Raw genomic sequence first — 72,089 nt, 5'->3', positions numbered from 1 at the left:
CCATTTTGCAAGTATCATTTCATCTGAAATCCAAACGCGTTAAAGTGTGTAATTCCATTTGCTGGCTCTTAAGGGTTAACTGTTGTAATAAGTTGCTATCCTTAATAATCTCTTTATTTTCCTTATTGCTTCTACTCTGTTTATTTTATGTTTATTTTATGTTACATGTTAAGTGTCTGTTTGTCAAGTGTAGTGATATATCCTAGTTCCTTGTATTAAACCCAATTATATGCTTGATTGTCTGTGTTTGTTGATCATAAAACAAAGCCTCTTTAATGTGCGATTTTAAGCTACGAGCTGATATTATCAAAGTAAGTTAACGTACTTTGATGAGTGAGCTTATAACTAAGAATACACCTTCAAGGGAATTGATCAGAAATATTTAGCAAAGCTGTTCGCTGGACGAACTGACTGGTTGCGGTAGCCTACGGGTCAATTCCATTGAGGGTTTAATTAAATTAATATAGCCTGTCTGCATATAATGTATATTCCTAATTAATTATAATTCATTGTGTTTAATTATCTATATATATTTGAAGCAGACTCCTGGACTATATAAGCCCTTTTTGGGGCGTTTTTACAATGTGTATGGGTATCCGGGTCAAATCGTCTGATTAATCATTGATTACGATCATTGAAATTAATTATACATTTCCCCAAACCTGACCTGCATACCCTACAGTGGCTTTACCTTTTATCAGGTCTTTGTTCACAGTCTGACATTAAGAGAAGTGATTATCCTTGCTATCTAGAATGAATAGCTCAGATGATTGCATTTAAGCTGTTATGAAAGGCTTTATAGAATATGCACTGATAGCATGATGTTGTTTGTTCTTTTTTTGTAAGCTGCTTTGGTAAGAAAGCATCTACTGAGAACAAAAATGCAATGTATGTAATGTAAATATATATAATACAATTTAGTATGATATGTCTGTTTATATTGATGGAGACATGTATTGTGCTCCCATTAAAGGTATAATTCACCCCAAAATTTAAAATCTCTCATAATTTACTTACCCTCAACTGGAGTTGTTTGGATTACTTTTACTATGACTGCCTGTGCTTTTTTGAGCTTTAAAGTGCTGATAACCATTCACTTGCATTGTATGGACCTACAGAGCTAAGATATTCTAAAAATATTAGTTTGTATTCTGCAGAGGAATGAAAGCCATACACATCTGGGATAGCATGAGGGCAAGTTAATTTACATTTGCCGATGATCTATCTCTTTAACTAGTGTATTTTTGTCATACTTTGAGAGAATACATTTCCAAGTAATGTATATGAATTGGTGGTTGTCTTAAGCTAGGGAAAAGTATGTTTTATATATATAAACTCAGCAAAAAAAAAAAACATGCCTTTTTCAGGACACTGTATTTTAAAGATAATTTTGTAAAAATACAAATAACTTTACAGATCTTTTTGTAAAGGGTTTAAAGGGGTCATGATGGTCGGACTCATGTTTATCATCGAAGGAATGAGCAGTACACCGAGGCCTGTATTCTGGATGGGGATCGATTTGGAGGTGGAGGGTCCGTCATGGTCTGGGGCAGTGTGTCACAGCATCATCGGATTGAGCTTGTTGTCATTGTAGGCAATCTCAATGCTGTGCTTTACAGGGAAGACATCCTCCTCCCTCATTTAGTACCCTTCCTACAAGCATATCCTGACATGACCATCCAGCATCATTATGACACCAGCCATACTGCACATTCTGTGTGTAATTTCCTAAAAGACAGGAATGTCAGTGTTCTGCCATGGCCAGCGAAGAGCCCGGATCTCAATCCCATTGAGCACGTCTGAGGCCTTTGGATCAGAGGGTTAGGACCATTCCACCCAGATATGTCCGGGAACTCGCAAGTGCCTTGGTGGAAGAGTGGGGTATCATCGAACAGCAAGAACTGGCAAATCTGGTGCAGTCTACGAGGAGGAAATGCACAGCAGTACTTAATGCAGCTGGTGGTCACACCAGATACTGACTGTTACTTGTCTATGAAACTTGTTCAGTTTATGTCTTAGTTGTTGAATCTTTATGTTCATACAAATTAGATAAAGAGGTGAAGGTTGTCAGTTTGTGGTTTTCTGAGAATAAATGTAGAGCAAGGGGAGTGGAAGACTCTGGCCTTGGCACAAATAAATGAAGGTGACCATTATAGCTACAGTATTTTACCATATCAGCCTGTTTAATGGAAATATGGGTCATCTCACTCAATTTTCCAGTTTCTATATTCTCATCCTCCACTCTGAAATGTGTTTTCACACCCAAGTCTTAAAGGACATTGGGAGAAATACATGAATGGCATTTCAAACTGAACGGGCAATAATTTGAATTAAATTTGGTAGTGACTTTGTAGTATATTTCAGGATGGATAAGTAGTGGAGACCAATGGAAATTGTACAGTAATGAGGATCAATTAACATATCGAGAGTGTAACACAAAATGCATTTGTTAATAAATAAGTGTGATGACACTCCACAAATGCTTAGTAGTGTTCTCTCTCTGACTGCAAAAAAGTAGTGTGATTGTGAAATATACATTTATATTTTTGACTTTGCAAGCTGATCACTGTATTTTACAGTAGTAACAAGGATTTTACCTATTTCAGATCATAATAATGTTCAGTAGGTACCACTTAGACTTTAAATACTTACGTTTTTTGCTTTAAACACATTATTTCTGACAGCGAAGAGAATCAGTACCATATAAAGGTGGAATCTATGCAGTACATTAATAAGCATTAAATAAATAATACTATTACTTTGTAGCATGTTCTTATTGAAGATACAGTAGGTTTATACTGTCCTCGCAACTGCGTCGCACTGAAGAGCTAAAAAGCGGTTTATCCTTTCCAGAATGTTTACTTCTGTGCTCCTTTTTTTTTTTCATTTTTGTAAAACTGAAATACAATAAACAAGAAATGAAATTAAAATTGTACATTAATTATTTGGATATAGATATGAACTGCATTGTGCATGTGTATATCCATGTGATGGAAAACTTTCTTATATAATCATATTATATCTATCACAAATTTACTTTCAAGAAGTAATATTATGTTACCACATAACACTCTTAAAGATCACTTACAAATAGTAAATAAACATACAGGCATATCTTTCTCCAAGGCAAAGACTGTTTGCACGCTGAATTGAAACCAAAACATTGACTGTTGCTGATCAAAATCAACACTGTGTATGTACGAAAGAATTACAAACTGCAATACTGTATATTGTTAAATAACATGACCAGATAATGGGCAGAACAATTCCCGCTTGGTATAAATTGTTATACCATCATTAGTTTTGTAACAACATTCAACATTTTGCTCATTTTTACAAATTATCAAGTTATTTCTCACATGACAGAAGAACAATTACGCTTGAGATTTGTCTAAGATATACTTTAGCAGTCCCTTGTTTTATTATTTTTACTAATTTTCACATCAGCACTGTGAATGACCTTTGTAACAAGTCCCATTGGCCACTCGTTGCGTTTTACTTGAGAGTCCTTTAACAACACAACATCTCCTTCTTGAACATTTGTTTTTTCATCTGTCCATTTTCTCAGAGTCTGGAGTGTAGACAAGTGTTCTTGTTTCCAACTCATGTACAGATCCTTAATGCTGAACTCTCCAGGTGGGGCTGATATTGCACAAGCCATTTGAGTTAACAACATAGCTGAAGTAAGAATATCTGTTTTTTCACAGTCTGTTGAAATAGAAACCAAGGGTTGTGCATTCATTGTAGCTGCTATTTCAGCCATCAGCATAGTAAGAACCTTGTTTGTAAGTCGAGTGTTTGCTAACAGCATTGCATCTTTCTCTCCCACACTCCTCCCATATGAGATGAATTGGGTGCATTGAATGGCCAGGTACATCCATTATCCAGATGGTAATTCTGAATCTTAGGATCATCAGAGTTAATTTTGAGTTCCTTGCAAGCTCCCATGAGGTTCATGCCTCTGTCCGAATTGAATTGCTTGACAGGCCCACGCAGGCAGAGAAACCTTCTCAAGGCATTTAGGAAACTAGAAGAGGACATAGATTCAAGTATCTCTAGGTGGATTGCTCTTGTACATAAACAAGTGAACATGACTGCCCACCTCGTACTTTCGGCACTGCCTCCTCGAGTGCAGCATGACACAACACTCCAGGGGCGAAAACATCAAGTCCCACGTATGTGAATGAAGGGGCCACAACTAGTCTGTCTGTGGGGATATCTGACATTTTCTGCTCTTGCAGCTGTCCTCTGAGTTTTTTGATATTAGAGAAAAGTGTTTTTTTAGCTCTGATGATCCATAAGCCAGCTGTATGCAGTGCGCCTTCTGTAAAGTGACAACCTTGGTGAACTACCATCTCATGGAAGTGTTTGCTTAAGAGAGTGCTTATATGATGATTAGCTGGAATGATTAGAGGATTTTTCTCACTTCTTGTAATGTCTGCATTTGACAAGCGTCCTCCCACTCTAATCAGACCTTCTTCATCAAGAATGGGATTCAGATTCTTAATAGGACTTTGACTAGAGATAGTTTTGCCATTGTATAAAGACTTTAACTCTTCCTAGAAGAACTCTTGTTGGAAACATTTAATTATGGTTGTTTCTGCTTGTGCAAAATTCACTGTACGACACATTTTGTAGCAATGCCAGCCTGCACATGAGTCTTTTCGGGTGCTACTGGAATATGTTTTAGCAATGTGAGTAAGAGTAACCACCTCTCTCACAATAGATTTCCAACTGGAAAATCTACTGAATCTGTGGGATCCCAGCTGACCTTTATTGAACTTTGTGGCCAAGGCTGTTATATCTGGCCTGATTTCACTGTCAGATTCTTGATTAACTTCATGCTCAACTTGTTCACATACTTGGGTTTGACACAAAAACACTGGACCTGAGAACCATTTTGTGTTCTGTAGTTCAGCAGCTGAAACTTGTCTTGTGGCTTGTCTGCTTGATTCTGACTGGTAGCAATGTAATGCCACTGCTCCGGGTTAGTTGATTTCTGGATCCATACAACTCTGTTAGATACATAAACATAGAATCCTCGAGAGGCATTCTTAATGTATCCCAGTACAATCTTGTGCAGTATTTCACTGAATGTAGATCAATGTCGATTTCACTGGTTATCAATTCTGCAAGCTCAACTGCTAAAACGGCTGCACAGAACTCCAAACATGGCACTGTATTGGCTGGTATTGGAGCCAGCTTTGATAAAGCCTATATGACACTGGCCATTATCTTGTACAGTCTTGAGGTATGCTACAGCCACTATTCCCATAGTAGAAGCACCAGAAAACACACATACCTCTTTCTGAACAGTAGAAGTCAGTGATACTGGTAAGTTCTGGGAACACTTAGCATTTCAAGATGAAGTAAATCATCAGTCCATACTCTCCACTGAATTTGTCTGTTTACTGAGAGTGGTGTGTCCCAACAAAGTTCACACTAATGCCTTTTCTTGTATGGTTATGGGGGCTGTGAATCCTAGCGGATCATACAGACTGTTCACAGTAGCTAAGATTCCTTTTCGAGTGAATGGCTTCACGTCTTTTGACACTTGAAATGTGAAACTGTCGGACTGAAGATTCCAGCTTACTCCTAGACTGCGTTGAAGAGGTATAGGGTCAACACCTAGTACTAGATCCTTTAGGTCGTTAGCTCTGTCATTTGCAGGAAATTCCTCCATATCTGAACTTCTGTTTGATGCCAGTTTATGCAGTCTAAGGTTTGAATCTGCATTTCTCTAGTTCTCTGCAAGAGACTGACTGCTTCAGCTTCAGAAGACACTGAGGTGAGTCTGTCATCCACAAAGAAGTTTCTCATGACAAACTGTTTTGCATCTTCTCCATAGTCTTTCTCTCATTGATCAGTGGTTCGTTTTAGGCTGTAGATAGCTATTGCTGGAGACAGACTGTTTCCGAAAATGTGTACTTTCATTCTGAACTCTACAATGTCCTTGCTACTGTCATTATCTTCGTACCATAGAAATCTTAAGTAGTTTCGGTGGTCCTCTCTAACTACTAAATAATAAAACATCTGTTGTATGTCAGCAGTAATTGCAACTTGTTCTTTGTGAAAACGAAGTAACACACCCAAAAGTGTGTTATTCAGATCAGGGCCGCTAAGCAATACATATTTCAATGAAATGCCTTGATACTAGGCACTTGAATCAAAGACAGCTCTAATTTTCCATGGCTTTTGGGGATGGTAAATACCACAATTTTGTAGATCAACACTCCTCATCTTGGTTTAATGGAGGTGCTAGTTCTGCTTAATCATCGTTGAAGATCTTTTGCATGAAATTAACAAAGTGATCCTTCATCTCAGGATTTTCCTGAAAGGAGCGTTGGAAAGGAAGGAGAGGTTTTTGTGCCAGCTCTCTGTTATTTGGTAGTCGATGGAGTTAGCTAAATGGTAGTGGTTTGTTTCATCAACATACATTTCTTTTTCCATTATTTGAAGGTATGCACCATCTTCAATAGACAGAGCAGATTTGTCATCATTTTGAAATCTTTCAATCTGGGAAACCAGAACTGCACGTTGACTGTTGCTGATCTATTGCGTATGTACGAAAGAATAACAAACTGCAATACTGAAAATTGCCACAAGGTGGCATTTATATACCATGACCAGATAATGGGCAGAACAAGGTTAATATAATTGATTTTTTAATTGTTACAATTGCCCCGGTCCATGGTCCCGGCAATTATTACATTCTAAATTTTTATTTTTATTCTATATTATGATTACGTTTTTCACATTATAATTCAGTAATTTACAGTAAATAACAGAACAATTATTCCAAATACAAATTTGCAGTAGTACTGTGAGTTATAAAAGGAAATGTAAAAATTGTATACACTGATGAGCCAAAACATTATGACCAATCAGAGGTGAAGCAAATAATGTTGATCATCTCCTAACAAGGTCACATGTCAAGGTCTGGGTAGATTAGATGGTAAGTTAACATTCAGTTCTCGTAGGCAACGTGATAAATGCAGGAGTAAAGATCTAAGCAATTTTGACAAGGGCCAAAATTGTTATGTCCAGACGACTGGGTCAGAGCACCTCTGAAATGCCAAGGCTTGTGTGGTGCTCTCGGTCAGCAGTGGTGAGTACGCTACAGACAGTGATCCGAGGAGGGAAAAACCACAAACCGGCGACAGTGTGGTCCGAACTGACAGAAGGTCTACTTTGGCACAATTTACAAAAAATCTTAATGATGGTTACGTGAGAAATGTCACAACACACAGTGCATCGCATCTTGCTCAGAGACCGGTTTAGAGTGCCCATGATGACCCCTTCCCACTTTCAAAAGCATTTACAATGGGCACACAGGCATTGGAACTGGACCTTGGAGCATTGGAATAAGTTTGCCTGGTCCGATGAGTCCTGTATTCTTTTACATCACGTGGACGGCTGTGTATGTGTGTGTGTCGTTTACCTGGGGAAGTGATGGCACCAAGATGCACCGTGAGAAGACAACATGCCAGTTGAGGGAGTGTGATGCTTTGGTCAATGTTCTGCTGGTAAACCGTTTTGGTCTGGCCATTCATGTGGACATCAATTTGACACATGCCACCTACCTAAACATTGTTACAGACCAGGTACACCCATTCATGGTGGTTTTCCCTGATGGCAGTGGCCACTTTCAGTAGGATAATGCACCCTGCCATACAGCACACATTGTTCGAGAACGGTTTGAGGAACATGATGAAAAGTTCAAGGTGTTGCCCTGGCTTCCAAATTCCCCAGATCTCAATCCGATTGAGCATCTGTGAGATGCGCTGGACCAACAAGTCCGATCCATGGCGGCTCCACCTTGAAACTTACAGGACTTGAAATATCTGTTGTCTTGGTGCTAGGTACCACAGGACACCTTAAGGGGTCTTGTAGAGTTCATGCCTCGGTGGGTTGGTGATGTTTTGGCATGCGGAGGGCCAATAGCATATTAAGAATGTGGTCATAATGTTTTGTCTCATCAGTGTAATTGTCCCTGGTATCCTCTTTTGGGAGAACATTTTTATTTTAAAAACTGGAGAAAAAAAATATACAATAAAAGAAAATGTAGTCATGTAGTTTTTGAACACAACCAGCCCAACCGAATTGTTCAGCTCCAGTGTGGATGTTTTATTTTTAGTAACTCATTGAACTCAACCATTTACTGTCATGTGATGATTTGTGAACTGTCAACTGTTATTGTCTTCGTGTGCCTTGCACATTTCAGTAAATGCTGGAGGGTTGTACTATCTGGTTTTAAGAATAGGCATCATGCAATAATTAAATATGACAGATTTTCAGTACCAATTTCTCATTCAAGCTGTGATGATTCATAATTTGTAGATGCTCCCTAGTCCTTTGCTGCATGGCAGCTGCAGTTTGTCAATGCTCCCTTGTCTTTCAGTGCTATTGTGAATGATGACTTTGGATGTGTGCATTCAACTGACAGACCAAAAAGTCTAATTCATTTACCGTGAATTACAAAACATCAATTATTTGTGACAGCTTCCCAGATTTAAGCATGCTTTTATGACAATGCACCATAACAGTTGCCAGTGACGCAGTTTAAACCCATTGAAAATGTGCTTTTCGGCTCATGTCTAGTTGTCATTCTCAGCCAAATCCTTTTGTCACAAGGGGAAAGAAATCAAATGAAGCCACCAGCACTCAAACATAATAAAGACGTTGGCATAATGAAGAAGTCATGTGATTTCCCACAGGACAATTAGACTGTCCTTAATGGGTAAGAGCATAATTTCTATCCAGTTTGTTCCCTCTTTGTAATGCATTCTACAAGAGTCATATCCTTTTGAAGAGGAAATAAAAATGGTAGGTCCCAGAGGAATCACAGGTGACCTCCGACACTATGTGCAGGTGGCTGTCAGGCATCTTTAGTTAAGTCTTGAACGGTTTTGAAAAGACAGCCCCACACAAACTTACGTTTGCGCAGGGAAACCATGATGATTGACAGTGTCTGCGTGTGGAAATATGTGTCCCCTTATATTTTCAGCAGAATCCCTTAAAATGCAGGGAAAGGACAGAGCTTATCTTCCCCTAACACCTGTGCATGTCCTACTTTAGTATTCAGGGGTTCATAGCAAAATATGTGACAATGCTATTTGTTGTGCTTTAAGAGCTTGCTAAAGAGGTCAGATACAAACAGCTTTTGGCATTGTGTCTGGTTTTTATTTGTTATTCTGTTTTATATGTAACCATTTTCCTCTCCTGAAAGACTGCTTATCTAACCCACTGGCTTTTTATGTGCATTATGCATCACTTCCTGCTTTTTGGCATGCAGGTGTTTAAATGCTGTGCAGGTTGGGTTGAGGGTCACAGCGTTTGGTGTAATACATCTAAGTATGTCCTTAATGTAAGGGCAGCACATTTAAACCTACTTCAAGCCTTCTGATGCATAATTATTCACCAAAAACATTTACAATTTTGAACTCTCTGGTACTGAGAACATGCAGGATGAAAGTGGTACCATCGTTCCAACTCTAGTCTGCTTTTTGGATAAGCTTTTTTACTATTACTGAAAAAAGAAATATACATTACATCTACCCTTTGATCAGTTTGCTGAGTTATTGTTAGTTTGCTGTAATTTGTGCCGGTTATTAATAACATGAGCAGGGCTGGACTGGTAATCTGGCATACCGGGCATTTTCACGGTGGGCCGACGCACTTTAGGGCCAAACAGGGGTGGACTGGCCATCAGGAGAACCGAGCGGGCCGGTGTGTCGGCCGCAGAACATACCGAATAGGCCGCGATAAGCTACAATGAGCCGGCGCATTATGCAAAACAAAAGGCACTGCGATATGCAGAAAAGGACAGCGAACACCCTTGAGAGGTCCTGCAAAGAAGATTGGGAGAAACTGCCCAAAAATAGGTTTGCCAAGCTTGTAGCATCATACACAAAAAGGCTTGAGGCTGTAATTGGTGCCAAAGGTGCTTCTTCAAAGTATTGAGCAAAGGCTGTGAATATTTATGTACATGTGATTTTGTTAATTTTTTATTTTTAATAAATTTGCAAAGATTTCAAACAAACTTCTTTCACTTTCTCATTATGAGGTATTGTTTGTAGAATTTTGAGGAAAATTATTAATTTAATCCATTTTGGAATAAGGCTGTAACATCACAAAATGTGGAAAAAGTGAAACGCTGTGAATACTTTCTGGATGCACTTGTAAGTTTTAGGCCAGTTACCATGTAAAATCCCAGGCTGATTTCTCTTTCCAGTCCAGCCCTGAACATTAATAAATTGTTTGTTTGTCTCACTCCTGTTACATTTTATAATATGAATAGTTTACTCAAAAAAGAATGTTCTCTCACCAATTATTTCATGTTGCTCGAAACCCCTGAAAATGTATTTACTTTATTGAACACATAAGAAGTTTAGCAAAATGCTAAAGACCATGCTGTGAATGGGACATCACTTTAAACCTGTAGCAACTTGTCTTAACGTGGCATAATTGACTACACAAACACAAATGTGATTTGAGAGTTACAGCGGAGGGGAAGATTTTCAGTGAATAATGAATTTAGTGACTTAAATTTCGTTCTGTTCCTCCCACAAAGCCATCAATACAGGCCTCTCATGCTTGGCCACTCTCAAACTCACTTTTCTTTCTGGCTAGGCCTTGCATCAAATCCTGGCTCTGCCAAAAATGGCTTGTTCAGCCACTAGTGCTGTGTTTGCAGTAACTGTTCAAGCTTGTTCCATGACCTTTTGCTCTTCTGGTGACTTGCTCTTTGGTAAATGAAAGGAGTTAAACCTCTCCACACAGGCTTTGCAGCTCCTTGTGGAAGGCTGTTACATGGGCCTTTAACTTTTAAAACATGTTATGTTAGAACATGATTTTATGAGTTTGACTTGGATATCTGACATTAAATGCTGTCTGGGGATAATTCAAGCATTGATGTGTAAAAAATTACAGTTTTAAAGTAATGTGTTTTTTCCGCTCTTGTTAATGGGTCATAAAGGACATTCTCTACTTCAGACACTTCACCCCAGAGAGAAAGTTTATTGACTCATATACTGTGTGTGTGTGTATATATGTGTGTGTGTTTGTGTATAAACTCAGCAAAAATTGAAACATGCCTTATTCAGGACACTGTATTTTAAAGATAGTTTTGTAAAAATCCAAATAACTTTACATATTTTTATTGTAAAGGGTTTAAACAATGTTTTCCATGCTTGTTCAATGAACCATAAACCATTAATGAACATGCACCTATGGAACAGTCATTAAGACACTAACAGCTTACGGATGGTAGGTGATTATGGTCACAGTTATAAAAACTTAAAACACTAAAGAGACTTTTCTTCTGACTCTGAAAAACACCAAAAGAAAGATGAACAGGGTTCCTGCTCATCTGCGTGAGTGTGCCTTAAGCATGCTGCAAGGAGGCATGAGGACTGCAGATGTGGTAAGGGCAATACATTGCAATGTCCATACTGTGAGATGCCTAAGACAACACTACAAGGAGACAGGACGGACAGCTGATCATCCTTACAGTGGCAGATCACATGTACCAACACCTGCACTGGACCGGTACATCCGAATATCACACCTGCAGGACAGGTACAGGTTGCCAACAACAACTGCTTGAGTTACACCAGAAATGCACAATCCCTCCATCAGTGCTGAGAGAGACTGGACTAAGGGCTTTTAGGCCTGATGTAAGGCAGGTCCTTACCAGACATCACCAGCAATATCGTTATCTATGGGCACAAACCCACCTTCGCTGGACCAGACAGGACTGGCAAAAAGTGCTCTTCAATGACGAGTCATGGTTTTGTCTCACCAGGGGTGATGGTCGGACTCACGTTTATCACTGAAAGAATGAGCATTACACTGAGGCCTGTACTCTGTAGCGGGATTGATTTGGAGGGTCTGTCATGGTCTGGGACGATGTGTCACAGTATCATCGGACTGAGCTTGTTGTCATTGCAGGCAATCTCAACACTGTGCGTTACAGGGAAGGCATCATCCTCCCTCATGTGGTACCAATCTTGCAGGCTCACCTGACAAGGCCCTCCAGCATGACAATGCCACCTGCCATACTGCTCATTCTTTGAGAGATTTCATGCAAGACAGGAATGTCAGTGTTCTGCTATGGCCAGCGAAGTGCCAGGATCTCAGTCCCATTGAGCCTGTCTGGGACCTGTTGGATCTGTGGGTGAGGCCTAGGGCCATTCCCCCAGAAATGTCTGGGAACTTGCAAGTAACTTGGTGGAAAAGTGGGGTAACTTCTCACAGCAAGCACTGGCAAATCTTGTGCAGTCCACGAGGAAGAGATGCACTGCAGTACTTAATACAGCTGGTGGATACACAAGTTCCCCATCTGTTTCTCACTCGACATTGTGTTGAATAAAGCGACACTAGGGGACGTTCTTGAAGGCCTCAGTCACCTCTCTGAACCAATGAGAATTTGACAGACAGAATTTGCATGTTTCTCCCTCAGACATACTGGGGGATTCTGTTCATTTAGATTTGTTCTTCGGAGCCAAGCGGTTGTGCAGGCAGCGAGCTGAGATCACTTCTGTTCCACGCACCACTGTAGAGCATCTGCTGTTGGATCTATTGCGCATATCAGTGGCTTACTCCTTCTCTGGAGTGCAGCTTTGCCCCTGGGAGCTTCGACAGCGCTCCTAAAAGAGTATTTTCCCTGAAAGTGTTTATTTCTCTAAAAGAGCAAACACACAGCTGGCATTGAACGTCCTTTTCAGGAAGCGTTTTTGTAAAGATGCCCTTCCACCTCTGTGTAGTTCCACTTCTGACGGTCATAGATGCTGCCTTGTATGTCTGGGCCACGATCGCACTGAGGCAGCGTTTGTGGATGGTTCATGTTCTCACTGCGAGAACTTAACGATGGCAACGTTGCGGTCACGGCTTTCCTTCTTAAAGAGGAACGCCACTCCAGCTGCCCCCACGTTGCTCCTTCTACCCGCGGGATTGAGGATGACCTGGCTGGCGATGGAGGCGATTTGAGGATGGCAGCGAGCACTGTTTCGGTAGATCCCCACGAATCACCCACCCACGCTTGTTGACTTCTTTCCTGGCTTGAGGTGAGAGCGGCTCACCTCACGGCCAGTCTGTTTACTCCCTCGAGCCCCCCAAGCTGGATGACGAATTCACCACCTTCGGGTCGGCACGCCCAGTATAAGGCTGACGCCCAGATGGCCGTCATGCATGCCCGCTCACAGCCACCCCCCCCCCCCCGGTGCCTTTCTTCCCGGAGGTGCATGATGAGCTGACGAAGTCGTGGAGGGCACTTTTCACTGCCCGCAACTGACCCCCTTGCTCGTCCGCTCTCACTACCCTCGACGGCGACGGCCCACGGGTGCTCGGAGGTGCTCCAGGTTTACAGAGTGGTTGCGATCCACCTATGTCCAAAAAACAGTCCCCCTGTGGCTTCCAAACGCAAGGTAGCTCTGCCTCGCCAGGTACGTCAAAAGCGATCGTCCCCCTAGTGCACCTCGCATGGATTTCACTTCCCAACCGTCGTGCTGGCTTGCCAGGACCATCCGACTTGGCTACATGATTCAGTCTGCAAGGCCCCCACCCCTTTTGGCGTCGTCCGCTTAACCTTGGTGAATGGCAAACACCCTACGTGCGGAGATTGTGACCCTTTTACTCAAAGACACAATAGAGCCTGTCCCTCCAGCCAAGATGAAGAAGGGTTTTTATAGCCCTTACTTCATCCTACCCAAGAAAGGTGGCGGCTTACGACCGATCTTGGACTTGCAAGTTTTCAACGGGGCTTTGCTCAAACTCCCGTTCAAAATGCTCACTCAAAGACACATTCTAAATTGTGTCCGGCAACAAGATAGGTTTGAAGCGGTAGACCTGAAGGACACATATGTCCACGTCTCTATCTTGCCTTGAAACGGCACTTCTTACGGTTCGCATTCGGTACAAGGTCCTCCTCTTCAGCCTGTCCCTGTCCCCTCGCGTCTTCACGAAGGTCGCAGAGTCAGCCCTTTCCCGCTAAGGGAATTGGCCATCCGCATACTCAATTACCTCGACGACTGGCTCATCCTAGCCCACTCTCGAGAGTCACTGTGTGCCCACATGGACCAGGTGCACAGGCACCTCAGTCGTCTAGGGCTTCAGGTCAACTGGGAAAAGAGCAAGCTCACCCCGGTTCAGAGCATCTCTTTTCTCTGCATGGAGTTAGACTCAGTCTCAATGACAGCGTGCCTCACCAACGAGCGCATGCATTCAGTGCTGAAATGCCTCACCTTATTCATGCCAGACACAGCGATTCCTCTAAACAAATTCCAGAGGCTCCTGGACCAAATGGCATCCTCCACGGTGGTCGCGCCACTGATGTTGATGCATGTGAGACCATTTCAGCACAGGCTTCAGACTCGAGTCCCGAGATGGGCATGGCGCTGTGACACATACCGTGTGTTCATCATCCCCACCAACAGACCTCTGTTTGACAGGACAGGAGTCCCCCTACAGCAGGTGACCCGATGAGTTCTGGTCACCACAGACACCTCCAGACAGGGTTGGGGCACCGAGTGCAATGGGCATGCAGCCACCGGCTCCTGGACGGGACCCCGGCTGGGTTGGCACATCAACTGCCTAGAGTTGCTGGCTGTAATCCTTGGCCTGCGGAGGTCTCTCCCACTACTTTGGGGCAAGCACATTTTGATTCGCTCAGACAACACCACCACGATAGCGTACATAAATCGCCAATGCGGTGTGCGCTCTCATCATATGTCACAACTAGCCCACCAGCTCCTCCTTTGGAGCCAGCAGCAACTCAGGTCATTGCGTGCCACTCATATCCTGGGAAACCTCAACACGTCAGCGGAAACGCTGTCGTGACAGGGCACGCTCAGCAGAGAGTGGATGCTCCATCCCCTGGCAGTCCAGCTGATTTGGGAGCGGTTCTGCAAAGCACAGGTAGACCTGTTCGCTTCCCAAGAGACCTCCTGCTGCCTGCTCTGGTACTCCATAGTGGAGGCTCCCCTCGGGATAGACTCATTGGCAAACAGCTGGCCCCGGGAGCTGCGCAAGTACACATTTCCCCCAGTGAGCCTACTTGCATGGGCGCTATTCAAGGTCAGGGAGGACGAGGAACAAGTCACTCTTGTGGCCCCCTATTGGCCCACATGGACTTGGTTCTCGGATCTCACTCTCCTCGTGACAGCCACTCCCTGGCAAATTCCCCTGAGGATGAACCTTCTTTCTAAGAGATGGGGTACCCTCTGGCATCCGTGCCCAGACATCAGGAACCTCCACGTCTGGTCCCTGGACGGGATGCGGAAGATCTAAGTGGCCTACCACCTGATGTCTTAGACACGATCAACCAAGCCAGAGCTCCCTCTACTAGGCAAATTTACGCCCTGAAGTGGTGCCTGTTCGCAAATTCTTCCCGATATGAAGACCACCAGAGATGTGCAGTCGGGTAGGTGCTCTCATTTCTGCAGGAGAGGTTTGAGGGGAGGCTGTCCCCCTCCACCTTGAAGATTTATGTAGCCACCTGTGGCATGGGGGGGGCGTGGTCGTGTATCGGTCTGCAGGAGAGAGAGAGAGCGGTAAGGCTTGTCACCTGGTTTCTCTCTCTCCCACAGACCGACACACGACCACGCCCCCCATGCCACAGCACCATATCGGCTCACCACGACGCAGTGGACAGTAAGTCCCTTGGGAAGTATGATCTGATTATCAGGTTCGTTAGAGGCGCCAGGAGGCTGAACTCTCCCAGGCCATGCCTGTTAACTTCAAAGCCATCTCGTTGAATACAGCCCTCCTGATCGTGCTCACTTCCATCAAGAGGGTTGGGGACCTGCAAGCGGTCTCTGTCAACGACACTTGCCTGGAGTCTCATTGTCTGAGAGTCTTTAAGTGCTTTTTTATGTGTCTTGCACTGAGGAGAGGCTTCCATCTGGCTACTCTGCCATAAAGCCCAGATCGATGGAGTGTTGCAGAGATGGTTGTCCTTCTGCAAGTTTCTCCCATTTTCATGCATGAGCTCAACCAGAGTGACCATGGGGTTCTTGGTACCCTCTCTTGCCAAGGCCCTTCTCCCCCTGATTGCTCAGTTTTCATTTTTAAGAATTATATTTAAGGATTATGGAAGCCACTGAGCTCTTTGGAACCTTCAATGTAGCCAAAAATGTTTTGTAGACTTCCTCAGATCTGTGCCTCGACACAATCCTGTCTCTAAAGTCTGCTGGCAGTTCCTTTGACCTCATGGCTTGGCTTTTACTCTGATATGCATTTTCAGCTCTGAGATCATATATAGACAGGTGTGTGCCATTTCCAAATCATGTCCAATCAATTGAAATTGGACTCCAGTTAAAGTGTAGAAACATATCGAAGATGATCCAGAGAAATGGAATGCATCTGAGCTAAATTTCAAGTGTCAGAGCAAAGGGTCTGAATACGTATGTGAATGAGATTTTTCAGTTTTATCTTTTTAATTAATTTTAAAAGTTATCAAAAATCTGTTTTTTGCTTTGTCATTATGGGATATGGAGTGTTGATTGATGTGAAAAAAGGCTACACATTAGATGTGAAGATTTGCTGAGAGATCACCTCATATAACAATAATTCAATATATAATGATGAAATAATTATACATAGCAGTGGCGGCTGCTGGTCTTTCAAAGAGGGGAAGCTCATTTTCGGCCTACATTATAAACTTATTTACCCTATTTTTTGCACTAAATCAATCTTAGGTGTTGATCTGCCCTGCTGTTTAATTCTAATTTTTTCCTCGTAAGGAAGACTTTCATATGGCTTCGCCAAAATCAGGTCGACAATATTAGCACCGTCTGCCATCGTGCGCAGTTTCACCCGTACGACGCTAGCCTAGCCTACTGTATGAATGAATGAATGAACGAACGAACGAACGCTCTAAAACAAAATATATTAAACTTGGTAAAACTGAAACAAGGAATGTGGTGTATAATTGTGTGAAATGTATTATGCAAATTGACTAGCAATTTCGCCAAACAAATATAAAGAAATAGGTTGCAGCAGTTTGTCTTTCGACTACACTTGAGAAATCCGCGATGGGACTGAGCGCGAAATAGCTTCAGTGACTTCTTATAGTACAGATTCGCTGTCAATCAAAAGGAGATGCAGTCTTTCGACAGATCCTCCAATCATCACGCGGAAGCCCGGAGTCCGGGCCAGCCCACTCCTCATTCACCCCCAGAGACGCTGAGCGTCCGTGGGCGGGACATAATCGCAGCATTTATCCAATGACCGTCTATTTTTGGAGCACTGAAAAAAACTGTTCAGAGCAGCCCCATTGAAGTCAATGGACGCTCGGCTTCAACTGGGAAATGCACTGACGCTACGGGAATGTATGAGAAGTAAATCGAGTCAGCCGACCTGCTATATGTAATGTAGCTGATTCTGAACGAACTCGTCTTCGAGATGAACGTGTTCTAACGCATTTTTAGTCAATAAATTGTTTACACAATAGTACATATTTGACCATTATTTTTTTGACATTATAGGGGAAGCTGAGCTTCCCTTGCAGTCTTAAAGAAATCCCCACTGATACATAGTTATTTTTAAATATAAAAAAAAAAATATATATATATATATATATATAACATATGTAGCGTCTCAGGTGCATTGCTTCATAAACATAAATTTTTAGGGCACTATGTCAAGTTAAATATAGTTTAATACTTATAACACATCTTGAGATCCCTTAGTTTGAATTTACACTCCATCAAGTGTTTTGCACATAAGACTGTATCACATGTTTGTGTTGTTCTGCTGCTGAAGCTTTGTTTTCTTCACTGTATAAGCTGTGCGTTGCCCACACAGCAAGTTTCACTGACTTTGCATTTCTCAGGAATCTTCCTTATTACGGTCCGGGGGCATTGCGATTAATTGCGTAATTTTTTTTAAAGCGATATTTTTAATAACATTAATCGCACTGAATTAACGTGTTAAATCGACAGCCCTAATATATATACATATACAGCCCTAGGAATTATTTACTCTCCCAATACTAGTCTAATATCTCTCAGTCTACTATCTCCTATAGCTGTCAAAAAGACGCGGTATTGACCCTTGCGCAATGTTTAGCCCCAACTAGATGCCCACATCACATATAATTGATTTATAACTCATGCTCAGGTACAGATTAGCAGTGGTAACCTTAAACAAGGGTTAACCTTAGGTAACCTTACACAAATAGTCCAAAATGTAATCTAAAGAAATATTTCTGCCCTTTTGTTACTTAATAGCAGTGTTTGGGAAGCTACTTAGAAATTGTAACTTACCAAGCTAACTTAAAGCTCTAAAACAACAGTTAAGCTCTTTTGAAAAACTAGTTAGCTACATTACAATCTACTAACAAATATTAATTAACTATATTTAAGCTACTTACTGAGGAAGTTAATAGTGTTGCAATGTTAATTATGCCACGTCCACACTAATACGTTTTTATTTGAACGTGCATTAATTTCGCTAAGTTTTGGCTTTCCGTTCACATTGAGAAGGTGTTTTGTCCAGTGAAAACAGAGCTTTTTGAAAAAGCTCTCCCAAGTGGATACATTTGAAAACGCTCTCTTTGCGTTGTATTGTGGAAAAACAGAGATATTTGAAAACAATGACATATTTGTTGTCATGTGATGCAGCCATGTGATCCATTTAACCCAAAACCATCAAGATGGTGGCCCATGTATTAGTGGCATTGTTGTGCCTGCTATGCACTTTGATAGCATTGTTAAAGATAAATGTTTATCTGTATTACCTTCACATTGCATTCCTTCAAAGGCGCTGGTAAGTTTACTCGGAATTGCTCCCCCAGCGGTGGAACAAGAGTACAATTGTGTTTATGTAGACATGAAATGAAGCCGGGACACACTATTGTTTTTTTCCACTTGTGCAGTAAGTGAAATTAAGCATTTTCATATGTTTCAGTGTGGATGAGCAACTTTAAGAAAATTTTTCAAAATGGCTGTGTAGACAAAGTTTTTGAAAATGAAAATGTCTCAGGTTACGTATGTAACCCTTGTTCCCTGAAAAAAGCAGAACGAGATGCTGCGCTGAGCAAAGTGCTATGGGAACAATCCTGCATTGTGACCTAGCTGTGAATATGTGTGTAACACGTCAATGAACATAGACTAAAATTTATAGCCTCGGCTGATGAAATCATTAGATGCACCTATAAATGGATGCGTCACCAGAGTGTCCTCAGACACTTCTTTTTGAAGAGCAGTCGTGCGGCATCCCAGTGCAGCAAAGAAGCTCGTTCCGCTTTTTTCAGGGAACAAGGTTTACATACGTAACCCGAGACGTTCCCTTTACAAAAAGCTTCACTAGGATGCTGCGCTGAGCAAAGCGATATGGGAACGAGAATACCCATTCCGCCGCACTGTGGCTGTCCGTACCCCTTACGGTTGTGTAGTGTGTTCACAAGAGCGTGAGAGGCCTCAGACAAGATCTTGAGATGTCGACTCAAGGACATAAGAGCCTGGAGTGGCGAAGACATCCAAACTATAAAAATCGAATGGATGTGTGTGGAGGGGATAACCTGCCGCATCACAAACTTGCTGCAGAGGGAGACCTCTAGCCAAGGCTTTAGAGGAGGCGAGCCCTCTGGATGAGTGAGCCATAATACCTACTGGCGAAGCTTGACTGTGCGCCTCATAGGCCAGGGCAGTAGCATCCCTCACCCAAAGTGACATAATCTGCCAGAAGGTGACCGCCACCCGGCTATGGCTCCCAAGGGAATAATTGCTGCCCTGACTTTACGCTACTGGCAAATGCGGTGGACATAAGTCTGTAGGGTATGCAGGTCAGGTTTGGGGAAATGTATAATTAATTTCAATGATCGTAATCAATGATTAATCAGACGATTTGACCCGGATACCCATACACATTGTAAAAACGCCCCAAAAAGGGCTTATAGTAGTCTGCTTCAAATATATATAGATAATTAAACACCACAAATTATAATTAATTAGGAATATACATTATATGCAGACAGGCTATATTAATTTAATTAGACCCTCAATGGAATTGACCCGTAGGCTACCGCAACCAGTCAGTTCGTCCAGCGAACGGCTTTGCTAAATATTCCTGATCAATTCCCTTGAAGGTCCATTCTTAGTTATAAGCATACTCATCAAAGCACGTTAACTTACTTTGATAATATCAGCTCGTAGCTTAAAATCGCACATTAAAGAGGCTTTGTCCTATGACCAACAAACACAGACAATCAAGCATATAATTGGGTTTAATACAATGAACTAGAATATATCACTACACTTGACAAACAGACACTCAACATGTAACATAAAATAAACATAAAATAAACAGAGTAGAAGCAACAAGGAAAATAAAGAGATTATTAAGGATAGCAACTTATTACAACAGTTAACCCTTAAGAGCCAGCAAATGGAATTACACACTTTAACGCGTTTGAATTTCGGGTGAAATAATACTTGCATAAAGGAACTCTGTGTGTCGCTGAGCAAGTCTGCACGTATGTCGGGTCCTCGTGGCGTCCTTTGAGACGGAGGATTTCGGTTCGGTGTTTCCAGAGCGTGGAGTTGAAACTCACTTGTTGAGAGAGAGTTGAAGGGTTGTTCCAAGAAGTTGCAATGTTCAGCAGAAGAGAAGAGAAAAATGTAAGATGGCTTGAAGAGACCCGGGAGAAGTCCAAGGGAGGTCCGGAAGTGAAGTGGGGAAGTTGGGAGCAGCCAAGAAGACGAGAAGATAAGAGTTGAAGTGTTCAGCAGAAGAGGGTTGAAGTAAGAGTTGAAAAGGAAGAGGATAAGAGGAAGAGAGAAGAACTAAGCTGTAAGAAGATGAGGGAAGTAAGAGAGCGAAGGTCCGTTGTTGGTGCAATTTATGCCCTTAGAAAACGTGTCCCACCTCTCATTGGCTCGACCAATGAGAAGGGTTTGGGTTCCAGGCGGGAATTTGGTTTATTGCTCTTTTGTTCTCACATTTCTCATTGCATGTGCAAGAAAGAAAACTAGGAAATATACTTATAATACTAATATGTTGTTGTTATCGTCATATCATGTACACAGTCATTTCAATCTTCGAAATACCAAGTTATAGAGACCAAATATGCCACACATATGATTTCAGGTAACTATGGTATGCAAAGTCTGAAACATTAACCCATTAGAGTTTGAAAGAAACATAGACCAAACAACATTTAGGAAAATTATGAGATGGAACATAAGATACATGTCAATATTTTTATCACATGGGTTATATATATATATATATATATATATATATATATATATATATATATATATATATATATATATAGGATTAAAAGGGGTCATTTCTCCTTCTCAGTACGAATTTGGTGAGAATCAGCCCTGTCTGAGCCTTCCTTTGGGGTCGTAAAATTCTCCTTCCTTTGGGCAGGAGAATGATTCCTTTGTCCAGTCAGGCTCATTTGCATGTTTATGACTGTGTTTATGACGGTAAGAGATTTTGGGCTGAATGACTCAAAAGATGGTAAACATAGCCGAAATACCATTCTAAGGTGACCTTATATTTATTTTCGGCTAGGACAAATCGTAAGGTTTAATTTGATACCAAGAAAGATGTACTTGGTTCACTTAGACGTGGATATACACAGGCTATTAAATATAAGATCACTTTATTAACTATAACAGGTTTTACTACACTACTAAACTAATTTTAACTAGTTTTGATCTATCATCAGACAAATAAACACACAGGGATTAAAACATATTTCATTAGACATACATTTCTAAGTTTAAAACTGAAACACACACACATCCTCTGTTGCCAACTTTTCACGTGCCCTTTTCTCACGTGGTGAAACACAGAGTATCACATGTGCGGGGGTTTTTAGAAAGCACCACGAGGATCCTCTGTCAATAGTTCATTGTCTCTTTGTCAATACATTTATTGTGCTCGTGGAGACTAGTTGGAACAGTAAGTTCTTGTTTTCATGAACCTGCTGAGTTAATGATTATCCTTCATTGATTCCTCCAGACGCTACTGTCTGAAGGGTACAGACCGGACAAAGTCTGTGAAGCCTTTGCTGCTCCGGTGTTACAAATGGCAGGGAGCAGAAGGCTTAGAGAGTGACCGGACATAGTGTCGTGAAAGGCACCTTAGGCAGGTAGTCAGGGTGAGGGTGCAAAAATGCTTTGGTCATTCCTGGGGCAAACTCTAAACAGGCTGGCAAAAGAGACAGAGCCTGTAGGTACCCAAATCTCCTTAGAGACGTAATTGCCATAAGAGAAACCAGCTTAAGAGTCAAAAGTCTCCCAAACGCTGACTCTAGAGGTTAAAAGGGGTCTTAACCAGACCCTCAAGGACTACTTGCTAAGTCCTATAAAGAGGTCCTAGTCTTAGCAGGAGGCCGCAGTCGCATGGCTCACGAAGAAGCACGCGAGTAGAGGATGCCTCTAAAAGGGCACCCCGTCCATCAAGGCGTGGCAAACCGAAGTGGAGGCCACATAGAACCTGGCAGTGGAGGGGCATGTGCCTGCTGACAGTTCTTCCTACAGAAAATCCAGAACTGAAGCAAACTGGCAGTAAACTGGTTCTGTAATATGAACTTTAGTAGAGGGAAACGCATACAGGCACATTCTGTGCCATGTATGCGCCACCGCGTTTAGCCTGGGTGACTTGGGGAGAAGTAGAGGAGACATTGCGCTGTTCACAGAGGCGAAGAGGTCCTCTTCTGACCTGTAAATCTACCCAGATCAGTTCCAAGTGGAGGGAGCCCTAGCACTTAAACTGTCCTTGATAACCTCAGGAGAAAGCCCTGTGGTACCCAACAGGGGCCAAGCATGAAAAAGGTTCCACAATTCGGGCCGGGGAATGAAATACAGTCCCCTGTGCCTGAGAAAGACGGTCCTTCCTGTGTAGGAGGCAAGACCCCTGCTGGCGAACCTTGGCCAAGACTCCCAGGAGCAGAGAAACTGGGGAAAAACCGCATACAGATGCATTCCAGGTCATGTATGTGTCATTACGTCCAGACCCAAGGGGTCTGGGTGACTCTGGGAGAAGTAGAGGAGACATTGCACTGTTCATAGAGGCGAAGAGGTCGTCTTCTGCCCTGAAAAATCTCACACAGATTTGTTCCACTACCTCAGGGTGGAGTTTCCACTTTACTGTCTGGACAGTAAATCTGCTCCCACATATGGGTAACCAGGGATATAAACTGCCCTGAGTGACAGAAGCTGCCCTGGGCCCCAAGGAGAATCTGACGTGCCAGAAATTCAACTGACATGAACGTGGATCTCCCTGATAGTTTATGTAAGAGGCTACCGCTGTATTGCCCACCCGCACCAAGACATGGCAGCCTCAGGAGGAAGTATTTCAGGGTCGGAAGTACAGCCATCAGCTCGAGACAGTTACTGTGACAACCAAGCTGATGACCTCCTACTCCCCTTAAGCTGGACGACCACTTAGAGGCGTCTGCCGTTAGCAGCCTGCATCAACGAGATGCAATTAGAGTGGGACCCAAGGTAAGAAACCGGAGTCTGAACCACGTAGAAAGGGAACAAAGCCCGCGGCACGTACCCTTACAGCCTAGGGGATTTGGCCCTTGGAAAAAAACCCTGGCTTTGAGCCACAACAAAAAAACGGTCTCATGTGCAGACGGTCCAGAGGGATGACCGAGGATGCAGTCGCCCTGAGACCTAGTACAACCTTGACCTAGCCTGATTCTGCTCAGGGTATTTTGAATGGACTCAATTCTAGCGGGAGAGAGTTGTGCCCACATTGCGATCGGAATCCATACCCAACAGACAGCGTTCTGATTGGGAGAGAGGGAGCTTTTATTGGCGTTGATACTCAACCCCAAAGAAACCAGATGATCTAAGACGGTATCACTGTGCTGAACTGCCATTCACTGGAACTGCGCTATGATCAGCAAGTCGTCTATATAATTCAAAATGCAGATGCCTCGGAGTGGCAAAGGAGCCAGCGCTGTATCATGCATTTGTGAATGTGCGGGTTAAGAGGGCTAGGCCGAATGGAAGAACCCGATACTGGAAGGCTTCGCCCCAAAAGGAACCTCAGGAACTTCCTGTGTTGCGGCAGAACTTCTAAGTAAAGAAGTGCATCATAAGATCGATGGTGACCAGCTAAACGGGATGTTTGGCTTGTGACACGATCATCTTGATAGGCAGCGTCTAGGACTTGAACACACCGACTGGGCAGTTCAAGCTTTAAGATCTAAGCCAGACGCAACCCCTCACCCTCCATGGGAACCAGGAAGTACTCGGTGTAATAACCTAACTCTCTCTCTGGAAGGGGAACACAATCTATGGCCCCTTTAACCAGGAGATTCGCAGGTTTTTGTTTTTTTTTGCTTTTAACAGTAGACATGACAGATCATGCTGCATGATAAGCCCTTCCCACTAAAGTGGAGGTTGTTATACAAGGCTTTGAGAGGGGGCTTTTTAAGTGACGATGCCGAGCCCGGCGAGAGATAGCCCGCAAGCATCTCTTCGACCGGCGGCATCACTAAATATCCCCGTGCCTCAGCACCCACGATAGTCGAATATAATGACATCGAGGGTACGTGAACACGGGAAGAATAGGGGTTCCTCCATGAGCAAGAAAGCTCTTCATGGAGGTTATCAAAGAAGGGAAGTGACTGATGAGGCGTTCCCTTCCCCCAGCCATTAGATAAAAATATATCCCCTAACTTGGAGGGTTTGGGGGTCTCTTTTTGGCATGGCCAGTTCAACTGGAGTCTGGCCACCGCACGAGTAACCACATCGAGCGGACGGAAAGCTCGGAGGCGGGTAGAGATTCGAAGTCCCCCTCATGAACCGAAAAGGTGCCGGAACGTGCTTCGAGATCATGGGTAGGACCAGCTGGGTCTGGGGAGAGAGCGAGAGAAAGGGACGAACCCGTCTCTTGCTCCTCAGCCAAAACCATGCGAGAGCCCCATGAACGAAACTTGGGTGCTGGCTCCCGGAAGCAAGCGAGACGAGCGCAAAGCACTTTGCCCGAAAGCAGATCGCAGTGCTTGCACCCGTCCAACGCGAGAGCAGCGTGCTCCTCCCCAAACAAACAGAGCAAAACTGATGTGTGTCCCCTTCAGCAATAGAGCGTAAACAAGGGAACACGCATCGTTTGCCCTGGCTTTCAGTATTTCTCTCTTTTTTATAAATATATATGTATATATTTTCTAGAAAGAAGAAGAGAAAGGAGAAAAGGTTCACTGCGCACTGTCTAACCAAGTTCTAACTCCTAGCAGAGGAAAGAAAGTTTTGACAGGCTTGCGATACACACACACACACACACACACACACACAGAATAGCTCTGAAAAAAAGAGGATCTGACGACGCTCTGGTGACGCATCCATTTATAGCCTGGCCACAGGTGCATCTAATGATTACATCAGCCGAGGCTATAAATTCCGGTCAATGTTCATTGACGTGTTACACACATATTCACAGCTAGGTCACAATGCAGGATTGTTCCCATAGCGCTTTGCTCAGCGCAGCATTCTAGTGAAGCTTTTTGTAAAGGGAACGCTGTTTTCAAATGTATCCAGATTGATGTGGACGTAGCCTTAGTTAATTCCCAACATTACTTGCAACTGACAGTTAACCAGTCTGTGCCATGCTTTCTCCTTTGTGCATGGTCTGAATTGAGATACAAAAACAAAAGCCATAATAAAAACTACTACTATTGTTATCATCAACCAAACAGTCAACACATATTTTCTGAGTCCCATAGTCTTTCGTCTGGTATCCGTAAATCACTATAATTTTCATGTAAATTGGTTATTAGCTTTATAAATAAAGGATAATTATTCTAATTACTTAATTACTGAGAAGAGTATCTAAAGTACATGTGTCAGGAAACCTCCATGGTTTCATCATTCACTTAATTTCAGGCATTATGTGAATATAGCATTGCTTCAATTACAGAGGAGTGATACGATGGGGTGAAGTGAACTTTTTTCCTCTCTGTTTTCATACCTCTTTCATCAGACTCATGAGCATTATGCACTGAGGAACCCTGCTGCTAAGTGCCTTACGGGGAGAGCTGCAAATATGACATTGGTGGCAGTTGTGTTGGTAAGCAGCCCTGCACACTCTCTGCATAAACAATAAGCTGTTGTTAGTGATTAGGCTAGCTGGCGCTGGCCTGTAATGTGCCCTGGGAAAGCATTAATCTTGTGAGTTCCTGCCCTTTTCCTAAAGAGCTCTGATCAAAGCATGATGGTGGAGCTCAAGGACAGTAGAGGACTTTGGGGGAGGGTGGGGACCAGGCAGGTAGCACCAGATGGAAAGTTCAGACCCTGCTTGTTTCACTGAAATGTCAGAACTGTAAAAAAGGTTTTATAAACCATCAATCATGGCTGCCGCCACTCCAGAAATATTCAAGAGGCTACAGATATTAGACCTCTCTGATGAACTGTGGAGGTAATTACTGAAGCTTGGCTTTGGTGACTTACTGTTTTGTTTTATGCACAATTGGGTGTGCATGTCAGTATTTTTCTTTTATGTTCTATTTCTTGTGTACATGCAAACCAGGGAAATTGGCTCTTTTTCTGTTGTTACAATATGTTGAGATCTTTTTTGCTGTTTATTCTGCCATATATACCTCATCAAGCCAATTTACTGTTGCATTGGTGTTAGAGAACACGGTGTACCTTTGTGACCGTGTGTATGGCTTTATTGTTTGTGGAATATTTATTTAGCAACGGAACAAATTTTTATATGACATGCAAAGTGTCCTGCCCATTTGCTTCACAGGCAAAATATTTTACCTTGACTTTGCAAAACTGTGGCACTATCATCTTTTATTAGAAGCTTGTGCTTAGGTTGATTAAGAAGGAGATCATAGTACGTGATTTATGGTTTTGAATTAGACGCAGAGGTTGTGGGCTTGATTTAACATTCAGAGGAGGTGGTGGGTGCTTGTAAAAGATGAAATATTCTCACTTTCCTCTGCTGTTTATTGGGATGGTCCACAGTTTATTGAAATTGGGTAAGCCACATTTATCCACCTTCTGTCCCCTTCAAATCTCCAATACATCACTCCAGTAACTGTCTCCTTGCCACATCCATACTCCACAATTACTAAATGCTAAATACTACATGCATATAGCCAAAAATTTGGGGAACCCCTGCAAATTGCACATATTGTTGACCAAATTATAATAAATTAAGAAATCTGCATTAAAAGTGAGTTGGCCCTCCTTTTGCTGCTTTAACAGTTTAATGCTCTATTCAGGTTTAAATCAAGATAATGACCTCCATTATCAATCCTTTTTTTTTTTTAAAGTTTTGTGTATTTTTATTTTCTCTTTTGCTGTTTATGTCTACCACCTCTATTGTACTTGTTTGTAATGGATGCAGCAGAAATTGCCAAACATATTAATTAGAAGGGAGTACCCACCTACCTTTGACCATATTTTGTATATCCAGTCTTAAAAGTCTGTTTCAGATAAGAAAATAAATCAAATTAGGTATTCACATGTAACTTATTCATTAGCATTTATAAATTTAGTTTATTCCTGCTCATTAATTTCTTTTCAGTGACTTTGGATCTGCCACAAGCATGTTTCACACACAGCAGGTGCACTGCCTTGCGTACGTTAGAGGAAGTCAACATGCATAATGACCTTCATGAATCAGACAGAAGTGGCATCGTTAAAACTGCAGTCACATGGCTACAAGAGTCACCAGGCAACTCACTCAGAGACAAGCCGAAAATGCAATTCAAGGGGGCCAAATGCTTGGCAATCCATGAGAACTGTTGCTATGTTTCTTAGAGTACAGCTAAAGTGAAATATAACTGCACATCTGAACAACTAACACCAATGAAGAGACACTACCTGACTATTGGGACTACGCTATTTTGATGGAGCTGTCATTGAATTTGTCACAAATCTGTATACTCATATAGTGAATCAAAAAACGACATAATAGCTAATATACAGCTTGTTTTCCAAGAATTCATATTTCCATTTCTGAGAAGTGACTTTATGGAACATTTATTTAAATTCACTTCACAGCAAGCTTGAAGCATAATGGACTTCAAGAAAGCTTTGAAATAAAGTAAACCCTATATTATTTCTCTTCGAAAGAACATGTGAATTTGTTTTGTCTAATAAAAAAAATTTGATTTCACACCACCCGCTTGCTGACTAAAGTCTTATTGACTTTTTTTAATGAAAGCATCATACAGAATTTAGTATATGAATTGCCTCAGGATACGTGTATCCCAAGAAACAATTTTTTGTAATGTTTCTATTAAAGGAATAGTTCCCCCATATGCAAATGCATTATTTACTCACTGCTGGCATAGTTCAAACTCATATGCTGTTCAATTAGAATTTTCTCCATGGAACTCAAAAGGGAAAATATGAAGAATCTTCACACAGCTCTATTTCATAAAACAACGGCTGTCAAGCTACAAAAAGGACAAAAAAGCAACATAGTAGTTTTTAGGAGAAATTTAGGACATTAGTCACTGAAATTATTCCCCTCCGCTGCAGCTCTAAAATCTCATTCTCCATCCTGCTTTTTTTTACGTCCTGGTTACTTTCATAACCTCCGTTCCCTGATGGGGGTCACTCTTGAGAGCCCAAGACACCTCTGATATTTGATAAAAGGCCAATGGGAATTGGCAAGTGGTATATGAATGTCCCTCCTCTGGACATATGGGTATAAAAGGAGGGGACGTGCATACCGCTCATTAGGATTGTGAGGAGCCGAGAATAAGGCCCTGGCCATTACGAAATTACGAATGTAACCAGGATGTTCCCAATCTGTCACTCACACAATGTTGTGTCAATGTAGTGACACTAGAGGTCCCCTATAAAAACGGCACAACTAGCTGAACTGGATTACGTGGATCGGCGGTGCGAGACGGCCAGACTGCTGTGTGCCACATAGCCAGAACACCGGGCCAGCCCGTAACCTCCCTGACGCTACTGTGAGTGTCGAATAGCCCTTTTGCGGATGAGTTGACTACCCAAAATGATGAGGACAGGCTTGTCCTAGTCGTGCCACTTTTCCCTCTTTTTTTCTTTTTCTCCCTAGAAAAACGAACCAATGGAGGAGGAGCATGGAGACTGGGGCAGAGAGGTCTCTGTCCAAGGAAGATGCAGTTAGCCAACAGGGAAACGTTTTAAGGGGTTGCCTATGGGGAACCAGTGCAAGCAGACCACCTATCCCATTACAGGGCGTGTTTAGCACAAGTACTGGGCTGGAAGTGAGTTTCTCCACAAACTCATCTGCCGCAGGGCTAGGATGAAATCAACCAGGGAACACATTTGTGAACACTGCTGGGAATCAACAATGCACATCTTCAGCTCATGGCAGATCCCTAGGTGCTAGCGGAATACCCGGCCGGTCGACCTGGACTCAGGGTCTCAGGATCACGCAAGAGTAGCCCAGACCAAACTCAAGGCACGTTTCAGAGAACAGAGAACGTGGATCAGCTAGACTGTAAGGTGTGTGAGAAGAGCCCGACAAGACAGCCAAATCTATGTGAAGAGCTACAGGAAGCATGTGGTGAAATGCCACTTGAGTATCAGGACAAACTAACTGCTAAAATGCCAAGGATCTGCAAAGTTGTCATTGCTGCACATGGAGGAATTTTTGATAACAATACTTTGAAGATCTGAATGTATTTATTTCAAATTTTAATAGTAATTTTTCACGTTATTAATGTCCTGACTCTACATTATATATATATATATATATATATATATATATATATATATATATATATATATATATATATATATATATATATATAATTTTTTTATTTCAGCCTGGTATGACTAAAAACAAGATTTTTTTACTTAGGCCCTATGACAAAACACCAGGACAGTGTTCTTACTTTAGAGACCTTTTGGATATTTTACTGAGACTTTTGTGAATGTTCTGTAATGAGAATTAGAGCAGACTTCCATATGATTCTCCAATTTCAAATATTCAAATATATGTACACCATTGCAAAGATTACTATATTTTTAGATACCTTTCATGAACCTTTCCCCTTTCTCTCTTTCTCTTTCTCTCTTTCACTCTCTCACATATAGAAACTGTACAATCTTTTGAAAAACAAGTGGTTGGAGAGAAGGCGTACATAAGAGATAGCCTCACAATATTTTATATCAATATTTAATGGCTCTCTATTTTGTGTCTCTGGAGTATAGATGCACTCGTGGATGGATATGTGTTGGATAGTGAGTGGCTGTAAGTGAGTGTAAGAGAGAGACCAAGAGACCATTAGACAAAGAAGAACAAAGAGAAATAGAGAGCAAGAGTGTTGTTGTCTATAGTTTGCAAGAACATATGAAAGCTTTCTAGCATTCAAAGGAGGGGATTGGGCTTCACTTTCACACAAACACTTACCTGATGAGCTCCAGAAACTTGACCCTGTCTCAAAAATGTAACGGTAAGAGGAGCAAGAACTGAAGACTGCTGTTAGTCTTTATTGAAATCAGTCTCAGTTTTCACCCTGTATAGTCCATTAGATGTCTCATTAGACCTGCCTTGGGGGAAGGTTTGCTTCATAGTCTTCTAATCCATCTTTTGTTTTGTACTATCTATACTGCATATTTATTGCAGAATGATTTTACATTTATGTTTAAATACCAAACTGACTTAAATACCAGCCTTATCTCATAAAAAGGATGTAACTTTGGTGAAAATGTTTTCAAAATGACATTGCATGGTTTGGTACATGTATAGCAGCAGTTATGAGGTAAAATGTCATGCAGGTCTGTGCTGCTAAAAGCGTGTTAAATGTTCTCCCAGACAGATGACGTTTTTTAAGGTCAAGGTTTTAAAATTCCCTACACTAAACCTTAAACCTAAATCTAACCGATAGTATAATAAAAGCAAATGTGAAATGAAATAACAATTGCTGAAGCAACCACTTCATTTTGTGGCCCTTCTATGACTTTTTGTCTTTTGATAGCAACACTATCAGTTGAGCTACCACAACTTTATTGTGTTTGAACAAACTTGCAAATGTAGTTTGTTATGTAATGCAAACTGTATCGCTTTACAAGTAATGCGCCATTCTGGAAGTGTTCTGATGCAATAAGATAGTGTAGTGTGAGGAACACAGCTAAATTTGAGTCCTTATGAACTGTTAATCTGCCATTTTACTCATTTGTGTGAAAGGGAATACAAGTCATTGTTCTTGAAGCAACTCTAGTGTTTTTTGTGTGTGTGTTCATGTGTGTGTGTATTCGTACATTTGCTTGATTTACGTTATTTCTTTAGTATATTGGGTGTTAAAACAACACAACCGCACATGCAAATAAGCAACACTCAGCGGTTGTTTTCATACATTATAACTAGGGCTGTCGATTTAAAACATTAATTCTGTGCAATTAATTTGATACAAAATAACGTGTTAAAAACGTTATCAATGCAATTAATGCAATTAATCACGCAACACTCACCGACAGCAGACAGCTCAAGATGAGGTTGCATTCAAACACAGTTTACTGGAGCGCAAATCCAAATGCGGTTACCTATTCCCTGGACCTGCGATGACATCATTGTGCACGTACTGTGAAGAATAAACCAAAATTGGACATTTAAAGGGATCATGGCATACTCTTTTTTTGCTTTTTTTTATCTTCCCTGCAGAGGTGGGGACTAGAGTTACATGAATTGACTCAAGTCACAAATTTAAGTATTTGTGACTTGCTTGACTAAAGGAAGAAAATTACTTGACTTGATATGGGAACCAACGACTCGAGACGAGACTTGAACTGCATGATTCGACAATGACTTGAATGTTTTTTATTATTATTATTTTCAATAACTTATTATAAACAGTAATTAAATGTGTTTAAAAACAAATATTGCGACCAATTAATTAATTTGCAAAAATGTAAGCCCGCCAGCACCACTGATCTGCATCTGTGCAGTTAACACTGGCTCACAATGCGCCAAAATGGCAGATGATTGTCGAGTTCCCAAAATAATCTCCTTTGGATAGAAAGATTTCAAATTGGACCATGTGAATAAAAAAGATTTGCCAGATGCACAATATGCAACGCAAAAATATCCGATACAACCACCACAACCTCGAATTTCATAATACATTTAAAAAACCACAAGTAAAGCTAAGTAAATCATTTCATTATCAATTCATTGTACAGAAAGATTAACATGTAAAATTACTGTTAAAATGTTTGAGGCTTGTCAGTAAATTAAAATGAATAACGATTAATCTCATATTTTGTAGCGTGACAAGTTTGAAATTACCTGACATGTGATGAATTACATCTAAATGTGTGTACGCCTTTTCTAAACCTTCTCAACAATCAACAATATACCATAAACATTTGTTGCCAATATAAAAACATAAGAGGCAGATTTGCATTCACAACACTTTATTTAAAACATGTCAAGTAGAATAAAATATACATAATGACTCATGACAAAATCCAAGTGCTCTCGTAGTGATTATGACTTCTAAAGACTTTAATTAAAGCCCTTTAATGCAATACCTTATGACTATTTAATATAAATGTATCTCTGAAGGGAACTAACTTCAGAAAGTTTCGATGCCATTTTTTTTATCTTACCTCCATATGATGCCTAATAAAGCAGTGTTTATAAGCGCAGGGCTGCTTTGCATACTGGCGTTACCAGGGTAACAGCTATATTTGTGCTATTCCATAAGCGCCACCTACTGTCAGAGAGCGTTTTTGCATTTTCATTCAGCTCGTCTGCCGTTTTTGTTAGATTAATGTGAAAATCTGACCACATTTTTACACAGCATACATGCAGTTTATGAAAAAAAAAAAAAATCAGATAATAAGGTATCTAGAAGTATTCACAGTATGTATATGTGAATATGTATATGCATAGAACACATTAATGTTATACAATTAATATAGAAAATGTAAAGATATGTATATATGTCAAAAAATAAAAGTTTATTTAAAAAATTAACTAATTTATTTTAGTATTGTGGCTTGACTTGACCTGACTTGAAACTCATCAGGACTCGACTTGATTTGCTTGAGGTGAGTCACTGACTTGACTTGACTTGCCTGATTTGTCTGCACTGCACTTGAGAGTTGACTTGAGACTTGATGATTAAGATTTAAGACTTGCTTGTGACTTGAACATGTGTGACTTGCTCCCACCTCTGCTTCCCTGAGGTCTGCTTAGAATGTTAGTAAAGGTTTTTATTACATTTTTTGGCACCAAACAGTCAATTATCCTGTTGGAAAAATGTGAACGTTTTAGAAGTAAATAGTGAATAATCATATATTGACTCCGAGGCTGAGGCAATGTTTCTGGAGGGAGGAGACATTGCTCTCTACAAGTAAGTGTAAAGGGATCAATGGAAAGGAGGAGGCAAGAACCGGCTTGTCAATATAAATAATAGTTTAATATAAAACTTAAACAAAAGACAAACACACACATGACGGACATGTCCGTTAACGATCTCTCTCTCCCGCACGATCCTCTGCAGTCGACCTTTATCCCTCTCGGAGGCTTGATTAGCCTAATACGGGACACGTGTAGGATCACGACCTGGCCCCGCCCTCCGCCCTGCCACAGTAAGTATTTGCTTATATTATATAACATATATTACTGTATATTCTGCATAAATAAGCTTTAGTTTGAATTATTAATATACATTTTGTAGATTACCTTTTGTTGTGTGTTTCCCCAGTGAGTCTGTTGAACTGTTTGAGGGAGGTGTTTGTATTTATTTGTGCATGTGTGAAGTTTTATTACCCCTTTGTTTGTTTCAGATTCATATAGCTCTATTGGCATGATATAAAGATTTTTTTAAATTTCCAAAGCATACGGTATTTATAGTAAATATACATACATGCATACATATTCATACACAAAAAGGAAAAAATATATTTAAGTTGAATATAAGAATATAAGTTACGTTTGTATGTGTGTGTCTTGAGGTGTTACTGCTGACCTGTGGGGGAGGTGTGTGTGTGACTCTTTGTTTCATTGTGCGAACTGCTAAGATGTGAGGCAGTGAGCTGTAAAAATGGTCAAAAGTGCAGATCAGCACTGGGCATTGAAGGACACCCCAGTTCCACCAGTGGCAAAGGAGTACAAACAGTATGTACTATATATTCAACTATGATTAATACTCTTTGAAATGTAATAATATGTCTGGTTGATATACTGAATATATGTTTTGGTATATTTTTCTCAATGTTGTTTTCTTTCTGTCCATTCAGGTGCATGGGTGGAATTGACCTTTCTGATGCCCTGATAGGGTACCATAAAGTAATCTACAAGACCCAGCAGTGATACAAGACGTTCTTTTATCATTTCTTGGACATGGCAATTGTGAACGCCTTCATCCTCCACAAAGATATTGCAAAAGTTAAAGGAGAGGTACCTATACACCAGAATGCATTCAGAGAGAACCTTGCTGAGGAGCTGGTAGAGTTGGGGTCTCACTCCACAGCCAGACCCATATATCCTGCTCCACGTAGAGCACATCACAGATCAGTGAATATCAGTGGACTCAGCACTGCTGATCGACTGAAATGCAGGCAGTGCCATGCAAAGCCACCCGGTGAAGTGCGCCTCCTGTGATATGCCTTTGTGCTTTGTCCCCAAACGTGACTGCTACAATGACTGGCATGTTGCCAAAAACCTGTAAAAGGTATAATTGTATCTAAATATGTTGTGTAAAAAGTATGTAAATAGTTTGGTGTGTATTTCTTATATAAACTTCTTTTCTACAATAGCACTTGTTTTGACTCTTTTAAATGCACCAAATTTAGTTTCAAGAAGGGAAAAAGCATACTGTGTTTATTCTTAAGTTACTCTTTGTCAGCAATGCTAATAGTCGATCTGGATATGGGATACGATAGCACTAAGTGTCACCTTTACTAAACGTTAAAGCGTTCCAAAGTAGTAGCCTTTTTATCCTAGTCATGTGGTCATGATTACTAAGGGTCCATTGGAGTATCCAAAAGGCACTTTTGGAAAAAGCTTGGACATACCCTTAGGAAATCATGTGTAAAATATGAATTTTCAGTAGTATTGTTATACAATTTGAACTTGGATTAGGTAAGTGCTGTGGTCTCATTGTGTTTTCCAGCTAATAGCTCTTAGTTATAGTCATCTGCAGGCATCTATATGCAAAAAAATAAAATAAAATCCAGGCAGGAAAAAAAACAGCTTCTATTTTTGTGTGTTCAAACTTCTATTACTCAAAACCCGTAGCACTTAGAGAGATTCTGATTCTGCTGGGGAAAACTTTAGAGTGTCTCCTTGAAAAAAGACCAAAACCATGCATGTACTCTAAATCGTTCAAGAACAGCTTTAAATTTACTTTAGGTATGCCTTGAATGGGCGTTTTAGGCTAATTTTACAGGATTGGGTCAAATATAATAATTTTCCATGCTGTCTCTGTCCCTCTGTCTGAAATGCTTGGGTTTAAGCTACCTGGCCCTTCAATGTAAACGCCCACTGTTGTGATTGGCTAACATCATGCAGCCCTTCCAATACAGGCATATTTGAAATGCAATCTGAAGAAAATGTACAAGAAAACTACATTTCAGGGTTAACGTATAATGTACACCTAACACATTTAATCTGAATGTATCAAACTGTTCACTCAAGCACAGGATTAAATATCAAACAGTCATGACATATGAAATATTCATGAATTAAATTGGTCAACTAGTCCAATTTTAACTGCCCCATCTTTCAATAACAGTTAATTTGCAAAGCTTGAATCATATTGTAAGTGTTTCACAAGCAATTCACACTGAAATCTGCTGAATACTCAAATGTAATAAAATACACTGTGATATTGGGTGTTCCAACTGGCTTCAACAGGCCAAAGCAGAGACGCTGGTCTTAACATCTCACATTTTCCCGGTTTGTTTACACACAGGACTGCATGTGTTTGTCCCAGTCAGTGGCGGCAGCAGCAGAATAAAAATGTTAAAAGTTGTACTTGTACCGCTCTTAAAACGTAGCGCACATCGTCGGAAATGCATCAAAACAATCAAAGATATTCACATGTTTACAAAAGAAAAACAATTAAAAATAGCACAGATGGGTGCAAAAATGGTCCAGGAAACCTTCCAAACAGCACGACAGCACAGCTGAATGAAACGCAATGGGGGATGCTTTTTAGAGTTATAACTTAACATTGCGTCTTTTAAAACCGACACGAGATGTATGATAAGGTCAGTGCCATTCGTCTAGTGCGTGTTTATGTAGAAAAACATTTCAATCCTGACAGGCACATGAAGGTGTCCTGTGTAAGTCAACTTTGGATGAATCTCCCATGACAGGCCATCTCTCTACTCTTCACCGTTGTGACTGACTGAGCACTAGTGGGAGGGGCCAAGGGTAGAATGACGGAAAAATAGGTGTTGCATATGCAGATGCATTTGGTCCTTGTGAAGTCACAAGTTCCACTAATTTCAATCAAGACATGTTTTGCAGCTTGGTTTAAATAAATGGTCTTTTTCAATTACGTTTTCAGTTCTGAAACTTACAGTATTTCATTTTTTTTATTTCTTATATGTCTAAAGATTTGTCTTAAAAATGTGATTCCTCATTGTTGATGAGAGAGGTCAACAGAGAATAGCCAGATTGGTTCGAACTGACAAAGTCTACAGAAACTCAGATAACCGCTCTGAACAATTGTGATGAGAAGAATAGCATCTCAGAATGCTATTCTATGATACGGGTTGGCATTGTTTTGGCGGCATGAGGGGGACCTACACAATATTAGGCAGGTAGTTTTAATGTTGTGGCTGATCAGTGTATGTTCTTACATTTTTTCACTTCTGAAGAAGTTCTGCCTGATGCATTAATAAACTACAGTTAATATTTTTGCATTTATAAGCTTTATTAATCTGAATAAAATAAGTAAGCAACAATTTTAAGGTGGCTTACTTATTGATGTTGGGTGTGTTTGGTTAGGTGTATCAGTAGATAGGGGAGCCCCATTTTGAAAAGGTGCTTAGGGCCCCCAGAATACTAGGGCTGGCCTTGTTCCTGAATCTAAAATGAGTTATTAGGCCTAGGCTCTGTGTGAGTGTTAAAACCTGTCTGTCCTCCTTCCTCAAATTATCTGCCCCACTTGCCCATTAGTGTGTGTGTGTGTGTGTGTGTGTGTGTGTGTGTGTGTGTGTGTGTGTGTGTGTGTGTGTGTGTGTGTGCGTGCGTGTGTTTGTGTGTACAGAGCACATGCATGCCTACATTCTTACAGAGCACCTTTATCTTCAAACAAATCCATATTTTTATGCTATTATTTCAAAGAACATTACTATTCAGAAATATGTAATGCATTCCAATAAATATATGTATTTTAATAATAGAAATGTTGTGTATTTCAAAGGAATTGTTCAGGTGCTTTAGGGCTTGGTGAATCAACCATTAGGAAAGCGGATGCTTTAGAACAAATAACACCATAGCATATGCATCCTGCAGCAGCAGAACATTGTTGCAAAGTTGTCCGTATTGGGCAAAATTAATGGCTAAAACCAAGTTTTTTTGCAATGGATGCAATTTTATAACTGCTGGTCTAACTTTCTGATTTCAACTTGGTTGTTAATTATATAATTAAAGGAATATTTTGCTTTCAATACAAGTTAAGCTCAATTGACAGCATTTGTGGCTTAATGTTGATTACCACAAAAATGTATTTCAGATTTCACCTCCTTTTCTTTCAAAACAAAAAACAAATCTGGGTGACAGAGAAGCACTTATAACGGAAGTGAATGGGGTCAGTCCATAAAACATTCAAAATATCACTGTTTCAACAGTTTAGCCACAAGACGTAAACAATATGAATGTTAACATGATTTTAGTGTGATAACTGCTACCTAACCTTTGCTGTATGATGTCATATTCAATACCACAACAGCCTAACAGTGTAAACCCTAAAACAGATGTAAAAATTACTATTTAAACAACTTTACAGCTCAAATAATACACAAGTAAACATTATTTATGTATGTGCCTTTATAACCATAAAATAATTGTCCAATTTCAGTTCTATTGTGCCTCACTATAACCTCGTTTTTCGCTTTAGTTTAAAAAAAAAAATAAGAAAAGGAGGGCAGAGAAACCATTTTTATGTTAATCAACATTATGCCAAAAATGCTGTCAATTGAGCTTAACTTTTTTCTAACACACAATATTCCTTCAAGCAATAGGCTAGGCAATGTGTATTCTTCAAAGTCTTGCTTTTATAAAACAGTTTAACATATATTTTAGACACAATATGGCCAGCTGTTTTGTCTATGTTTGCTCCACCAAAGAAAATATTTCAAAGACAAGCCAAAGCAGAATCTTACATGCATGATCATATACTGATTATACTTAGAAGCTAACAACATTTTAGATCATGAACAGTGTCAATCTTGTCAATGAAATCACTGACGAAAATGTTTGTTGATGAAGGTTTTTTTTTTCGACAACAATAACGAAGAGGAGACAAAAAAGGTGCATAATTATGATAATTAAAGAAGTTTATTAAAAACATACTGTTTACGAAAATATGACAAAATAAAAATGATACTGCAATATATTAACAGTGCGAGGTATGAAAATTAGTAGAAACATCTATTGAATCTGTATATAGAAGAAGATATTATATGTAGATTCATGTAACCCATTAATAATTGGGGATTTCGGCACTTGAGCTGAACATTTTTGCCTGATTTGCTCTGCATGTGAACACCTTTCCCAGAGTTCTTACCAGCTTATCCAATGTGCACACATGTTGTACACATGGCTATTTAAGCTTTAACGTCAAAACAAGAAAATAACCAGACGATTTAATTAATCTTATTTGACTTGCAATGTCCTCTTTTACTCTTTGTCCATTTGAGAGTTACTAATATTATTATTTTGACCATTCAAGTTCACACCATTGTCTGCAGGCATCGTAACGTGTGGCTGTTGCGTCTTCATTTGTCGTTGATGGAATATTTGTTGTGCTGATTTTCACTGACTGATACTTACTCCAATCATCTGACAAATGCAGACACTCAGTCACAACGTCCCAGCACCTCCTTTAAATTTATGCCAACAAGGGCAAATTACTTCTTCATACCGTTGCATTTTGACTCAGATGCAGTTGGCCTATATAGCACTCCAGGAAGATGGGTGATATGTCCAGACAGACTGCTAGTGGGAAACAGACTATAACCAAAGTTGCTTTCAAGGCAAGTCAGTCCTCTCAGCAGCCATCTTGGGAATGCTCCTGAGCAGCTATTTTCTATAGATACAAGCATCATGAATGTATCTACTTGATATGGTTGGTCAAGATTACAATCAAAGAACATATCCAATAGGCATTAATATAAACTGTGCTTCCCCTGCTGGAAAGACCAGCATTGCTGTGTTATGTGAGCTGGTCCCCCAGCATGGGATGCTGGTGTGCTGGTATCTCCACCAGGCTTTTAAACTAGCTTAACTAGCTTCATCAGAAAAACAATACTGGTCAACCAGCTTTACCAGCTAGGTTTTGCTGTTGAAAAACATGGCTATGCTGGTCCACCAGCTACACCAGCACTAACCAGCCTAGGCCAGCATGGGAATTGAATGCTGGTTAAGCTGGTCTATTTAGCAGGGTCTTTAGCACAGATCACACTAAAAATGCTATTTTTCCAGGCAGGTCCAGCCGATGCACATTCTTGAGTAAACTGACAGGCGACGTCTGTATTTAAAAGGATATTGGCTTTTTATTTATTTTTTTACCTGTGAGGCAGGACTTCCCTTTCTACATCTGCCATACTGGGTGTTTCAATTCCTCACATTAATTTCAGTACTAGTGCTCCATTACTCTGTGATTTTCACTGCTCCCTACATGTTAGGGTAGATCTGTAGAGACAAAAGCTATGTATTTGTAATGCTCTGCAAGTTCATCAAACATAGACACATTTATGTTCACACAGATAAGGGTTCAGACTGATCTCATGCAATATTGGTGTAGGGTGTTTTTGACTGATAAAATTGGTGTATGGGTCCAAACTGTAGAACTAATGATAAAAGCTGGAATTACAGTTACAATGCACTGCACAAGAGCAAGCACTTTCTTGTCTGAATGGATGTGATGTGAAATGTACACTGCATGTGATTTTCTGAAATATTTGAGTAGTTCATACATTAATATATGCAATAACTCTACCCATAGCAGTACAGAGACCAACATTGACTTGCTACTGCATTAACTTCTGCAAAGAGTATCTGGGATGTGACGTCAAAGGAACAGTACTGGTGATTTTTGGGTTAGCAACATTTGCTGCATGGTGATCCTTGTCCAGAATTTGGCACAACAGATTCAAATATGGGTGGAAAAACATTTGGATATTAACGTGCAGATATCCTGTGTAATCATGTTTCAAGAATGATGATATAATGTAGTCTACTCATGTAAATAAATCAAATATAAATAACCATATTTTCATTCATAAAAATTCTATTTTTATAATTTTATAATTGATTGTTAGGGTCAGGGTTAGGATAGGGCTGTGCTTCTTTAGCTCAGATCGCACTAAAATACTTTTTTACAGACGTGTCCAGCTAATGCGCATGTGCATTCGAGTTAACTGACAGGCAATGTCTATCTAATAGTATATTGCCTTTTTTCAAAGAGAAAAATTAATAATCAAAAATTACCATATTTTCATAAATACAATGATAAATGACTGTTGTGATTTTTTTATATAAAAATAAAAGTGATTTGATTAATTTACAATACATACAACATGTGTCTGGTCACATATCAGGTGCACTTTATAAATGCACAATTCTGAGGTGAATTAAGCTGAATAAAAATGCCAGAGCCTCAACTCCTTTTCACCATGTTTATTTCATACAAAGTTTGTTTAATACTGATGTTGTGTGCAATGACCGATGGCTACACTTCTTTGTCCACTGTGAAGTGATTTATGTACACTTTGCAGTTTCCAGTGCCCTTCAGACAAAGTATATAAACTCCATTCACTGCCGTTGCATCTTTTTTTCCATGAAATGAAAGAATGGTGACTGAGGCTAACATTCTGCCTAACATCTCCTTTTGTGTTCTATGGAAGAAAGTAATTTGGGGTTGGAAAAACATGAGGGTGAATAAATTATGACAATTTGTGTATTTCTTGGTGAACTATCCCTTTAAGTACACTTTACAGGATATTGTCTGGTGATTGGAACGTACTGTACCCTGTGTTGGCTGACTGAGAGACTTGCATGAGGTTCCCCATTTGTTTGTAATGCAAAGTAATGTCAATAGCTTCCAGTATTTGTCTCTATTTCTCTCCCTCCGCCCCACCTTATCTCAAATGATTGACAGAGAGGTGGAATTAGAGTGCTTTAGAGGTATGGGTGTGTGTGTGTGTGTGTGTGTGTGTGTGTGTGTGTGTGTGTGTGTGTGTGTGTGTGTGTGTGTGTGTGTGTGTGTGTGTGTGTGGATATACTGTAGCTCTAGAGCAGGTATGGGCAACTGGCGGCCCCCGGGCCATATACGGCCCTCTGTATTGTTGAATACGGCCCGTCAGACAAGACTGAGGATTGATTTTATTTCTTTGAAAAAGGGATTATGTAAAGATTGCATTCAGTTTTTTGATGTTATTACAACTACTAACCAGAATTGGTCGCTTGTTTTTAGCAGACCTGCTGATCACTTATAAGGTAAATTAAGCTAAATTTGACATCAGCTTGTCAGTGACATAGTTTGTTAATGTATGCAGATGGAACCCATGTCTCTTGTTAGCATGGATATGAAATCTGTCATTAAAGATTTCAATTTGATTCGCAAATACACCATTGATCAAGTGACCAAAGAGGCGTACAGTATGAGAGATACACCAGAGCTGCTCTCCTCACAAATGTAAAGGGTAATTAAAATACAAGGGTAAAAGGCTTCAAAAGTTTTTCCGAAATCCGTGACAGTGCGGGAATCACCAAAGACATCTAATGCTGTTTTGCTCATGCTTGTGAAAAACTAAAAAGTTGTTATAAGATGGAGAAACTGAAGAAATGCGTGATTGAGATGCCTGACTGATTGTTGAAACATCTTGCTAATAGAGAGAATTTTCTCTGAAGCACGGGACTGTTCTGTCCTTGCTTGTATGTTGTGGTTCTGAAATTGTTTGTGTTAATGCACTGAAATGTTATGTTCTTGTATCCAGTATCGTTATTGATGATAATATTTAGATTTTAACTAAAACCTATAAGCTGTTTTAAAAGGTGGGGTTGAAAATGTTGTCTGTTCATTTGTGTGTTTGTCTGTTGCAAATGTAGACAATGCAAATGAGATAAATTGTCTTGAAAATGTAAGTCTGAAGAATATTGCTTGTCAATTGAACATGTATTTGTACATGTGAATGGCATGTTTTAGTAAAAATGCAAGTAACAAAATAATTGTATACATTTTTATAAATATTGTTAAAAAATTGCTAATATAGGTAACAAAATATTTAAATAACTTTGCATTAATTGTGCATAGATTACCCACAATGATGAGGAAATTGTGTAAAGGGGTCAACATAGTTAAAGTGTGGATATGTAATCCGGACCCTTAGAAGAAAAGAGAAAAAACGTTAGCCCTCGCACACTTCAAAGTTGCCCATCCCTGCTCTAAAGCATCTGCATGTGTGTTTTGGTGTGTAAGTCCATGATGGTTACTTTAGCATCTGATCTGGGCATGCTGCACTGCGTCAGTGGCCTGAAAGCAGCTTGTGAAGGCTCACATTGGCTGAGTTACCAGGCCGTACACTACATGTCCCCCACATGATTTATGGCCCCCAATACAGTCAATAACGGCTTGGCCAGAGATGCAAAGCTCCCTGATATTAGACTGCTCTGCTGTGGCCTGCATGTAGGGTTCTGCATTAAGAGGTGTCAGCACCTTGGACTATGCGCTGTGTGCGCTTGTGTTTATGTGCTTAAGACTTTGCAGTTAACAGCTTCAGTGCATCAGGTGCAAGATTCGGTTCACTGTTGTCTGTAGGGACAAGAGTACACTCTCAGAAACATTTCAGATTCTCTAACATGGGAGAATGTTTTCTTTCTTGAGTACTTTAGAGACTGACACAAAGGGAAAATTCACTAAGTAGCTGTCCCACTTATAGAGTATTTAATCGCAAAACCTGCGTCTTATTCACTAAACACCCACATTCCAGTATAATCAGGTGCTAATTGTGCTGGTTTAACATTGCACTATAACTGATTGTCAATCATTCTAGCACAAACACATCTGCTTTCACTTTGTAAAGGCTTGATTACACTACCCAAATTCAACATCGATTTCAGCCCCAATTTGAAGTTAGGCTGAGTTGGTGCTCCCTGCCTCTAGTTGGTTGCAGTCTGTTGATTTTGTGCCAGTCGGGATCGACAGCTTTAATAGAAAATTGCATAGAATATGGTGGGTACAAACCATGATTTTTTACCATCAGACTATGCTTCCATCTAGCTGGAGGTTATACGACTAAAATCTGAAGTCATACGGTGAGCAGCCAATGAAAATCGAGAATGCAATACCACAAAGCTCAAGGAATGAGATGGTGAACAAGCAGTAACTAATGCCACTCATCTCAAATTCATGTTGCAATCTCTAAAGGCCATACTGCCCATGTTGTCCCACCAAGACCCCAGCTAAACGTGCTTGGCCCGTTTGTTATGCGAATCAGATAAGAGTAGAAGCACAACTGATGGTGAGTAGGAATATGTGCTCAAATACTTAGTGTAAACCTCTAGAAAGTTTGTTAGTGTTATGACAGGCAACAAAGTTTTAATTTCACTTACTGTGACTATCAGGCTGCTTATAGGGAATCATTTGTCATGTTGTAGTGATGGCATGCTTATCGAATTGCAATAGTCGTGTTTGTGGCTGTGAATCTGGGCTCTGAATAATTTGTTTAATTTTTGCTCTCACAATTGGATGTTGTTAGTGAGTGTGTTTCAAAACACTCAAGAGTTCTTATTGCATTTCAGTACCATTTCATTTATAGTTCCCCTCAGCCTCCAATGTTGTCTGTGTATATTATCATGAACCCAACCCTGAAACCAAGCTCACAACAATGTCCTGTCTTTTTTTCCCTGTTAATGTTTGGAGTTCATTATCCTGATTGTCTGTCAGGTGAGGGAAGAGGGGAAGGTAGAGCAAAAAATAGAGGGAGAAAGAAAGGGAGTAATGAACTTATTTTGTCAGCTCAGAGGCAAAGGTTTAAGTGCTATTTTATAGTTATGCCAAGTACAATTAGGCCTACATGCCTACCAGCACTAGCTTCCATTGGTGAAATTAGTTCAGGCCCTTTTTTGTTGAGATTAGGGGGGTATATTCTTAGAACTGGGATAGATTGTAGATACAAATTGTAGCTATATGCAGGGATCTCTGCTTCCATGAGAAACAACCTACTGCACCAGACTATGAAAGGTAGTCAAAAGTCTTAATGCTTGCCGCAAGCAACCTTAGTTGCAACCTCAGTCTATAAGGTGTGACTTAAACACAGGTGCAACTTCTCTGTGTGTGTTTTTTTTTTTTTTTTCACAACAACGTGATTCTCCTAAGCTCCTTAGGGCGGGAAAGTTTTTTCAGAAATAGATATGCGGTAATTAATTTTGTGGTTATGGTTCTACTTTACTAATACTATAATTTAAATATGGTTACTGTCGTAAAGCCATGGTTTCACTATAAGTATGATACCAAAGGCAGTTCCATGTTTATACATTTTATATATTTTTTGGCAAAAACCATAGTTTTACTATAGTGAAACTGTAGTAACCGTGATGACATTTACATTTATGCATTTGGCAGACGCTTTTATCCAAAGCGACTTACAGTGCAATTATTACAGGGACAATCCCACCGGAGCAACCTGGAGTGAAGTGCCTTGCTCAAGGACACATTGGTGGCTGTGGGGTTAGAACCAGTGACCTTCTGATTAACAGCCCTGTGCTTTAGCCACTATGCCACCACCACTCCGATGAAAACCATGATTTCAATAGCCTACAGTATACTGTGGAGTATGGAATTTATTAAGAAGCCAAAAAGTGCTCAGTGCAGAAACGGAAACAAAAGGTTATCGATTTACATCGTCATCAGTATCCAAATAACAGCAGCACAACTGATTCAATTTATAGGTCAGACTGGACCATTTACTGTAATTATTCTAATTGAACGGACTTAAAATACAAATGTTAAAAAAATATCATAGACATACATTCAGTCTTTATATGGTATACTAGCATTTACACTCATATTGCACAAGATCTACGTATATTTGACACTCCTGTTTTACCCACTCTGTATGGGACTTGAACCGGCATCTCTGGCATGGGAGGCAGGTGCGCTAACAAGGAGGTTAAAGGCTACAGCCTCTAGCATCAGTCGCTAGTGTACCTCTTGAGGTCAGGAGAGTAAGGTTTATACACATTGCACAGCTATCTATCAGTTGGCTCCCGTTATACTCACCCCCTAAACCGCACTCCCATCCGGGTCACGGCACCATTGTGATGCTCCTGTTCTATCCGCTCTGTACAGGACTCGAACCAGCATGGGTGGTGGGTGCACTATCACGGAGGCTAAAGGCTACAGCCTCTAGAGTCAGTCGCTAGTGCACCTCTTGAGGTCAGGAGAGTGAGGTTTATACACAATGCACAGCTATCTATCAGCTCCCCTTACACATAAATATCAGGAGATATAATCAAGAAAGAATACCCATTAGATAAAAACTAAAAACAGGTTCTCCACTGAATCCATTATATCAAAAACATTTCAAAATACCAGTACGTAATTGTAACATATTAGGCTATGGATTAACCACGGTTAATCTTGTGGTTACTAGGATTTACAATGTTATTTATAGAAAAACCATAATCAAATAATTATTATTTTTAGTACTATAGTGATTCCCTTCCTGTCCTCTTTGGGGCTCCCTTTAATTTTGACCAGGTGTGACTTATACAGTATTCAGGTGACAGCAGAATTGCAGCTCTAAATGTTTTTATGAGTGAGAAAAATGACAAGGTATGGATATTTAGTGATAAATACAAGTTAATAAAAACATTAGTTGTATTATTAAAACCAGTTCCAGTAGCACACCCCACTGCCCCTAGTGCTGCCTGTGGTAATATGTAAAAATATATGAAAATTACCAATTGTTTATTGTAAAAAAAGTTCTTGTGTGTGTATTTTAATACTGTGTTTAATATTAAATTAATATAATATAATTTTATTTTTCTATGTGTTCCACGTGGATAAAAATAAATGTAGCCCTTTAATTTATTTGTCACACTGACCTTTAACCAAAGACAAAATCCATGTTGCTGTGTACTTAAGACTCATTCTAAGCCCAGTCAAGTATTATGATCAGATTGTGTCTGGAGAGTCGTGCAAATTTCTGGGGTTGCCTATCCACCCTGCTTACTTATTCACACTCTCTATCATACATAAACTCACAAGTGTGTGCAGATGCACTGGTGTTTAAAAATTGGAGAGCCTCTCTCTATTTAAATGCAACTCAGGAAGCTTGTGTCGAGATTGCATGCAAGAGCATGCTTTCAATATAGTGTTTTGTCCATTTAAAAAACAGAAATTATTACAGTATCAATTAGGGATGTGCAAAACTACTGTACATATTTTTTTTAAATCAACTAGTTGGGCGGGTGGGGTCTTAATGTAATAGTTCACTCAAAAATGAATATACTGTTATAATTTTTTACTCTATCATCCACTGCCATTGTATTGATAAGACAGACTGTGATATTCATTAAAACATCTCCTTTTGTGTTCAGCATAAGATAAAGTTATACGGGTTCTTTAGGGTCCATCAGAAATTAATCAGACATGTTTCTAAGGGGGTGTTAACCCAGGGCTTGCGGTAAAATAAATGACAACAAAACAATGAGATGCAATGCAACTGCCTTTGACAAACTGTATGGCTGTATCAGTACATATAGACCAACAGTAAGCACAGGCTGAATCCAAGGAGCGATTTGAATTTTGAAACTCAATCTATCTGTCCATCTGACAGAGTGAGGTCAAAGGTCAGACTACTGATAATCTATTCAAAACCAGGATGTCATTTATAAAAATCACAAATATTACATTACTTAGAAAGTGCTGTAGGTGTGTGATAATCTGAGGTCATAAATCTGTGTAGTAATGGTCTGATTGTCCCCAATGCCATGATAATCATTTGCATAATTTTGCAGAGCCCATGACTTTCACATGGCACCCCATCCCACCAGACACATGTATGCCCATTAAGTGCAGTAATTAGCACCCCAAATGTATATTTGTCAAAGGTGCACTGAATCACTCAGATTTCTCCCAGAATATTTATATTTTGCAGGCTCACATTCTCAGTTATGCGGCAAAGCCAAGCCATATGGAGACACATTATAATCCACCTTGTGGAGCCATAAAAATGGCAATATGTGGGTGATTTGCACATGGCAAGGATTAATAACCACATGTGCACAGAGCCATCAATACAGAATGCAGTTTACCCACTTAATCGCAGACCCCTGGGTGAGAGACAACATATTGGGATCTCGAGGACAGCAATTAAAATTCGAACTGGTTTATCTTCATTAGTGAGCATGGCTTGGAGTGATGGTGACTGTAGACCTAAAGCATGCTGGCCTCTGTACTACTGAAAACGTGGGTCTTAAGTGTGTAATTTCTGCAACCCTGGCATCACCAAATGGAATTGCAAAAATAATTACTGTTTTTAAACAGGTTTTCCAAACACTTTTTTGTCTCATTTACTCACCCTCATGCCATGTGTATGACTTTCTTCTGCTTAACACAAACAGTAGGTTTTTAAATAATATCTCAGATCTTTAGGTCCATACAATGCAAGTTATTGCTGATCAGGACTTTGAAGCTCCAAAAAGGAGATAAAGTCAGCATAAAATTAATCCTTATGACTCCAGTGGTTTAATCAGTCTACTGAAGCGATCCAGATGGTTTTGGGTGAGAACAGACCAAAAAGTCCTTTTTCACTGTAAATCTTGCTATTTTACTCTCTGGACACGATAATGATTACAAGCTTAATTACACTTCCTTGTGCTTGACACATGTGCAGAGTACTAGATGACACTATAGGAAGTGTAATCAAGCTTGAAATCACGATCGCCAAGGAGGGTTACATAAATAGCCACAGCATATATATATATATATATATATATATATATAGAGAGAGAGAGAGAGAGAGAGAGAGAGAGAGAGAGAGAGAGAGAGAGAGAGATTAAATAACATTAACAGTTTATCTGGTTTTTACTGGCATTTTGAATTAGGGAAGGGTAGAGGAAAAGATTATTTTAGCATTTTAATCTGTCAGGATGAAATGTGTAGAACATCACAAAGAATTACTAGAAATCAGATTGAGGGTCATTGCTCTGCATCTCACTTACCATCATTGTCAGTTTCAATTTAGATAGATTTGCTATTCACAATCAATTCCCTCTTCACTGGCATGCAGAATGGGTTGAGAAAAGCAATCAAATTATTGTTCAAATAAGTGTTCAAGAAATGTGACACATACCTTTCAAAATGACAGCAAAAATAAATAAGGTACGATGCCCAATGTAATATTAGATCGATTTTTTTTTAAAGATTTTTTATACAGTAAAGCTAAATAAATATATCCATCTATCTATCAAGTGAACGGAGAAAATCAGTATTTGCGCCTATATTTATCAGTCTAGCTGTAGCAATTATTGTAGTTAAAATCTTAACTTCTATTAAGTGTACTATATCTCACATTGATGTCTGCACTTCTGCCATTAATATATGGAAAATAGTGATGGCAATGTTTCACAGAGCTGCAGTCCCTTGTTGGTTCATAGAATAATATGCACAGTGAGTGTTCTGGGCAAATAACCAGACTCAGCAAGTCATCAAGGTGCGAGTTACTATACTGCAATAAGTGAACTCATGTACATTTGCTTATTTGCAACCCAGTCTATAATGTGAATCAGTTTCATTAAATTCTGTAACAATGGCTTGTGTTATAGCATTAATTTGCAAACAGTCCCTCAGTGGGTAGCGGGGTGATGGGCTGAAATAAGCAGTTTTTTGTTGATTTTGTCCTTGCAAAACCTGATAATGACTCTGCATGATTAATGTTTGTAATTTACACTGTGTCACAGAGTTTACTTCAGCACCATACCACCAAATATATATATACGAGGAGGAGGTTCCTGCTTCCTCCTTTTCCGACGAACGAGAGGCTTGTCTGCCACACTGGCCAGTGTCTCTTTCTCCCGCTGATTGGGCAACTCAGCACCAGGCGCACACACTCACAGCCCGGCAGCACCCTCCTCCTCGTCACAATATATATATATATATATATATATATATATATATATATGTAATGGAATTGAATAGATTTAAGGCCAAATGCTCAAAGCAATTAAAGCTATTATGCAAAATTCACTTTTACATGGTGTTTGTACATAAATGTGAGTCAGCAGTGTGTGTACACAACCACCCTACAATGTTAAAAGTCCACCCACTCCTCTTTCTTATATTTCTAGTAATCAAAAACAGTGTGTCAAAATGAATGATTTTGTGACATCACGTTAGAGCAGGCCTCACCCACGACTGGTTTCAGACTACACCCTATTATCATAGATCATCCCCTGAGTGATCTACAAACAGTCCGCCATTTTTTTTTCGTGCTGGTGCAGATACAGTGAGAAGAATAATGTCTCAGCTCCGTAAACCTCATAAGTGTTCTGTTGTTGGCTGTAAAAGTGAACATAAGAGTCTTCATGTACTCCCAGCATCAGAGCCACTGAAGACGCAGTGGACAAGTTTTGTTTTTGAAGTGTGTGCAAAACATTTTACACCAGACTGCTTTGTGTCAATATAAAGAAGGATTTTCCAAAAATGTGATTCTCAAGCATGGATCAGTACCAACTGTTTGTGTTCCAGCTTTATATCCTGAAGATGTATCACACTTTATATTTTGTGAATGTCTGCAAATCACCTAAAGCTACCATTGTCTCTGATTGTATTCACGGAGACCAGAGCAATGTCGTTATTTAAAATTTTTAACCCGAAAAAGATTACTGTCTGTATTCACGGAGACCAGATATACATATTCATACATATATAGCTGATCTCCAGTAATTATGCTGTCAGTCATATTGGTTTTGATTTTTTGTTGCTGTAGTATCCGAAGCATGAACTGTAAAGGCACAGCCCTCTTCCAGAAAGGGGGTGGGGAGCAGCAGCTCATTTGCATTTAAAGAGACGCACGAAAACAGCGTGTTTTTGATTCCACCCAAAAAGAGGCATTTACAACATAAATGATCCATGGGGTATTTTGAGCTGAAATTTACAGACATATTTTGGGACACCTAAGGCTTATATTACATCTTTTAAAAAGGTGCACAATAGGTCTGCCAAATGTAGGTAATACAACTCCGTTAGCTGGGCTGTTTTTAATTTGTAGTGTTAGGTTTCTAGTGTTATTTGTATTTATTTATTTTTGCAGGTGGCAATATCCATACTGTATACAAAAATCCATTATCCATGTAAGAGCACTTTTGGGAAGAGGCTTTTAAAGACTTTTAGAGATCCAGTCTGTTGGATATTTTGAACAGACCCTCCATTTGGCCCTGCACCAAGTTTTGAGTGGAAAAACCAGGATGAGTTAACACTCAAGTGTCTAAGGCAATTGCATTTGTTGTGGAGTCTCATGGGTTTTCCACCTGGATGTGCTCAGGCTATAGTGGATAGACTAATAAAAAATTCACAAGATGGCAAATATAGAAAATTGATGTTAGTGATTGGACTGGAACCTTGTCAGGAGAGTTTGTAAAAAATGTTAAGGCATTTCTACACAACATGTCTCAGCTGATATTTTTTTCTCCTTGCAGACATACTGGGAACAACAACAGCATATGTTATACAGTAGCTGAACACATTTACGTCATCAGCTTTAATGTATTGCTGGAATAATTTAATTCAGACATATGGCCTGGGAAGTACATTGGTATGTAAAATAAAAAAGTTAGCCTTAGGAGCTTTGCATTCTCTTGTTTTTCAATTAGCTTCCTTGTTTTTGCACAGTACAACATCAATCTTGTTCTCCACTAAAAAGTTTTGTTTAAATGTTAGGCTGAAATTAATATAATTGTGAGCATGATCCCACATATTGGAAATGGGTTGTATTCATGTTAAATCAAAATGTTAACTCTACTCAAATACCTTATGAAGCAGAAACCTAACCGAATTGAGTAAAACACAAAAAATATTAGACTGATACTGCACTGGACTTTAAACGCTAAAGAATTGTGTTGTATTAGCTCTTTTTTTTTTGCATTAGTTTCAAGCAGCAAAACTACTTTTTGATGAGTGTTCACCTACAACCACCATTCCCTCCTTTCTCCACATCAAACCTTCATTTGTCTCTCTCAAGTACGGTTCTGAACAGGTTCTATTGAGATCATGAAAGTGAAGTTCTTTAGGAGGAGCCGATGCTTAGAAAAAAAATCACCAGTCGCTGGCAATGGGATTCTGGCTGCCATGGCGCAGATGAGGAGATGATTCATGATTGACTAGCATGAGAGGAAAAGAGATATTTATCAAGAGCTAGACACAGAGTGCTGCCAGAATGCAAATGGCCTGTTAATTGAGTGTTGGATGGCTTTGAGAAATGGGTGGAGATTTCCAGTCATCAGTGCACCATCACCACAAAGAGGAGAATTAATCTATAAACAGAGAAACACAAGTGTGACAGACATAGTGACTTATGTCCGAATGTTGAAAAATATATCTTCGCAGGCAGTATATGGGGAAGGCAACAAGTATGCCTGAATTCAGTGTTTGTGTTACATCCTGTTTTCTAAGATGCCTGGTTGTTTTTGAAGGCACCATAGATGTGTCCAGCTACCTATGAAACACCACAGTCCTGTGTGTGCAGATTGATGGTTGATTGAAAGATTAAAAATAGCATCTGACGGAGCAGTTGAAAAGAGTAATTTATTTATCCTATAAATGTCCACTTTTAAAAGTGTTTCAACATATGAACCATTTCTGCTGAGGAACAAGCATTGCAGTTAGGATGTGCTGGTATAAAATATTAATATCGTGATTAAAGCTGAAGTGGTATTATCATGGTAATGTATCATTATGTACAAAACTTTAATTGCTTTTTTAAAACCAATTACAATGAAATATTACAATGAAAACATAAATACATATGATTTTGTACCCAATATTTTCATTTTGGTGCCTTAATGAGAAGAATGTTCCACAAGTTCTGGAGAAATAATTTAAGCATCTTAGATAAACTTCCGTTGATACATTTTCACTTGAAAATACTGCTAGAAATGTCATTCTTGTATGACTCATGTCACTCTTGTATGACTCTTATATTGATGGTTTGAATGTCTTTCTTATGTTGTAGTGCCAAAAGTGAGTAGGGCTGCAACTAACGATTATTTTGATAATTGGTTAATCTAATGATTATTAGAACAATTATTCGACTATTCAGCAATTATTGCAAAGATTAATCATTAGCTCTTAACTAATTATTCAGCTTGTGCTCTGACTTAAAAGGTTGTATTAAACATGCTTACTAACAATAAAGAGGACAAAATCATCTTTTAAAAATTCCTCTAAATGACATTCACTGAATTAAAGGAAAAATACTTTTTATTAAGTGTAATTCAGTAAAGAAATTCACTGCAAATAAAATATTGTTATCAAGTGTTTTTGTCTTGTTTTCCATTTAAAATTGTCTAAAAATCTTTAAAACAAGATCAATTCACTTGAGAAGCAACATATAAGATATTTAGATTTGCTTTAAGAGGATGTATCTTAAATATAAGTGTATTTTGTATATACGTGTATTTTTTCACTTGTTTACACTTCTGCGAGTGCAGTAAAGACTAAATATACTTATATTCCAGATCTATTCTCTAAAAGCAAGTATAAATATCTTATATGCTGCCTCTCACGTGAATGCATTTTTTTTAAAGGATTTTTAGATATTTAACTTTCTAAAATGTACAGAATGCATTTAAATCCACGATTTATACAATACCTAGGCTTGCTAGATAATTCTGACAATTTGATTTGAACTGTGGTTACTTGTATAACTGACAAATGAATGATTATAGCCTGATATACCTCTTTATACCTCTTTAAATGTGTGTAATGTTTTATCCCTGTTGTATAACCAATGAATTAACCTGTATGATTTGTAACCAGGGATTTTCATGTTTTGTTGCCTATACATACAATATGTAGGGTACTACATATATAATTTAGAGATGTGGACAGGGTCAGTTAAAATGGGTATTTTGCACGCATTTTACCATCATTATATGTAGGGTAATTTGCATGCATGCTAAATTTAGGAGGCAATATAGGGTATTGAAATATGTGAGCTATGAACTAAATTAAACTGTCCTTATTAGGTAATGAAATGTATAACTGAATTAGTCACGTTTGACAACCATTATAAATTAGATAAATAACAAATAGCTAGATTATTTGTTTTTAATAGATTCTCCACCTTTGAAATCGTAATACCATGTCTAGTTGTATTAGCTCACAATTTCTACTGTAAGGAATTAGCTTTGCTAAGTCAATTATGATTAAATCACTTATTGGAGTGATATTATTCTCATGGCTTATTGAAAATAATATCACATGTATTTAGGTACAGCTTACAAGCGAAATCTTTCAGAAACATGGATGAGATTATTTATCAAAATATACCACAGTCAAGTCGTCTTTGAACACAGACAAACTTTATTGCTATTCTAAACATAAATCTAATCTAACATATATATATATATATACATGAGACTGGTTGGTGAAAAGTGACAGAATGTGAAATAACTGATCAGTACCGTGAAGATGAACTCTACGGAGTTTGTTGACAATCCCTTAAGAACGGTTTATCCTTCTTTGAGTCTACATCGATTTGCAATCGGATTACCCAAATTATTTAGTTAATATACCAGCACTTTGAGCACAATATTGGAGATGTACTTGATGTCTTTGTGGCGTTCTTGGTGTGGCTTGGTTCTTGGTCGAAAGTTCGTTCCGTCGATGTTTTAACTTCTGTATGATCACATTTATTGTCTGTATGAGATGATGATTTTATCTGTGAAGTGTGGCCTTCTCACTCCTTCTTGGGCTGTCAAGTCCCAAGCTGCCATGGATCTCACATGTGAGGACCTGGCCATCAGCGGAGCGACCAGACGAAGCACGTGCAGGCAGAAGAGTGAAGAGTGCTAGAGTGAGAGCAGCTGAAGAGACGCATGAGATGAGAGTTTCTCCAGTTTGGAACTATTTGAACTGAGATTGGCCGCATCCCCCAAAGGTGTCCTGCGCCAATCAGAAGTGGCTTTTCAGAGTCACATGGTCAACTGGGCTGTCTTTTCCGACAGTTGAGTTATGGTCCTTTGTTTCAGACTCTTAAAGATGTCCCACTCAAATATAGTGTATATTTAATCATGAGCTTTTATATCTTGAGAATGTTACAAGAGATGTGATATTCATTTTCATCAGATTTGTCTTCATACACAAACAAATGCTTACAGACTAAACATTCATTTTTTTATGGATGTTATATGTAAAGTTAATAAAACATGAAAATCCCTGGTTACAAAATCATATTGGTTTTACACATCATTGTATTTTATCAAGTTAAACCTTATAGTTACCATTATTAGTAGAATGAGATAAATCATACAGCATTAAAGATTATATTTAGCAATTATAGGTGATTGCACATCGCTACACACATTTTAAAGAGGTCCATCAGTCTATATTCATCAATCTGTTTGTCAGGTACAAATGTAACCACAGCTCAAAGTGATTTTCAGCATTATCTAGCAAGTTAGACTAAGATTAAATGTCTTAGAGTTGTGCAAATCTGATGGTAACTTTGCACAGAAAAAAAGTCTGCTTTAACTGGGTGGGGGTTTCTTGTTGAAGCCTGGTAATTTCTGATGTGGAACCATTCCAAAGTGAAAGGCTGGGTTTTTCCTAGATCCAGATATATGTTGTTTCAATTCTTCTGCATATATAATCTTACAAATATTAATGAAAGAATGTCAAGTTAGTATGCAAATGCTTGCTTGGTTACATATAGGAAGCTGATGACAACGAATATCATATCTCAAGATATAAGTTCATGACTAAATATGCACTATTTTGAGCGGGAATTTTGTAAAGAAATCTGAAACAAAGGACCATAAATAAACTGATGGAAAAGACAGCCCAATTGACCAGTCACTTCTGATTGGCACAGGACACCTTTGGGGATGCAGCCAATTTCAGTTCAAATGTTTCCAAACAGGAAGAACACACTCTCTTCTCTTCAGTCTCTTCCTCGCTCTCTTCTGTCATTGTCTCTCGTCTTGTCTCTGCTGCTCTTCTGACTGCTCAGACTTCGCTCTGACTCTTCCCTCGTGGTCTTCTCTGGATCTTGGACCAGATTCATGCCATGTGAGGTCCAAGGAAGCTCAGTACTCAAAGTCCAGAGGAAGCTTGTCACTCTCTATGGTTCATTCACCCATGAGAAGGGGTAGAAAAGGTCCTCTCACACGCAGCTGATGTGATGGACAATGTCATGAAGATGCACATGGAGATTAAGTTTATATAAATCAACAACCGCATACTTGTATGGTCTTAATAGCACCAACAAGTCATGCATGGGTGGTGTTGACGATATCCCCATTTTGTTTTTCCCTTTCAATAAGTCGTTTTGCCTGGTGAAGTTTTGCAGAGAGGGTTTCTTCCATTACCCCATAGTGTTTAGCCATTGGCAAAAGGCAATCTTTGTCCATGAATGTTTTGTGCTTGGGGTTGAGGGCTGTTGCTCCTCTCAGAAAAAGACGAAAAACGTCTTTTTCAATTCACTAACCAATCGGTCAATTACTGGGAAAAAACAGTGGTTACGATAGTCGTCTGAAGTTTCCAATTGCTCTCTTGACCCTGTTCGGCGGTTCACCACAAACAAAAGCAGGTGGCGAGGCTGTGCTTTTCTCCTCACCTATGGTCACTGTATTTCAATGCCCACCAAAGCACACTGGTCACTGGCACACTCCCAGATTGCATTCCATGTTTCAACGTTGCACGTATCGACAACTGAAAAGACCAAAAAAAAACTGTCCATCAATTCAATCCAACCAGTGATTTTGCTTCGGTCGCCCTATGAGCATTTGACTGGTCACTCACATCTGCTAGAGTTGCTGAAATAGCAAGGATAGCTCTTTTCATTGCCCACAGTGTAGAATATTGGCAGGCCCATCGCATGTCTGATAATCTTTTCAGTTCCACTACCCGTTTGTATCAAGTTCTTGCAGCTTCTCGACAAACAGTTTGTGAATAACAGACCCAGAAAAAAGTTGTAGAGAATCTGCATTACTGCAAAACATTCTGCAACTGGTTTCACATTATGCAAACAGTCAACTAAAACCAAGTTTAGGCTGTGTGCATAGCATTGGATGTAAAGTGGCACTTGGCAAAATCGTTCCTGGACACTGTTGTTGCACACAGACATCTATATTTGCGTACTGCTGCACAACTTTTCCACACACTATCTCTGTGCACTCAATGTCGTGAGTTGGGGCTGGGACTATTTGATTGTTTGAACCATCAAAGACTGGCTAGCCACAAACTATTTACAGCTAAACCCAAACAAGACTGAAACTCTGATTTTTGCCCCAGACCATAAGATCCCGCTGATCAAACAGCACCTTGGCTCTCTGGGCCGCTCTGTCAAATCCAGCCTCAAAAACCTGGGGGTTGTGTTTGACCAGGCCATGTCTTTGGAGACACACTCTAAACAGCTCGTCCGAAATTGTTTTTATCATCTTAGGAACATCTCTAAAATTCGCAAAATGTTATCAAAGTTAGATCTGGAAATAATAATTTATGCTTTCGTATCAACAAGACTTGACTACTGCAACTCTGTTTTTATCTGTCTGAATAAGTCTGCTTTGAACAAATTGCAAATTGTTCAAAATTCTGCTGCTAGACTTTTAACAGGTGCCCCTCGAAGGTCTCACATAACACCAGTCTTAATGGATCTCCATTGGCTCCCTGTAAAATTCAGGATTGATTTTAAGATTTTAGTGCTGACTTTCAGAGCCTTAAATGGTCAGACCCCACATTACATCCTGGACCTTTTGAAGTTGTATTCCTCTGACCGCACTCTCCGGTCCTCTGGCCAGAACTTGCTTGCAGTCCCTAAGACTCGTTATAAGACCCGAGGGGACATGTCATTTCAGTCTGTAGCTCCCAGACTGTGGAACGCCCTGCCCCTGTCCATGCGTCTGGCAGACACTGTTGCCTCTTTTAAAAAGGCGCTGAAAACATGTTTATTTAATAAGGCTTTTGGTTGATGGGTTTTTACTAGTGTCACTTTAATCTTACATATGTATATACATTTTATACTGTTTGTTTTTACTTATCCTCCTGTACAGCACTTTGTGATTTTATCTGTGAAAAGCGCTTTATAAATAAACTTTACTTACTTACAACTGCATTCAAGGGGCATATTCAAAAAGCTGTTGTAAAAACATTATTTTTGCAATTCCATTCCCTGGCGCAAGTGTCGCAGAAATTATATACTCCAGCTTTTGTTACATATAAGTCAGTCCGATGTCTTCATATATATTTAATTTCCATAAATATTTTTCATCACAAAATTGGGCGTAGAGGCTGATTAATTGTATCTGCCTGTTTAACGTGTGTCTCCACTGGTACGATAACTTAGGGACAAAGCTGGGCTCAAGTTATCTGCTCGCCAAATGTGCATGCGTGTATGTTTTTGAGAGGTCGTGTGTGTTTGCGGTTAGTATGAGAGAGAGACTACAGAGTGATGGCATAGAAGCTGGTTCATCGATTGTGGCAGAAAAGGCAACTGTTAGTTTTATCACTCAGAGACGTGGTGAATGGCTCATAATCCTTCCGCCGTTGTTATTGTTTTTTTAATGGTTAAAAGATCCTTGCCATTTTTGGGGATTTCCGCCTGGATTTGGCCTACCCAAATTAAAAAGCTTCCCATTCCCACATACTTTGGCCTAAATACACAGTTTTGGTGTCATTTTACAGGAAACCCTTTGAAGTTGCATAAAACACTGCTAAAAATAAAAAAAAATTAAATATATGTTGTCTGAACAGTAATAACCCTCCTAAAAAAAGAGGCGCTTTTTGATTTTTTTTTATATAAATTCATATTTGAAAGTGTATAACTCAAGCCCTGTAAACCCTAGCAGCAAGCAGACAGTTTTGGCTGTTTCCACTAGATGTCAGCAAATACCTGAAAAAGGAATTTTGTCTGTATCATGTTTTATTTAATATCTATTTCAATTTATTTGAAGGAGGAATATTACCTTTTTTGGTGTACTTTCCGCCTACCCAAATCTAAAGTCTCCCCATACCCATATACAGTGCTATAAATGCAAAATCCCAGTGTAATTTTACAGAAAACCCTTTGTCATTACATAAAACACTGTTGAAAGTGGTAAATATGCGCTCTGGTGTCTGGTGAGATGCGTCTGTGTGTTTTGGGCACGTAACCTACCCAGTGATCACTTCACAGTCTGGATGCAATATCACAGTCCCTGATTGGTCTATTTGATCTTGAGAGACATTGCCAGAAAGTGGAGGGTCTAAGCTTTACGGCAATATATGCTTTATCCGGATCGGATGTTTACATATTTTCCTGGATTGTTGAATATCATATAACATTACTTTGTGGTGTTTCTGCACTCGTGTGACATATCGAGGGATTACTTGGGCACACAACCACAGAAAACACTGAAAAACGGCTCATTTTGCAGAGAATAACCTAAGGTAAAAGATTATGTAGCATTTGTGGCTAACTGTGCTGTCTAGTGCGAGTAGCACGGCAAATATTCAATAATTTCACTTGTATGATTGTATACTTCATGATTCATTCGAAGTGTATTAGATATGTGATTATACCTCAATAAAAAGACTTATTGGAACTTCTTACTGGCAATGAGAGCTTTCATTTGATACATGGTTTGTACATGTGCGTCATATTTGAGCGATATGAGACATATGTATTCAAAAACGCACATAATTATGACACGACTTTTGATGGGTGGAACTATGTAATTTATTGTAAATAAGTTACTTAGTGTAAAACAAATGCCAAAGTGATGCATATCTCAAGAAAGTAGACATTCTAAGCTTTCAAATGGTACCAGATATGAGCTCATAACTCCTCCGCATACATTTAAAATTGGAAGTACATTATTACTGACGTAATTTTAAATCCCGGAACCGGGATCGTGGATTTTAAGATGTTAAACTCAGTGTGCCGGTCTCACCCGCGATGGCGGAAATGCACAAACAAATCTCATTCGTGATAACAGTAAGTTACAATAATACCTTGAGTATTATTAGCAGCAATGAGTGGACTCAGCAGTCCGTAAACTGTTAAGTTACTTCATTGGGCAACAAGGCTACACCTGGGAGCAGCAGGGCTGCAAATAGATGTGGCTCATACTGTCTCTGGAAGCAAAGCGTCATGGTTGAGGGACACGTTCTGTCATGCGTTTCATCCAATAAGAGTTGAGAGTTCGATCTTTCAGAATATTACACCTAGGTGTAAAGTGAACAAGGCTTTATAGGATCTGTAGTGTGTTTTGGACTCCCTTTGTTTGATTTTGGCACCATTTGTGTTATCAGGCTTTGAGTGTTCGTACAGGCCACAGTCAGGCTTTATGATTGTATGTAAACCTGCCTTTGTCTCCTATATGAGTACATGAGGCCCAAAATCAGTAAAGAAATTCATGAAGTCATTACTATTGTGCTGCAACCGAATATCTGATTCAGTCGATGATTTATTCCAAACCAATTTAGCCACAGTACTGAATAAACACCTAGGATTGTTGTGGTTATTTACTATGAGTTTGCTAAAATATGCTGACCTGACAGTTTTTAGTGCCTGTCTGTAGCTGCTAACACTATCCTTCCATGGACCACAAAATACCTCTAATTTTGCATTCTTTCAGTTGCACTCATTTTCTGAGCTGCTCTCTTGAGAGTGTGAGTGTGATCATTGTACAGTGATGCAGGGCTTTTTCTTTTCTTTTATTTAATTGAAGAATGGCAACATTATCAAGAGTGCTAGAAAAGACTGTATTTATATTTCTGTTAATACATCAAGTTCTTCTAGACTTTTTGGCTTACTGAGTGTTACGAGGGCAGGAGGAGGCAGATGAGAGGTGAGGATCTAAGTGTGTTTTTTATTGAAAAAGGTGAAGACAAACAAGACAGGAACAAATGAAACATCCATGATGGGAAAACAAAACCAAAACACGAAAACATCCAAAGGGTACACAGGCTGGGGAAACATCCACGGTGGGCAAATGTAACATGGACAAAAGAACATCTACATCCAAACATCCACATTCAAACGATCGACAATGACTGAGGAACAAACAGGGTTTAAATACACAAACACAATAATGACTAAACGAGACACAGGTGAGAACAATGAGTGACTGCTGGCAGTAATGAGAGCAGGGAACTATGGGAAGTGTAGTTTAAAACAGGTGACAGGTGAAATACAGGGCAGACAACAGGGGATCGTGACATAACCCCCCTAAAAAAAAGAGAAAAAATAACCACAAAAAGAAAAAAGAAAACAATTGTCCAAGGAGTGAGGAGGGGGGCAGACAGACCAAGGAGGGCACAAGGGGCAAGCAGGCAGTCCACGGGGGCACAAGGGGCAGACAGGCAGTCCAAGGGGGCACAGAGGGCAAGCAGGCAGTCCACGGAGGCACAAGGGGCAGACAGGCAGTCCAAGGGGCACAGAGGGCAAGGTGGAGCCATGGAAGGCGGATACTGCATCGTAGAAGGCTCAGGAGGCGGAGCCGTGGAAGGCTCTGGAGGCGGAGCCGTGGAAGGCTCGAGAAGCGGAGCCGTAGAAGGCTCTCTAGACGGAGCCATGGTATGGAGATGGAGCCGTGGTAGGCTCAAGAGGCGGCACCGTAGAAGGCTCTGGAGGCGGAGCCCTGGAAGGCTCTGGAGACGGAGCCCTGGAAGGCTCGGGAGGCGGAGAATTGGGAGGCTCTGGGGGCGGAGCCCTGGAAGGCACTGGGGTTGAAGCCATGGAAGGCTTGAGGGGCGGAGCCGTGGAAGGCTCGGGAGGCGGAGCCCAGGGAGGCTCGAGAGGCGGAGCTCTGGGTGGCTCGAGAGGCGGAGCCCTGGGAAGCTGACAACGCTGGCTTGCTGACCGTGGCAGGCGTGGGCTCTGGTTTGCTGACCGTGGCAGGCATGGGTTCTGGCTCGCTGACCATGGCAGGCGGAGACTGGGGAGCAGAAGCCTTTCCTCTTCTCCTCCTCCTCCTCTGGGTGGACGAAGCTGGCAACGCTGGCTCCTTGGCCGAAGCAGGTGTGGGCATTGGCTCGTTGGCCGTGGCAGGCATGAAGGGACGAGCCATGGAAGACTGAGGGGTGACCACTGTGGGAGGAGAGGCAGGATCCTCCTCAACTACGCCCACAGTGAACGGCGAGCCGCAGGCCAGCAGAGTCTCCTCCACGAATTCGAGGAGCATCCAGCGGCGTGTCGCCGGTGGCAACCGCTCCTTGAGCGAACCATTCAGATTAGCCCCAAAGAACACCACCAGGGAGTATTCTGGGAAGTCCGCTACCTTCGCCAGCTCCAGGAAATCATGGATGTGATCCTCCACTGGACAGTCCTCTTGTTTGAGGCAGATACATTTATAATTAGCCTGATGAACCACTAGATCCATCTTGGGTCGATCATTCTGTTACGAAGGCAGGAGGAGGCAGACGAGGGGTGAGGATCTAAGTGCGGTTTTTATTGAAAAAAGTGAAGACAAAACAAGACAGAAACAAATGAAACGTCCACAATGGGAAAACAAAACCAAAACACGAAAACATCCAAAGGGTACACAGGCTGGGGAAACATCCACGGTGGGCAAAGGTAACATGGACAAAAGAACATCTACATCCAAACATCCACATTCAAACGATCGATAATGACTGGGGAACAAACAGGGTTTAAATACACAAACACAATAATGACTAAACGAGACACAGGTGAGAACAATGAGTGACTGCTGGTAATAATGAGGGCAGGGAACTATGGGAAGTGTAGTTTAAAACAGGTGACAGGAAACACGGGGCAGACAACAGGGGATCGTGACACTGAGTATGTGAGAATATTCTGGAAGATTATTAGTGAAGCTATCTTTAGTGGTTGAAAGAATAGTTCTACCTGAACGATAGCACTCATCAGATCACAAGACATTGTGATTATTATCCTGCAAAAAGCAGCTAAAAAGGAATCCATGAAAATTGTACTTCGCTGATTTAACCCTCTAAAATGTACAGAATATATTTAAACCCACATTGTACACAATATCTAGCCTTGATAGATAATTCTGAAAATGACTCTATGATCTGTAATCACTGTTATAACTGACAAATGAATGATTAGAGCCTGATGTACCTTTTAAAATTTGTGTAAATTTGTAATCAGGGATTTTCATGTTTTTTACCTACAAGTATAATATTCATGAAAGAATGTCATATTTAGTATGTAAATGCTTGCTTGTTTATGTTGAGACTGTTGATGACAACGACTGTCATGTCTCTTGTACTGTTGACAAGATATAAAAGTTCATGGTTAAACATGCACTGTTTTTGAGGGGGAGTTTGTAAGAATCTTCCAGAAAGGATCGTAAATCAACTCTGAAAAAGGACAGAACAGTCGACCATGTGATTCTGGAAAGTCACTTCTGATTGGCACAGGGGTGCAGACAATTTACTTATTATGTTAAACTTATATTGTGTCCTCTGAGTAACACCAAAAACTTCACTGTAAATTGTAGCAACACCTTCTCCTCAACAATTCAGAGGAGGCTCATGTTTATAACAATAACCTGAGGCAGTAGATTCATTTAAACTAATATTTTCATCCAGTTTAGGCCAGGTTTCAGTCAAACAGAATGCATCCAAATTATGATCTATAATAATTTAATTTACAATGAGTGTTTTGATAGAAAGAGATCTGATGTTTAGTATCCATACCTTAAAGTTTCACCTTAATCAAATTCTTCCTAAATTAATTTGTGTGGGGTTTGTTTTTGGTAGATTTGGGAACGGACACAGTCTCTTTATGATATCTAGCTGATACAGTCTCTATGTAGTTTGTGTGACCAGTGTCTCAAGGCAGCTAGCAGACATTCGGATTAACCAGTTTGTCTGCTTCCTGACCTGGGCCCCAATTAGTCAAATACTAACACTATTAAGCCTAAGAGCCAAATTACTAGAGAGGAGAGTGGCACCTTACCTGGAGGGATGGAGTCTGTCTCTCTTTAGCAGGTCAAATCTACCCCAAAAACGCTTCCAAGTATCTATTAATCCTATGCTATTCTCCAGACACCACTCAGACATCCAGCAGATCAGTGACACTAATCTACTATAAAGCTCATCACCACGATGAGCAGGGAGAGGGCCAGAGCATATTACATTGTCTGACATTGTTTTTGCAAGTTCACACACCTCTTTAACATTACCTTCAGTGATCTCTGACTGGTGAAGCTGGACATCGTTAGTGCCGACATGAATAACAACTTTTGAAGATATAGTAAACATGTGGCATGCAATGCAGGAAGAAATATCATGAGCAGATGCCATGACTTACCACAATTGTTTGTTGTTGTTGTTATGTTTGTTCTTGAGCAGCGAGGGTTTGATCGATGTGGTTCCTGATCAGCAGATGTTTGAGAGTGATGCAATAATCTGTGTAAAACACAGTGGAGAAAACAAGTGCACATAGTCGAGATGCGAGATTTAGACAAGCGGGAATTTTGTTTTTGAAAATTTGTATGTTATAGTAAACCTATTTTGATATCATAATATATTAGGGTGTGAGTAATAAAGTGAAAAACAAGTGTTTATAAACAGCCGTTGTATACATGATTTGATTGTGAAAGTGAATAAAACTTTGTTGTTGGCCTCTTGTGTTCATTTAACCAGGAAACTGCAGCAAATCATAGAAAGCGGTACATAAACTCAGTTTGCGAAAATGCAGATATAGTAAAGTCAATTCATTGAGACAAGTTTGGATCTATGTATTATGTTGCAGAAATACTTAAATTTGGTGCTTGGTGAGTATATTTTGCTTGTTGGCTGTGAACCTTGATTGGTGGATAGAAGCTACGTTGCATTCAGAAAAAAACAAATATGCATTTTAAAGTGTTCATGTAAATTTGTAATATAGCGTTACATAGACATGCATGTTAATATTACAGAATATCTCTAATATGTTTAATTGTAATATTTGCTTTGTTTTGACTAAAGTTAATTTTAAATGTGTTTTACAATGTGTTTGGATCAATAGATGTAATATGCCTTGGAAGACTGTTTGAAACCAATAAAAAAAATGCTGCCTGTTTAGTCATTGACCGACTGAGCAGAGAGCTACCTTAGGATTCAGACATAGTCAGTAAGACTAAAAAAAGAATAAAAACTTTGTCGGAGTGCTGAAGAATCAAGATGAGCTTTCATTTACACACTTGTTGAAAATGACTCTGGTTTGCAAACAGATTCTGTCTAAAATGGTCCAACTAGTCTTTGAATTGTTGAGCTGTAGTTTTTCTTTCATCTTTTGTCTAATTCCGTGTTCTGAACTGAAGAGTTGAGGCCAGGTGTTTTGTAATACCTTGCTCCTGGCATTTGAATATAACTACCATTCTTTTGTCCATGGTTACAGCTATTTTCTCCTGAACAAGAATGACAGTTCTCCATTTTCATCTACATGAAGAGAACACAAAGCTTGTCTTTCTTAAACAGCTGGTCTAGAAGGATTTAAATGCAAAATGTACATTATGCATTGCACGTTTGTATGTAGAGATAGAGATGTAGTGGTTTGAACTGAACATGGACTGTTGAGAACTTTTTGTTTATTTGAAAACAAGGACATTTGTTTCAATTTCATTAGAATTTTTAAATAATTTGTATTGTTTTTTATTACAGTGTGGCCCTGCCACTTTAAGGATCTGCCACCAAACCCAAACATGAGAAGATAAAATGGCCGATTGTTCAAGAGCACATGGTGAGCTGTCACAGGTGTGGGGTGCAGTTGTTTGCAGTGCTGGTGCATGGAGAACATTTGGCATTGTGTACGTGTGATGTGAGTAACAGGAGCGCCATCAGAGGAGTGAGGACTAAACAAAGAGGGACTAATAATCAGCAGTGAGCGCCACAAAGTGTAGCCAGAATTATTGACAGGACAAAACTACCAGACTGACAACTTGAGTTTTGTGTGGGGAGGCAGTAGGCTCTACGATCAAGAATAAATGGAGCCAAGCATCAGAAGTTGAGCTGATTGCTTGTATTTCTGACCATTCCAGATTCCCTTGTTTGACTCTTGCTCTACAATCCTGCAGCAGTGCCTCAAAAACATCAAGGTGCATGTAGACATACTTCTGAGCCAACAGCACACAATCATTCACTTAGCACACCTGAACTCTCTTCTTTACATCCAACACACAAATGTATACCCATGTGTTAAGTTGGTTTTGGTTTCTTGATGTTTAATATTGTAATTTAAATGTTTATCTATACATTTGAGAGATTATTTTGCTCTGACCAGTGGCTTTAAACAGCTATCCCGGGTTTAAGATAATTTTGATAATTTTGCCTGTCTGACACCCAAATTCAGAAATACAATTATTATTATTATTATTATTTAATTATTTATTCTGGGGGCCACCACCATTACAACTATTAATGTTTATAATTGTGGGAGGCCAATAAATAAATGGCAGATGCTATTTGCACCCTGGTGAAACTAGAGGCAGATTATATTTGCTCCACTTTTTAAATATAACATGTAAGTATAGGGGCAGAGTGTTTATTGTGTTTATGTTTAAGTCCTACAGAAACACTACACCAATCCCTACCCCTTAACCTAACACTTAATTGTAGTTTTACTGCTGTAAACAGTATCATCATAATATTTTGTTGTAAAAAAAAAATAAAAATAATAGTAACTAAAAAATTAAACATGGTTACTATATTAACACCATATTACAGAGCGAACGATGGTTAATTGCATCAAAACTATGTTTTCCTCCAAAAAATATGGTTACTACAGTACATATAGAAAACCTTTTATATTCATTTTTATTTATAAGTTGTATTAAAGAAAATATTAAGAGACATGAAACAGAACGGGATATGGACTAAAGCAGAAACGAACCAAGGTTGCCCGCACGAAATGGCATATTCACACCACTGCAGCAATGCTTATAATTCAGTTATTATAATTAAATTCAGTTGTAAATATCTATGTTTTCCACTAGACTATTGGGGTGCAAATAGCTGTGCTTTGTGGCAGGTGCTATTTACACATGGGTGCAAGTAGTCATTGCATAAATAAATAGGCTAAATAAATACTACCAACATTTGTATCCAGTGTGATTATTTACTGGGTAAATTTATTTTGCAAAAACATTTTAACGTGTTAAAATGAGCCAAAAATTCAAAATGTAGACATGTCTAAGTTCACTAAGCAGTTAGTTCCCAGTATACTCAAGTTCAAATGATTTTTCCCCATTTTGTTGAAAAGGTCAATAAATAAATAATTACAATATATAAAAAAGTGTAATTATATGCAGCTCCATAAAATAATGTTTAGTTTACACATAAAACATTTTCATCACATCAACATTTGAAGTTATAAATTATATTAAAATCTATGGGAAGTGTATATTTTAGGTGCAAATGGTCAATATATATTTTTTAAGCTTTGAGTTTTTTTTTTTTTTAAGTACAAATATTCCTTGTAGTCTCTAAATAACAGTTATGGGTATAAAATATGCTTGCATAATAATGATGAAAGAATTAGCAAATTGCTGTTTAAAATAGTGATAGAGTATAGCATGATACAAGACATGTCAATTAAATGAATGTAGTATATTGGAATTACTGAAGTGTAAAATATTATCTCATTAACTTCTATATAACTCTTTTTGAAAATGATGGAAACTTCTCAGGCAAAAGACAAGTTCTTCTGTGCATTTAGTTTTCTTTATTGTTGTTGTTGTTGTTTTTGTTGATTTTTTTTTTGTATGAATGAGGGTTTTCAAACTGAGGTCTTTGTAATAATACAGTCCAATTATAGCCAAAAGATCATGTCAAAGAACATCTGGCCGACCCTTCATGTTCCTCAGAGGAGGCTAATGGACTCATTAGGTCTGCATCAAGATGGACTGGCAAATAGTATAGTCATGCAAACCTGACGATTGCCTTAATTATGTACCATCATTCTGTTAAATGAGCTCCTTCAAAGGCAACTGGTAGAACAAATGAGTTGAGATCTCTATCTCTCTGCTGTTACTGTACTGTCTGGCTAAAACATAAATGTCTCAGTTATGTACGGAACCTTGGTTCCATGAGAGGGAACGAGACATGGTTTAATGATGCAATTGGGAACAAATCAAGCCAATTCTACATCATGGGCTCCATATAGGCACTCGCTTTGGTGCAATTTCTTCAGATTTTCTGCAAAAGGCACAAGCTTCTGCAGCAACTAGTTTGTATTGCCAGCTATGCAACGTCTCGTTCCATCTCAGGGAATCAAGGTAATTGGGAACGAAAACCATAAAGCCATGCGAGCAATAGCGGCGAACTATCTAAGCCTGTGTGGAAAGCCTTCAGTGGCACACAAGCAAATTAAAGTATATAAAAATTATGAAGATCCTGTGAAGCAGGAGTCAAAATCTCATCCAGATAATAAAATCTAACAAAAGTTTGCAGCGAGGACCATCCTGCCACCATACAAATGTCCTCCAAGCATGCACCTCTAGCCAACGGCCATGAGGATGCCACCCTCCTTGTGGAATGGGCTAGAATACCCAGAGGCGAAGGCAAACCAACGTGCCTCATAAGCACTCAAAACTGCATCAACAATCCAATGAGACAGTCTAGGTTTGACACAATGAAACCACTCTGTTGCAGCCACCAAAGCACACAAACAACTGCTCTGACTTAAGCCACTGGCTAGTATGGTCAACATAAACCCACAGAGCCCATACTGGGCAAATCAAATGCAACATTTTATGCTCCTGCAACTTCAATGGGGAGGAGAGAAGGGCTGCAATTTAATAGTCTGCGAGTGAAAGGACATAGTGATAACCTTAGTCAAATAGCACAAACAAGGTCTAAATATGACCTTTTATAACCCTGGTGCAAAATCCTTACACAAGGGATTGATCGACAGTACATGTAAATCACCAGCCATCAAACGATGCCAATGTCAACAGCAATGCTGTTTTATGAGTACAAAAACTTATCAGCAACTGATGCTAAAGGCTCAAATGGGGCAGTCGAGAGCACCTCTAACACCATAGATAAATCCCATACAGCAACACAGACTGGACGAAAAGATCTCAGCCTGTGTACTCCATGCATAAAACGAGGGACAAGAGAATGTTTACCAATAAAAATTATATTTACAAGCGTGTGTTCTTCAGACGCTATAGCGGCAACATAAACTTTAAGCATTGCCGGAGGAACCCCGGTGCCAAACTGTTCCTGTAAAATTTCCAGCACTGAACCAAAAGGGCCATGAACAAGATCCTCACTTGAACTGCACTCCAAGACACGAAAATATGCCACTTGAATGTACAATCTCCTTGTTGATGGAGTTAATTTAGAATGGGATCAACCACAGCGGCTGATAACCCATCATTCGAAAGAGCACACCGTTGTGCGGCCAAACCCAAAACTTTCAACTTGTCCGGCCGGGAGTGTCAAATGCTACCCCACACCTGAGTCAACATTTCCATTCTGACTGAAATCTATCAAGGCATTTCCTCCAGGAGAGAGACCAGAATTGAAAACCATACGTGAGATGGCCAGTATGGCGCTACTAACAGAAGCCGAATCCGATCCTACCAAATCCTCTGCAGAACTGTGTACAGCAGGCTGATCGGAGAAAACGCATAAAGACACGCTATTGGCCACTGTTGCTCCAGCACTTCGATGCCCAGTGGTGCCAGGGGCGAGAGAAAAAAACATAGGGATCAGTGGGACATCTCGCTCAATGCAAACAGGTCCACTTCTGCTCTGCCGATCCTCCTCCAGATTTGTTTTACAATCTGAAGATGTAATGTCCATTCTTCTGGTATCAGACCCTGTCTCCATGACTGTCCCAAATCTCCGGAAGGAAAAACCTCAATTCCAACAGCACCACTAACATCTCATGACAATTGATGTGCCAATCCAGCTGCTGGCCTATCCACAAGCTGAATGACCTCTGTACCCAGCGCCCCAACCCACGGAGTTGTCTGTTGTTATCACTTTGCGCCGACACACCTATATCAATGGAATGCCTGACCGCAGAAAGCAGTCGAGTTTCCATGGCAATAGAGTCACGCATGCTTCAGTGGTTGAAGTCCCTTTATGGAGTTCATCCAGCACAGAAAAGTTCTTGCATGCAACATGCCTAGGTGAATGATAGCAGATACCACGATCATAAGCCCAACAGCCTTTGAAATGTTCTTGCAGAGAGAACATGTCTCACTGTGAACATCACTAGAAAATGCCGTATTGAGAATGCGAGCTAGAGATCATTCGCGAGTCTAGCTCCTCACTCAGCCAAGCTATTCCTCAGAGCATGTCCAATGAGACATATGATTTGCTCAGGGGGAGGGCGACAAACATGAGGAGGATTCTGGTGTCTGTCCGCACTCCATCTTCTCAGACACAGAGCCAAAATCCCAAATGACTCGAGCACACGAAGCTCCAAATTCGGAGTCTGTAGTACTGAAACAAGTGGGGATAGCACCTCGGTGAGAAATTGCGAGACTCGATGAACCGTTGTCAAAATCAGTCCTTTGTAATGCAGAAATCCCACATTGAAATTGCTCTTATATTTACGCTGTTTCAACGATGTCCTTAAAAGTTTGCCACACAAAAGGGAGAAAAATATCTAGTTGCTAGTAACAACACGTTCTTAGACAATTCGTGCATTGAAGAACAATCAATCTGAAGAAATGGCACAGAAGTGAGCACCTATAAGGAGCTCATGACGTAGCTCTTTATGGGAGTCGCTTAAGCGCCATCTGCCAATAACTTCACGTGATTGTATAGGGGCTTCAAATCACGCGACCCAATGACATGTTCCGAATTGCATCATTATGCAATGTAGAAATTCTCTCAAAAGAGAACTCTGTTTCTAACTGCCTACAATAGGGTTAGTGTTATGGTTATTGATATCGGTTGATAGCAATGTTGTTTCAAGGAACTATGAAGGATGTTGAACATATTATATTTATGTAAAATTTAGCCTGATATCTTGAAAATTAAGACATTTTGGCAATGTTTTTGCTAAATTATATTATGTGGCACATATCTTGGCAGTTCCAATGTGAAATGTCTACATTGTGGCTCTAATGGCATGTTAAATATTCTCCAAGATAAATGCTCTATCGAGTTTTAAATCTGACCTCCCTACCCTATCCTAAACTTTAAAACCTAAACCTAACTTGAGTCATAAAAGCAAATGTGAGATGAAAAATTTAATAGCGGTTAACACTTGCGGTTGATTTGTGTGCTCTTCAGGATTTTTACCCTGCTTATCTGCATTGCAAATTCAATGCTCTTGTCAATTGAGCTACAGCACAATTTGATAATTTTTGAACCAGGTTATAATTGATTTCACCAGAAAACTGCCCCAATATGTACAATGAGCCATGTAAAAATAATTTGGAAAAATGTAGGTATAGTAACATGATTCTACGAGACCAGGTTGTTCCCCCATTCCGGACAGCTTAATTGAAGATGGTTAAGTTTAATAATCAAGGAGGGGAAGTGGTGGTGGAGCGATGCTGGAAGAATAATCACAGTAGTGTGGTAAGAATATGTGCTTGTATTATGATTGACAGGACTAGCTTGACAAGTGTCACAGATCCACCTGACCTTCCAGCCACAAACACTAAACCATCCCGCTCCCCTGAATACTAATCACCCTCACCTGCCTCCAATCAACGTGTCAATCAGTTCAACTATATAACTCTCCACTCTCCCTTCATTCTCCATTTGGTATCATCACAGTATGCAGACTCACTTACCTTCTACTTACCTGAATCTTCAGACGCCATTCCAGAGTGCACCCTCAACAATTCCTTTCCAGCGATAATCCGAAGTTTATTCCAAGTCTCCTCTCCTGTGTTTCCTTTCATAGTGTGATTCTCCAGCCCAAGTAATACTTCAACCTGCAAATACAATAACCACCATCAAATACTGTTGTCTGTTCCTGAATCGATCTGATCATTATTCACTCACCTGTTAATTGCTGTTTGTGTTTGTTCCAATAAATACCTGCATTTGGGTTCACCACCATCTTCGAGTCTGGATTACTGTTACAGGATACCAGACCTTCTACAAAACCATGAATTCAGCAGGTCCGGCCCCGTCATGGAGCTGGCTGACACATTCTGTCGAGCACTAACCACCTCACCTAACCCCTCTTCTCCACCAATCTAGACCAACACTTCCGCAATTTCTACACAGGTCTATTCTGCCAGTCCCTTGGTCAATCCAGCACCATACTCTGGGTCAGCGGAGAACTGCGGCAGCTTTTTTCTCCAATGTTCACTCGCCCTAGAGATGCAGCTGCATCTATTACCCACAGAGCGGACTAAGGTGGCTTAAATCATCATCTTGCTGTCTGGACAAGCACTGCAGTGGGTCCAACCACTTTGGGAGCAAAACAGTCCCGTTACTCAAATATTTGAGAACTTCACTCGACACTTCAGAGGTTTTTGGATGCCCTGTGGGTGATACTTCTTCTGGTGAACAACTCTGTAATTTTGTCAAGGTAAAGTCTCCATCCAAGATTGCACTCTCTAGTTCCACACTCTAGAAGCCTCCAGCAGATGGAATGAGACCACTCTACTCACCACTTACATTCAGGATCTCGACCCAACGCTGCAGCTGCATCTCTCCAGTGCTTTCCTTCCTGTTTCCCCCATCTTCCCATACCAAGACCCTCTATCATCGGCAATAAATCTCATCCACTCTGTCTCAACTACACCTCCATCAATAATCCAATAAGCTCTACCTCTTTGGAAATTCTGTCCTGTTACTCCCACTTCCA

This window comes from Xyrauchen texanus, chromosome 32 (assembly GCF_025860055.1).
Source record: "Xyrauchen texanus isolate HMW12.3.18 chromosome 32, RBS_HiC_50CHRs, whole genome shotgun sequence".
In the NCBI taxonomy this organism is placed as follows: Eukaryota; Metazoa; Chordata; class Actinopteri; order Cypriniformes; family Catostomidae; genus Xyrauchen; species Xyrauchen texanus.
Note: the sequence above shows the minus strand (reverse complement) of the source record.